A 51285-nucleotide genomic window follows, 5' to 3' on the forward strand; every position below is an offset into this window, starting at 1 on the left:
CTTCAGGAGAAATGACACAATTTCTGTTGTGTTGTTTTGTTTTGTTGTTGTTGTTTTTGAGACAGTCTCACTCCATCGCCCAGGCTGGAGTGCAGTGGCGTGATCTTGGCTCACTGCAACTTCCGCCTCCCAGGTTCAAGCACTTCTCCTGCCTCAGTCTCCCAAGGAGCTGGGATTACAGGTGCCCACCACCACGCTCAGCTAATTTTTTTTTTTTTTTTTGTATCTTTAATATAGACGGGGTTTTGCTATGTTGGTCAGGCTGTTCTTAAGCTCCTGAACTCAGGTGATCCACCCGCCTTGGCCTCCCAAAGTGCTGGGATTACAGGCGTGAGCCACCATGCCCAGCATGAAATAAATTTTATAACCTAAATAGGACCCAGTGATATAGGAGTTAAGAATAAATTATTTTAGGCAGATAGTGAGGGTAAGAAAGTCCTTGGTAAGGTTTTGCTTTTAATGAAAAGCACCCTCCAAATCATATTCTTTTCTAAAGAGCAGCCATTAAAATCGAGTCGCAGACATAGAAGGCAGGCTAGAAGCTTCCACAGATGAATGCCAGCAGTTGTGCCAATAGGAAAAGGCTACCTGGGACTAGGCATTTTCAAAATGGTAGCTCCATCTTCCCTTTTCCTTTCCAACTGCATGCACAGTAGAAAGCAGACAACATGGCATCCACCAAGTGGAAAGTCCATTTGCATAATAAGATTAGGGTGGGGTGACCCAGCTTCCTTGAGCACTATGTAAATGTCAACTGGTCCAACCAATCTGTGGGCCCTATGGAAATCAGACACCGCCTCCTCAAACCTGTCTATAAAATCCAGTGCACTCTGCTGTGGGCTGGAAGTCCCATTCAGGTGCCGAGAGAGAGAGAGAGAGAGAGAGAGAGAGAGAGAGAGAGAGAGAGAGAGAGAGAGAGAGATGCACTTTTTCTGTCTGTGTACTCAGTTTTCTTGGTATTAGACAATGAACCTTGCATATTTACCCCAGATGATGACGCCACTTTGCCAGTGTCAGCACTCCCCAGGAAGGATTCAGGCTTGGTCCAGTGTGAAGCAAGTGGGCAGTTAAAAGCGGGTGGCTTTGGCTAGTTTTTGAGCATGGGGCTATGGTGAGGGTTGCTGTATGTGGGCTGGGGCTTGAGTAGTTTGAACATCCTTCTGTTGCCAAGACAGAAAGCGCGTGGTGTGCCCAGATGTGCACTGGATGTGAGTGAGGAAGGGCTGGGAAGCTGACAATATCCAAAAATCGAATGTTCTTGTCGTACAGGGAGATGAACAGGGCTACTGGAAAATAGCTTATCTGACCCTTTGAGAAAATATAGAGAGAAGAGTCCAAGCCAGGGCTATTTGACCCCTAAGTCTCAGGATTGCTGGAAGAGGGACTCTTGCATCCACAGAGTCCTGGCCCTGCCCCGCTGCCTTCCCTCTGACCCAACTTCTGACACTCTCTGCCCCGTCATCATCTCCTACTGCTGCTTTCTCTCCCCGGCCTGTGTGTCATTTCTTCTGAAGTCCATTACAATTCCCTGGCGGGGGATTTTTCCCAGCAAGCAGCAGGAGCCGCTAAAACCCCATCTAGGTGAGAAAATGTGACCAACAGGTATTGGAGTTTACTCTTATTTTCCAGGAAGCCATGAGAATCTTGTGACCCTGGAAAGAGACAGGGTTCCCAATAACTAGGGACATGTCAGTGCGTGATGCAGCCCTGCTCCCTGTCCTCAAACAGCTCTAGGTCCACTGTCCCTAGACAGTGACAACCCAGAGTGGGCAGCTCTGGGATGCGGAATGCACAGGCAGCTGCTTCAAGAATTTTGATATGGTGATAAATTGATTCACAACCTGAGTGTCACAATCCCCATGTTGGAGACCACTGCTCTACACGGCAGCTGCAGGAGAGGGGAGGTCAGAAGACAGAGTGAGAAATGGGGTCGGGGATGTGAGTGCTTATCTCATCCACCCATGGGAGCAAGTGGGCCTGCAGGACTCTGGAAATTGCATGAGAATTTCTGCTCTATGAGTCTCCTGCTTGGTCTCCTACTCCCATCTCAATCCTCTGACCCACCCTCCTCCCAGCAGAAGGACACACATATTTTCCTGAATCACAATCTGATCACTTCTGTCCCCTGCTTAGGACATGTCTGTAGCTCGAGTGCACTGAGAAGAACAGTTCTCACCAAGGCTCATAAGGGGAGATGGACAGGGGAAGCTATGGGAATGGTGGGAACTTCCATGGCCTCCCTGGACACCCCATCCTCTCAGCACCTCTACATGTTCAGCAACTGGGAAGTTCAACTCTAGTTTTTCAAGAGTTTTTATAAAGTTTGGTCTTTATCGCCTCGCCATTGCCACTTTTCTTGGAAGTTGGTGGGTAATACTGAAAGTTTCCACCCTCTAATCCTCAAATCTTTTGGTCTTTCTGGTGACTGGCATGACACTGAGGCTATCAGGGGGCCCTTCCCTAAATCACATTTTTTTTTTTTTTTTGAGAGGGAGTCTCACTCTGTCACCCAGGCTGAAGTGCAGTGGCATCATCTCAGCTCACTGCAACCTCCGCCTCCCAGGTTCAAGCAGTTATCCTGCTTCAGCCTCCCAAGTCGCTGGGACTACAGGCGCGCACCACCACACCCAGCTAATTTTTGTATTTTTAATAGAGATGGGGTTTCATCATGTTGGCCAGGCTGTTCTCAAACTCCTGACCTCAGATGATCCACACACCTCGGCCTCCCAAAGTGTTGGGATTACAGGTGTGAGCCACCACACCTGGCCCCTAAATCACATTTTTAGCATGAACTCAGCTGGTGTGATCTGAAAGAGGCTCATCTGGAAGAACAAAAGACATTCCTATCACTCAGGAAATTCTAAGGTTAGCTTCATGGTAGGAACAAGAGTCAAAGAACAAACACTTTCATATTATAACACGCCGAGTAAGCCGTGAGTTCATCAGATTGGACTCTCCTTGCTCTGCCAAATTGGCAGCATTTGTGAGTTACCAATCCCAAGGGAGGACTCCCACTGCAGGGAGGATGGCAAAGGTCACCACTGCACTAACCACCCAGAATAGGGATCTGAACACTTCAGCCACTGCAACTTGGGCTGCACTCTGACTACACTGAGTGTGGTGAACAGAACACCCACAACCACAGCCAGTTCGACAAAGCAGGTTAATTACTTACAGACAGGCAGCGAGGGACAGCAGAAGCCTAGGCTTCATGACTGTTCATCTCTCTGTACCACAAGAACATTCGATTTTTGGATATTGTCAGCTTTCCAGCCCTTCCTCAGTCACATCCAGTGCACATCTGAGTACACCATGTGCTTTCTGTCTTGGCAGCAAAAGGACGTTCAAACTGGTCTCCCGAGGCTCACGAGCACTGCCCAGGGCAGATGGAGTCTCCCATGCCTGCCCCACTTGCACCACAGCTGAGGACTCAGCAGTGAGCTTTGGGTTTTATATGTGGTGGACACGCCCTGGGCTACTGTGGCAGGACACCCCCTCTAGGAGGGATGGGAATGAGACCAGGGCTGTCCTGGGCAGTTTCTCTTTAGCTCAAGGTGTTGCATTCTCTCGGAGGAATAGAAACCAAGCTTGGGCACTTTCAGGCAGTTCTTCCTTACTCAGGATGGTGTATTCTTACATAATTTGGCTCTGTCTTCCCACATAAATCTCATCTCACATTGTAATTCCATGTGTCAAGGGAAGGACATGGTAGGTGACTGGATCATGGGGGCAGTTTTTCCCATGCTGTTCTCGTGATAGCGGGGGAGTTCTCACGAGATCTGGTGGTTTAAAAGTGTGTAGAAGTTCCTGGCTCACTCGCTTTCTCTCCTGCCACCATGGAAGATGTGCCTTGCTTTCCCTTCGCCCTCAAACATGACTGTACATTTCCTGAGGCCACCTTGGCATGCAGAACTATGAGTCAATTAAACCTCTTTCCTTTATAAATTACCCAGTCTCAGGCAGTGTTTTTAGCAGTGTGAAAATGGACTAACACACATTTCTAGTGCATTCTACAGTGATTCTGGGAACTGTGGGCAAGAAGAGAGGCGGGAAAGCCAGAGCTCTCCAATGCTTGTCTTCTGGTGCCCTCCTCCAGGAAGCCATTCCTGGTGCCCTGGGTGCTACTTCCAGCCTTGCTCACCCTGGGTCATCACTGCTTTTGGAGGGGTCTGTGTCCCCCCCAGACTATAAGACCCAGAAAAGCAGGGCCTGGAGCTAAGTCACAATCATGTCCCCAGCATCCATTGACACAGAGTAAGTCAAGTGCATAGCGTGTGTTAAATGAACGAATGAAAAAAGTGAAAGCATGATGAAAGCCCTGTGTTCAGGGTGTGTCTCACTCAACCTGTCTGTCCTGTCCTGGTGACTTGGTGAGAATTGTTGCCTGAAGGTCTTTAAACCTCTCTCCCTTCCAGGGCTTCCACATGGAGCTGCTTCTCAGCTGTGCCCTACAGGGTCAGATGCACTGGGGAAGAACTAAGGCTCTTCTCCACAGCCCACCTTCTGTCCCGTTAGCCCTCCCAACACAGGACACACCACATCCAGGGCTGCAGGAGCCCAGGCTGCCAACAGCATCAGCATCCTGCTAGAAGAGGGTAGGGATGGCCGGGACTCAGAAGAGCCTTCTAGATTCCTAAGTTTAATAATCCTTTCACTACAACTACTAGGAAAAATAGGTGTGACATCATTACGTGGGTTACACACAGTCACACACAAAAAAAGAAAGCGAAAGCAAAAATTGGCAAGAATATGTCAGCTTCCCTCAGGGGAGTGGCTCCTTCAACTTCGATCCCAAATGACTTCTTTCAGAGGAAACTTCCTCCCCTCTCCTCAGAACAAGCACATTCACACAGGAAGGAGATTAAATTCCTGCAAAGAAGAAGAGGGAAAACCTTCCACTGGTCCTTTGGTCTTTTTTTTTTTTTTTTTAATGTTAGGAACTTAATTTTAATTTTGAAATACATAATTTGAAATTTTTTTTTTTTAATTTATTTGGACTTAACTGTCTTGGGGCCATGATGTGTCTGAGTCTGGTAATGACTGTGGACTTTTTTGCTCAGAATATCACAGATGATTGCCAAACATCGTGAAATACCACTGAATTGCACACTTGAAAACACACACATACACATGAAAAGTTAAGTAAATACATATACTTAATTGTGGGAACTCAGGAGGAGAGCAGAAAGAAATGTCCAGACATCCGGTGGTAAATATTCTGCTCTGGTTCAGCTAAAAATAAAGCCCTTCATCAATCTGGTCACTGGAAGGACTTGTTCCCCTTCTTGTTGATGATCAGAAACCTTAGTAGGAACTGATTCTCAAGTGTCTACCTTAACAGAAAAGCCACAAAGAACCATGGTAAGAGGGTGGCAGATAACATCCACAGTGCTGTCAGGAGGTGACAGGTGACTGACCTCAGCCTTGGTGTTCAAGAAGATTCCAGAGGGTGGGTGACATTTAAGGGAAAAATGAAAAATGAAGAGGGATTGGGGAATTGGAGACAGACGCCGGAGAGATGCTGTGGTTCTTCCAAGGAGCTGTGCTAAGTCCTTGTGGTCTTCTAGAACATTCTATAGAATGTTCTACACTGTAGAATGTTGTGAAATCCCAACATTGTGTTTGGAGAAAATGACTCATACAGACTCCTCCTTGTCAACCAGCAGCGGAGGGGCCTCCGGCCTGGGGAAACCCGGCCTTCCTTCTACATACCTGACATACTTGCACACCTAAAATTCCACCTCATTCCTGCCTGTTTCCTTGCAGGGCTTCCCTGAGGGCAGATGGAAAGGCCACCCCAAAGCTGCCAGGAGGGAGATTCCTTCTGTTTTTTCCTGGAGTGAAAAGCAAGCCGTGGGGGAGCTGCTGACAGCAGGAAATGCCAACATCCTCTGGGGTTTCACATTCCAGAAGCCAAGATCTGCCAGCCCTGCCCATTCTCTCACCGCACTTCCTGGATCCAAGCAAGACACGGGCTGAGGTCCTGTTGCTGGTCAGTGACACAGGCCGGACAAGAACCCAGGTGTCCTGACCTCTCACTCATGGGCTTCCCAACTCCCCAGGCCTGGTCTCTCTGGGAAGGGCAGGCAGGCCCTATTCATAGACACTCCTGAATGATACCCAGGTTCTCGGGCCAGGCTGGCAGATCTTGGCTCCTGGAATGTGAAACGTCCAAGGACTTGGCAATTCCTGCTGTCAGCAGCTTCCCTACTTCTACTGCACAATAATATAATATGATAGAATGATAGAATGATATTCTGCCATTACGTGGAATACACACAGTTCCAATAAGAGTGTCATAAACAATCTAGCACAGCATTCTGGTTAGTGCACGCTGTCTCATTTCTTAATCCATTTTGTTCAATTAAAATACAACATTGTTTATGCCCAGCTGATGGTTTTCCATGTTATCAGCACGTCCTAATCTGTGTCCTGGAAAACACCACTCTACCCCACAGCAGCGAGGCATGGAGACCAATGTAGCAGCCAGGGAGATGGTGCTGGAAGCAGGGTCCGCTCTGCCCCAGGGGAAGGCGGGTGCTTAGCACTCTGGTATTTATCATGAGGTCATTTCTGCTGCCGCCTCTTCCCTTGTCTCCTGCCTCCAGAGCTCCAGAGAGAAGCCCCTGTCCATGCTCCACAGAAAGACAGATATAGGATATTCCACACACACAAATCTGACCGCATACATCCCCTGCTGGGACTAACCCTGGGGAGAATGGCTTGTCCATGCCAGGTGTGGCCTGTGAACTCACAAACTGAGGAAATCCTGCAGAAGCTGAGAGCGGCCCACAGAACTGACTCAAAACAGTTCCTTCCCCTCTGTTTTCTCATCGTGACCCCAAGATGGCTCTTCTGGGGGGAAATCACACACTCCACCCTCTGAAAAAGCACGTTAAGGAAAAATGTCCTTGAAAATCTCTGGAGGGCTGTGGAATTTCTCCACCAGAACTTCACAGTGACAATGACACTAAACACAAGCACCACAATAACCAAAATCAGGAGTTTTATTCTCCTACCTTCTCTCTCTTTCTCTCTCTCTCTCTTTCTCTCTCTCTGTCATGAACTTCATGAAGACACTGACTTTGCGTTTTCTACTCAGCACTGCATCACCAGTGTCTGACACAAAGAGCGTGGGACATGTGGGCTTCCAAGTGCTCCTGTCCTGGGTAAATGACCATTAATGAGACAGAGAAGGAGTTGAAGAGCCCCCAGAGGAATGTGAGTCCCAGAGGTCCCGCCAGATCTACTCCCACCTTCCAAACCTGTGAAAGTCAGGTGCCTGAGTCACACAGGCTCACAGTCTCTCGCACCCAAATACCATGAGCTGCAGGTGAGTGAGCAGTTACTGCGTCCTGGGCCATGGGCTTGGGTTTGGAGGTCGGGACCTGATGGGAGGATGTCAGGGGTTAGCAGTGTACCAAGGAAAGCGGAGAGAGCCATAGCTCAGTAGGATCCTGTGGAATCACTGTGTGGCTGTGTGAGTGGGGGAGGGCGATAACCCCAGAAGCAGGCTGCACCTTCCTGTTTGCCAAAGAAGGGGCACCTAGGGCAGAGAAGGTGAAGGGTGCACCACTTCTCCCCTGGTTCTCAAAGTGTCTGAGATCAAATCTTCTATCCCACATACACTGCCTGGCTCCTCTACTGCCCAACGACCCAGCCTGTCTCTGCAGGAGGGCCAGACATGCCGTGACATCACCAGCTCCTCTAGGAAAATGGGATACAAGGAGTGGCTAAGATCGGCTGATCACCATTCACGCAGCTGCAGCCGCCCCAGAGCAATTGCTATACGAAGCCGCGTTCTGGATAAGGAGGACAGGACCCCATTCCCGCCTGAGCCCATCTCCCATCTCAGCCACCACCAGGGCTCGCTCCACATCCCAAACTCCCTGTTCCCTCATCCCTGTTCCCATGCCCAGCCAAATTTCTGCAATTCCCCATCCACAGCACCTGGGTCAGCCCCATTCACAGCCCTGTCTCAGTTTCTGAACTGCCTAAAGCCATATCAAGCCCTGGTTCCACCCAGTCTTCTAAATGTCAGTGCCAGCCGTATCTGTGGCTGTCCACTCACCCCGTCTTCCCCTTCCTTCTCCCACAGCGGTCTGGTCGTGTGCTGGGAGATGAGTTCTCAGGCAAAGGCAGAAAACATATGAACATCAGAAGACAGGCATGGAGTGAGGTTCCTCCCACCATCCAAGAGTTTCCATTATTGGTTTCCTTTTAAGCTATTCACCGGGTAACAAATTTACTTGTCATCCTATATCGCCAAAGTCATTGTACAAAACATCTTTCACAGGCTTTTCACACAGGCCAGGAATGGACACTCAGACCATGTGTAGACTCAGCTGAGTCAAATGTCATCCTCTGCCTCCTGCTTTATTCTTAAGCTGGGAAGTTTCTCTTCATTCATTCACTTCTTTATAGATTCTCCCTTGAGGTCTTGTGAATCCTTAATTTTTCATGACTAAATACTTCCTGTTCTTTGATAACACATAGTATCTGATTTTCTGGGAAACTTTCTATTTGGCAAATATGGGACCAGGGATGTCAACATGAGTTCTCCATGGAAAGGCTGATCTCACTGATTTAGAATTTGTAGTGGTTCTTGTGATAAGATACCTGAAGAAAATATTGCTCTTATGTGACATTAAAGAAGAAAAATGTGACACTTAAGGTAAGTAAAAAGAAGGTGTGCGGTTCTCTATTCCCTGGGCATTCGTATGTAGGAACTGGATGCTAGAAAATCTTTGGTTTCACTTTCAGCTCTTGGCTCAGAGGAGGCCAAAGTGCACCTTTCTTTGGTCATCCCAAATCTGGGTTCATCCAACACCAGCCGCCACCACTAAGCCCCCAGTGAGATCAAAGTTCTATACCTCAGGTGCACTGGGGGTGAAATCGGTGCCACTTCTGTTCTGGCCCCCAAGATTAGCCCCTTGGTCTGTCTCCAAAAAAGGTTGGTGATGACATTGACAAGGCAATGGGTGACTGGAAGGGCCTAAGGATTACAGTAAAACTGAACATTCAAAACAGGCCCAGATTGAGGTACTGCCTTCTGCTTCTGCCCTAATCATCAAAGCCCCCCAAGGAACCACCAAGAGACAGAAAGAAACGGAAAAACATTAAACACAGTGGGAATATCACTTTTGATGAGATCGTTGACATTGCTCGACAGATCCAGCACCGATCTTTAGCCAGAGAACTCTCTGGAACCATTAAAGAGATCGGGGGAATGCCCAGTCTGTGGACTGTGATGTTGATGGCCGCCACCCTTATGACATCATAGATGACACCAACAGTGGTGCTGTGGAATGCCCAGCTAGTTAAGAAGCACAAAGGAAAATATTTCAATAAAGGATCATTTGACAACTGGAAAAAAAAAAAAAAAAAGAAAATCTTTGGCTTCATCTTGAGGGAAAGGCAAAAGACGCTACCAGCCACTTCCCCAACACTACCTCATCACATCACTGTTGTAAAACCTAAAGAACTGGTCTTTGAGGGATTTTTCAGATTTAGCACTTCAGCAGACCCTGGGCTGTCACCTGGTCCTGAGACTCCCTGAGTATTGCTCCTGCCTGCTGTGCTTGTTCCACCCACTCGGCTTGACTGCACTCCGACCACACTACCACGCCAGATCCCACACCTGCCACAGGCAAGCCAGGCATGGTGTGTGAGCAAGCAAGAGTAGGGTCTGGCCGCTGTGCACAGCCAAGCACTCTGGCTGCTCGGTGGAGTGGGCAGTTCCAGGAGCTGGCATAAATGCCATCTCCATGCAAGGCTGTGGCTGGACCAGATGTACCGCATACAGCTTCTGCTGCAGGCACCTGCATCTGGACAAGGGGAACATGGCAGTGCCTGGAAGCTTGGAGACACCAAGAACCACAGAGCCTCAAAGAGGATGTCACAGCTCTGACTTGACAAACCCCTCGGTCTCTGGTCCTCAAAAGGCTGCAGCTTTTCTCTGCTTCTTGTTACTTGTAATGTGCAGTGTGGGAGGTCATGTTTCAGCCCTGTTTGTGTTACGGTTCTTTCAGGGGCTGGCACCTAAGTTCTTGTTGCAGGTAGCAGGGCCAGCCTGCGTGTGTGAAGTGTGCAGGTGGAACACAGTGCACTCCACCCACCCAGGCGGATATCAGAGGATGGGCCCTCAGGCACCGGTGAGGCCCAACCCTCTCCCTCAGTGACATCTGCATTCCTAACGTTCTTTTTTTTTTTTTTTTTGAGACGGAGTCTAGCTCTGTTGCCCAGGCTGGAGTGCAATGGCCGGATCTCAGCTCACTGCAAGCCCCGCCTCCCGGGTTCACGCCATTCTCCTGCCTCAGCCTCCCGAGTAGCTGGGACTACAGGCGCCCGCCACCTCGCCCGGCTAATTTTTTTTGTATTTTAGTAGAGACGGGGTTTCACCGTGTTAGCCAGGATGGTCTCGATCTCCTGAACTCGTGATCCGCCTGTCTCGGCCTCCCAAAGTGCTGGGATTACAGGCTTGAGCCACGGCGCCCGGCCTGCATTCCTAACGTTCTTTTGGAACATCTGACATTCCACCAAATTCCTGCCTGTCATCTGGGAGAGACTCCGTGAGGCCAGGTGGAAATCACACCCAGGTGTCACCCGGATAATGATTCCATCTCTTTTGCACTTATTCCAGAGGCAAAGCCCACGACAGCAGGAAACCCCAGTGTTCTCCTGTGTGCCGCGTTCCGGAAGCTCAGTCCCCCAGCAGCACTTGGGATTGTGGGAAAGTCTTTCCTGAGGCCAGCCTGGGGCATCTGGGATCAGGGGCTGCTTGCCTCTCTGGAGGGGTTCAGCTCAGGACTAAGGGGGATTCTGGGCTGGAATAGGGGTGCCTGAGTCCCGTCCAGATGGTATCTATGACCTGCAGGGGGCCCTTATGCCAGAGTCTTTCTTTCATAGAGAAAACTAGGGTGACAAAATGTAACCAATGAGAGTTGGAGTTTACTCTTATTTCCCAGGAAGCCATGAGAGTCCTGTGACCCTGGAAAGAGATGGGGTCCCCAATAACTAAGGACATGGCAGTGAGTGATGCAGCTCGGCTTCCTGTCCTCAAAGAGTTTCAGGCCCACTGTCCCTGGACAGTGACAACCCAGAGTGGGCAGCTCTCGGATGGGGGATGCACAGGCTGCTTCTTTGGGAATTTTGATATGGGGTTTTAGCGGACCCTGCTGCTTGCTGGGAAAATTCCCCACCTTGGAACTGTAATGGATTTCGGGAGAAATGACACACAGTTGCTCATGGATGTAAAATAAATTTTATAACCAAAATAGGACCCAGTGTCAGCACTCCCGAAGAAGAAGGATTCAGGCTTGGTCCAGTGTGAAGCAAGTGTGCACTTACCTAGGTGGCTTTGCCTATTTTTGTGCATGGGCCCATGGTGAGGGTTGCTGCACGTGGGTTGGGTTTTAAGTGGTTTGAATGTCCTGCTGCTGCTGAGACAGGGAGCGCATGCTGTGCCCAGATGTGCAGTGGATGTGACTAAGGACTGAAAAGCTGTCAATCTCCAAAACTGAATGTTCTTGCCATACAGGGAGATGAAAGGGCTGCTAGAAAAGAGCTTATCTGACCCTTTGAGAAAATGAAAAGATCCCAACCCAGGTATGTGTGACTGCAAAGTCTCAGGATTGCTGAGACAGGAGCTCTTGCATCCACAGAGCCCTGGGCTGGTCCAGTTGCCCTCCTGCCCACCCAGCCTCTGACTCCCCGGCTCTGTCATCATCTCCCTCTGCTGATTTCTCTTCCCAGCCTGACTTAACTGCCCTGAGAGACCAGGACCAAGGCCAAGGACGGCCGGCTGGGCTCCTCCCTCCCCAGAGACGCCAACCCAACCCCACCCTGAGGAATGTGCTTCTCCTTGGCACTGGCTAGTCTCCAGGCCTAAATTCAACCCTCTTTGTAGCAGGCCAGATGCCAAGCCCAATCTCAGCCTGCCCAGGAAGGACCTAGGACTGAGGCTGTGAGCTCTCAACTTGTTTTTCTGGAGCAACATACTAGGGCAGCTAGTCAGTGATTTTAGGAAAGACGAGGTGAGCCTGTGCCCAGAGGATTTTTCCTTCCGGTGTTTAGTAACTGTTTGGCTGTGACTCACTAGGAAAAACTCACATCACATTCTATATGACTGACACACAGCCCAAAAGAAAGTTGAATTAAACACCGATGAATAAGATACTGTAGTGTGCACATTCCTCTATTCTTTATTGATGCTAGTTTAATGTCTAAGATACCCATGGTGACAAATAAATTGGTTCACAACCTGAAAAAGTGTCACAGTCCCCATGTTGGAGATCACTGCTCTACACGGCAGCTGCAGGAGAGGGGAGGCCTGAAGGCAGAGTGAGAAATGGGGTCGGGGATGTGAGTGCTTATCTCATCCACCCATGAGAGCGAGTGGGCCTGCAGGACTCTGGAAATTGCATGAGTATTTCTGCTCCATCTGCCTCCTGCCTGGTCTCTTGCTCCCATCTCAATCCTCCCAACCAGCCTCCTCCCAACAGAAGGACACACGGATTTTCCTGAATCACAATCTGATCACTTCTCTCCCCTGCTTAGGGACTGCCTGTAGCTTAGGAGCACTGAGAAGAAAGACTAGATCTCGCCGAGGCTCATAAGGGGAGATGGACAGGAGAAGTGATGGGGATGGTGGGAGCTTCCATGGCCTCCCTGGACTCTGGGTCCTCTCCACATCTCCATGTGTTCAGCAGCTAGGAAGTTCAATTCTTCTTGTTCAGGAGTTTTTAGGCCAGGTGCAGTGGCTCACGCCTGTAATCCCAGAACTTTGGGAGGCTGAGGTGGGCGGATCACCTGAGGTCAAGCGTTCAAGACCACGCTGGCCATAATGGGGAAACCTTGTCTCTACCAAAAAATACAGAAATTAGCCGGGCATGGTGGCGGGCACCTGTAATCCCTGCTACTCGGGAGGCTGAGGCAGGAAGAATTGCTTGAACCTGGACGGTGGATGTTGGAGTGAGCCAAGATCATGCCACTGCACTCCAGACTGGGTGACAGAGCAAAACTCTGTCTCAAAAAAAAAAAAAAAAAAAAGAGTTTTTATACTTTGGTGTGTATTGCCTCCCCATCATCACCTTTCTTGGAGGTTAATGGGTGACACTGAAGGTTCCTTCCCTCTAATCCTCAAATATTTTGGTCTTTCTTCTGGTTACTGCCCTGATGCTGAGGCTACCTGGGGGCCCTACCCTAAGGCATATTTTTAGCCTGAGCTCCTGCTGTGTGATCTGAAAGAGGCTCATTGGGAAGAACAAAAGACACTCCTATCACTTAGGAAGTTCCAAGTTTAGCGTTGTAATAGGAAGCCAAAGAACAAACATTTTCATATTACAGCCCACCTGGTAAGCCATGGGTTCATCAGATTGGATCCCCCTTGCTCTGCCAAAGTTGCAGCACTCATGAGTTACCAATCCCAAGGGAGGACTCCCACTGCAGGGAGGATGGCAAAGGCCACCACTGCGCTAACCACCCGGAATACAGGTCTGAACACTTCAGCCACTGCATCTTGGGCTGTACTCTGACTACACTGAGAGTGGTGAACAGAACACCCACAACCACAGCCAGTTTGACAAAGCAAGTTAATTACTTACAGACAGGCAGCAAGGGACAGTGGAAGCGTAGGATTCATGACTCACTGGTCCCCCAAGGCTCAGGAGCACTGCCCAGGGCAGACAGAGTCTCCCGTGCTTGCCCCACTTGCACCACAGCTGAGGACTCAGCAGTGAGCTCTGGGTTTTATGTGTGGTGGACACGCCCTGGGCAAGTGTTACCGGACACCCCCTCTAGAAGGGATGGGAATGAGGCCAGGGCTGTCCTGGGCAGTTTCTCTTTAGTTCAAGTTGTTGCATTCTCTGGGAAGAATAGAAACAAAGCCCAGGCACTTTCAGGCAATGATTCCTTTCTTAGGATGGTGCATTCTGATATAGTTTGGCTCTGTGTCCCCAAACAACTCCTCTCAAGTTGCAATTCCCATGTGTCAGGGAAGGGATCTGGTGGGAGGTGATTGGATCATGGGGGCAATTTCCCTATTGTTGTTCTCGTGATAGTGGTCGAGTTCTTATGAGATCTGATGGTTTAAAAGTGTGTAGCAGTTCCCTGCTCCCTCTCTTTCTCTCCTGCCCCCATGGCGTTCCCTTCACCCTCTGCCATGATTGTACATTTCCTGAGACCTCCTTAGTCATGAAAAACTGTGAGTCAATTAAACCTCTTTCCTTTATAAGTTTTCCAGTTTCAAGTCATTCTTTTTTTTGAGATGGAGTCTTGCTCTGTCGCCTAGGCTGGGGTGCAGTGGCACGATCTCGGCTCACTGCAAGCTCCGCCTCCCGGGTTCATGCCATTCTCCTGCCTCAGCCTCCCGAGTAGCTGGGACTACAGGCGTCCGCCATCACGCCCGGCTACTTTTTTTGTGTTTTTTTTAGTAGAGACGGGGTTTCACTGTGTTAGCCAGGATGGTCTCGATCTCCTGACCTCGTGATCTGCCCGTCTCGGCCTCCCAAAGTGCTGGGATTACAGGCATGAGCCACCATGCCCAGCCCAGGTCATTCTTTATAGCACCATGAAAACGAACTAATATGCATTTCTAGTGCATTCTACAGTGATTCTGGGAACTCTGGGCAAGAAGAAAGGTGGGAAAGCCAGAGTCATCCAATGCTTGTCTTCTGGTGCCCTCCAGGAAGCCATTTCTGGTACCCTGGGCGCTGCTCCCAGCCTTACTCACCCTGGGTCATCACTGGAGAGGTGTCTCTGTCCTCCCTGGACTATGATAACCAGGAGGGCAGGACCTGGAACTAAGTCACAATTGTGGCCATAGCATCGACTGGCACACAGTAAGTGTACAGGGTGTATTAAATGAATGAATGAAAAAAGTGAATTGATGATGAAAGTCCTATGTTCAAGGTGTGTCTCACTCAACCCGTCTGTCCTGTCATGGTGACTTGGTGAGACTTGCTGCCTGCAGGTCTTCAAACCTCCGTCTCTTCCAGACAGCCCCAGGGCTTCCCTGTGCTGCTGCTTCTCAGCTGTGCCCTACGGAGTCAGATGCATGGAGGAATGTCTAAGGCTGGATTCCACAGCCCACCTTTTCCCCGCTTAGCCCTCCCAACACAGGACACAGCCACGTGCAGGGCTGCAGGAGCCCAGGCTGCCAACAGCATCAACCACCTGCTAGGAGAGGCTAAGGACGGGTGAGACTCAGAGCCTTCCAGCTTACTACGTTTATAAATCCCTTGGCTGAAACTATTAGGGAAAACAGTTGTGACGTCATCACGTGGGTTACACACAGTCACAAAGAAAAGGGAAAGCAAAAATTGACAAGAGTGTGTCAGCCTCCCTAAGGGGAATATCTCCAGATTTGGATCCCAAATGACTTTTTTCAGAGGAACCCTCCTTCCTTCTCCTCAGAACAAGCACATTCATTCACACAGGAAGGAGATTAAATTCCTGTGGAGCAGAGGAGGAAAAACCTTTTCACAGGGGAGATTCTGTGGTTTTAACTGTCCTGGGGCCATAATGTATTTGAGAGTCTGGAAATAATTATACAGTTTTTGCCCACATTATCACAGATAATTGCAAAATATTGTGAAATGCCACTAAATTGCACACTTGAAAACACGCACACATACACACATGAAAAGTTAAGGAAAAATATGTATTTTACTGGTGGAGAGTGTTGGGCGAGAAGAAAAAGAACAGTCCAGACGTCTGGTGCTGAATAGTCTGCTCTGGTTCAACTAACAATAAAGCCCTCAGTCAATTTGGTCACTGAAAAGACTTGATCACTTCCTGTTGACGATCAGAAACCACAGCAGAGACCTGACTTTTGCGTGTCTGCCTTAACAGAAAAGCCACAAAGAACCATGATAAGGGCATGGCAGATGACAATCACGGTGCTATCAGGAGGTAACAGGTGACTGATCTCAGCCTTGATGTTCAAGAAGATTTCAGGGGGTGGGTGACATTTAAGTGAAAGATGAAGAATGAAGAGGGATGGAATATTGGGTGCAGAAGCAGGGGTGACGCTGTGGCTCTCCCAAGGAGCTGTGTTAAGCCAAGGGCAGTGAGAGCCAGGGAAGGGGTGCAGGATGTGGGTGTGGACACTTGGGATCCAGCTTACATCTTCAGGACCTTCTGGTCTGCAGAGGCTGGAAGCTTCATGCTTTCCTTCCGAGAAGACCTTGAAGCTGGGGTTCTGGATGCATTTGAATCTCTGGACAGCACAGCCATAGTGTCTCTCGGTGTAGCCACAGGAACATCTCATGTCCGGGTGATGGCCCTGAATTGCTGAGACACTATTCTAGCCACAGAACCGGCATCCGGATCTTGAGTCTCCGCTCGGTAAATTGTTCTAGCTTCATTCCTGGCAGCAAATCCTGGGGCCTCTCCTCCAGGCCCTCCTATGACATGGAGGCTCTTAATTCACTGGTCTGCATCATGTGAAGGATCCTGCCAGAGCAGGGATCAGGCTTTGGTCAACAGAAACCCCCTTGCAGGGAGCTTCTGAAATCCCAACATCGTGTTTGGAGAAAATGACTCACACGGACTCTTCCTTGTCAACCAGCAGCAGAGGGGCCTCCGGCCTGGGGAAACCCAGCGTTCCTTCTACATACCTGACATACTTGCACACCTGAAATTCCACCTCATTCCTGCCTGTTTCCTTGCAGGGCTTCCCTGAGGGCAGATGGAAAGGCCACTCCAAAGCTGCCAGGAGGGAGATTCCTTCTATTTTTTCTTGGAGTAAAAGGGCAAGCAGTGGGGGAGCTGCTGACAGCAGGAAATGCCAACATCCTCTGGGGTTTCACATTCCAGAAGCCGAGATCTGCCAGCCCTGCCCGGGAGCCCTGGGAACATCAGACCTGGGTGTCCTCTAAGAGTGTCTGTGAACAGACACTTCCCAGAGGGGCCAGGCCTGGGGAGCTTGGCAGCTATTGGGTGGGAGGTCAGGAGACCCGGGTTTCCTGGCCCAGCCTGTGTCACTGACAACCACCAGCAGAACCTCAGCCGGTGTCTTGCTTGGATCCAGGAAGTGGGTGAGAGAGTGACAGCGAAGGTCATTTGAGGTCAGGGTTTACATTGACTGTCCAGACACCTGGGATCTTCTCTAGACACTTGAGAACAGGCTTCTACCGGGAAATCCTGGTCCCGCCTCACACAGCTGGCCCCCAGGCAGAAGACAGACCCATGGCCAGACATGGATGCCCCAGACTGGGCATCTGAGGGGGATTCTGAGGGACTGGTGGCGGGATCGGACATGGCTGTGTGCACAGCCTCTTCTCACATCTTAGGAAGGGGCAGGGACAGGGTTTGAACCCAGGGCTGACTGACTCTAAAGCCTCATCATGTCTAGTCAGGGGCTCTTAGTGTCCAGGGAGCCCCGGATGGACGCCCACTGGCCTCACACTGTCCCAGCCTCTGAGGCCCCCATGCTCTGCTAAAATCTCCCTCCACCTTAGAGACGTTGGGCTGACTCAGCTGCTCTGAGAGACCAGGCTCAGGCCAGGAAGAGCAGCTGGCCTCCTCCCTCCTCAGAGATGCCCACCCTGCCCCTGCCCCGGGGAAGGTGGTCTACTCTCTCACTCTGGCTCATATGCAGGCAGCCTTGCCTCTTCTTGGTAGAGACAGTAAGACCTAGTGCAGGGCTCCACTGCAGCCTCCTAGAAAATGCCTGGAACCAAGGACCTGAAAACCGTACCCCTTTATGGACAACATCAAAGGGGAGACATGTCAGTGACTCTTAGAGAAGAAGGAGATGATCCTGGAGGCTTCTGTGCTCCCAAGTGTCTTAACCATTTGGCTGTGACTCCCTGCAGAAACTAGATATCTAGTTCTAGATATATGCTATGCTATCATGTAATAATATCATGACAGAACAATATAATAATATTCTATCATTACTTGGAATACACACAGTCCCAATAAGAGAGTCCTAAACAGGCTGGGCACAGTGGCACACACCTGTAATCACAGCACTTTGGGAGGCTGAGGTGAGCAGATCACTTGCGTTCAGAAATTCAAGACCAGCCTGGCCAATACGGTAAAACCCCATCTCTATGGAGAATACAAAAATTAGCCGGGCATGGTGGCGGGCATCTGTAACCCCAGCTACTCAGAAGCTGAGGCAGGAGAATTGCTTGAACCTGGGAGGCAGAGGTTGCAGTGAGCCAAGATCGTGCAACTGCACTCCAGCCTGGGTGACAGAACCAGACTCCATCTCAAAAATAAATAAATAAATAAACTTTTTTTTTTTTTTTTTTTTTTAAGAAAAGAGTGCCATAAACAGTTGAGCACAGCATTCTGGTAAATGCACACTGCCCCATTTTCTAACCCTTTTTTTAAAAATTAAAAATGACATTGTTTATGCCCAGCTGCACTGGTTTTCCACACTACTAGCACATACTAATCTGTGTGCTGGAAAACACTGCTGTACCCACAGCGGCAAGGAATGGAGGCCAATGGAGCGGACAGGGAGATGGTGCTGGAAGCGGGGTCTGCTCTGCCCTGGGTGAAGGTGGTGCTGAGCACTCTGGTCTTTATTGAGGTCATTTCTGCTGCAGCCTCTTCCCTTGTCTCCTGTCTCCAGAGAGAACCCCCTGTCCATGCTGCCCAGGAACACAGATGCAGGATCTTCCACGCACACAAACCTGATGACATCCATGCCTTGCTGGGACCCAGCCATGGTGCCTAGAGGGTGACAGGTCACCTTGCCTGGCCGGGAGGAGAATGGCTTGTTCATGCCAGGTGTGGCCTGTGAGCTTGAGCTGAGGAACTCCTGCAGAACCTCAGAGGGGCTCACAGAACTGACCCAAAACAGCTCCTTCCCCTCTGTCCTCACATCCTGACCCAAGATGGCTCTTCTCAGGGAAAATCACAACCCATCCCTCTGAAAAAGCACACTAAGGAAAAAGGCCTTTGAGAATCTCAGGAGAGCTGTGGAATTTCTCCACCAGAACTTCAGAGTGCTAATGACACTGAACACAGGAACCAAAACAACCAAAATCAGGAGTTTTATTCTCCTACCTTCTCTCTCTCTCTCTCTCCTCTCACTGTCATGAACTTCATGAAGACACTGACTTTGCGTTTTCTACTCAGCACTGCATCACCAGTGTCTGACACAAAGCCTGGGGCATGTGGGCTTCCAAGTGGACCTGTCCTGGATAAATGACCGTTAATGAGACAGAGAAGGAGGTGAAGAGCCCCCAGAGGAGTGTGAGTCCCGGGGGTCCAGCCAGCTCCACTCCCACTTTCCAAACCTGTGAAAGTCAGGTGCCTGAGTTTCACAGTCTCTCCCACCCGAGTGCCATGAACTCCAGGTGACTGAGCAGTTACTGGATTCTTTTTTTTTTTTTTTTTTTTTTTTTGAGACGGAGTCTCGCTCTGTAGCCCAGGCTGGAGTGCAGTGGCCGGATCTCAGCTCACTGCAAGCTCCGCCTCCCGGGTTCACGCCATTCTCCGGCCTCAGCCTCCCGAGTAGCTGGGACTACAGGCGCCCGCCACCTCGCCTGGCTATTTTTTTGTATTTCTTAGTAGAGACGGGGTTTCACCGTGTTAGCCAGGATGGTCTCGATCTCCTGACCTCGTGATCCGCCCATCTCGGCCTCCCAAAGTGCTGGGATTACAGGCTTGAGCCACCGCGCCCGGCCAGTTACTGGATTCTTTTTTTTTTTTTTTTTTTTTTGAGACGGAGTCTCGCTCTGTCACCCAGGCTGGAGTGCCGTGGCCGGATCTCAGCTCACTGCAAGCTCCGCCTCCCGGGTTCACGCCATTCTCCTGCCTCAGCCTCCCGAGTAGCTGGGACTACAGGCGCCTGCCACCTCGCCCGGCTAAGTTTTTGTATTTTTAGTAGAGACGGGGTTTCACTGTGTTAGCCAGGATGGTCTCCATCTCCTGACCTCGTGATCCGCCCGTCTCGGCCTCCCAAAGTGCTGGGATTACAGGCTTGAGCCACCGCGCCCGGCCAACTGGATTCTTGACCATGCATTTCGGTTGTGAGGTCAGGACCTAATGGGCCCCCTTGGAAAGATGTCATGGGTTAGCAATGTCCCAAGGAAATTGGGGAAAGTCATAGCTCAGTAGGATCCAGTGGAATTGCTGTGCGGACGTGTAAGTGTGGGAGAGTGTTAATGCCAGGAGCATCCTGCACCTTCCTATTTGCAGGAGGGCTCAGTGTGGGGAATGACACTGGGGCACGTAGCACAGGGAAGATGAAGGGCACACCGCTTCTCTCCTGAGAACAAAGGTGAGATCAAAGCTACAATGACACGTACCCTGCCTGGCACTTCTCCTGCCCAAAGACCCAGCCTGTCTCTGCAGGACTTGCAGGAGGGCAGGACATGCTATGACATCACCAGCTCCACTAGAAATATGGGATAAAAGGAGTGGCTGAGATCTGCTGATCACCTGCTCACTCCACTGCAGCCACCCCAGATCCATGGCTTCCCGAGGCTGCGTCCTGGGTAAGGAGGACAGGACCCCATTCCTACCCGAGCCCATCTCCTATCTCAGCCACCATCAGGGCTCGCTTCCCACCCCAAACTACACCTCATCCCTGCTGCCATGCCCAGCCAAATCTCCAGGCGTGAATTGCTCACAGCAATTTCCCATCCACAGTTCCCAGATTAGCCCCATCCACAGCCCTCTTTCAGTTCCTGAACTGCTCAAAGCCATACCGAGCCCTGGTTCCACCCAATCTTCTTCTAAATGTCGGTGCCAGTCATATCTGTGGCTGTCCACTCACCCCATCTTCCCTTTCCCTTTCCCTTTCCCACAGCTGTCTTTGCCATTTTCTTCATCTCCAGGATCCTCTGCTCACACGGAGCCCCAGGTGAGCCCAGGAGGGCTTGGGAAGCTGGGGGAGGGGTACACCTTCCAGGGGACCCCAGGCTGGGACCCACCTGCCACCACCACCTGGATCTCACCAGCTCTGTCTCCTCCAGTGGCCCCCATGACTCCCTACCTGATGCTGTGCCAGCCGCACATGAGATGTGGAGACAAGTTCTATGACCCCCTGCAGCACTGTTGCTATGATGATGCCGTCGTGCCTTTGGCCAGGACCCAGAGGTGTGGAAACTGCACCTTCAGAGTCTGCTTCGAGCAGTGCTGCCCCTGGACCTTCATGGTGAAGCTGATAAACCAGAACTGCGACTCAGCCCCGACCTCGGATGACAGGCTTTGTCGCAGGTGAGTCCTGTCCCCTCCATGGGGTTGTGGGTGTAGGGGAGCTGCATGCCTGTTCTGCCCTGGGCGGAGGCCCCATTCTTCTTGTCTCCCTGTCTCTGCCCTCTGCCTCTATTCAATCCACCTCTCCCTTTCCCTATGCCTGTGTCTCTTCCTCCATCTGTTTTTATTTCCCTCTCAGAATCTCACTGTTTCTACCCCGCTGTGCTCTCCTCCTGGCTCTCCTGTCCTCCTTTCTGCCCATGTTCAGTCTTGCCCTGATCTCCGGCCATCTCTGTCCTGCTCAGTGTCTCTCTGTCACTCTCTCCATTGTCAGCTGATGGAACATCAGGGGAATGATGACTCCTGGATTCTCCTTCCTGGATGGGCCTGGAGAAAGAGGCTGGTGTTACCTGAGATCTGGGATGCTGAGTGGCTGTTCTGGGGCAGGAGAAACACACACTCAGCTGCCCACCTCATTCTGTGACCTGTCTGAGGTCCACCCTGCGGCTGCCCTGAGGAGGCCCACAGGTCCCCTTCTAGGATTCTGGACAGCGTGAGATGCATGTGCTGATGGGGGCCCAGGGACTCTGACACCTCATGACGACCCCTATGGCTAACATCAACCAGGCACCACCCCAAGGCTGGCTGGGGAACCCTTCACCCTTCTGTGAGATTTTCCATTCCCTTAAGTTCTCTTCTATCCAGGAGCAAAGCACAGGACCATAATAAATTTATGTACATTGTAAATTAATGCTGTAGAATTCATGAATTAGAGAGCTTGGACGGTTGAAAGGGGTCACAAAGGGTGATGTGGGGCCCCTTCTCTCTGTCACCCTGCGGCATCTTGGCCTTTCCCTTTGTTCTGCTCATGCACACACTTATTTTTTCTTTCTCCATTTATTTTTTAAATTTATTATTTTGTTATTCGTGCTTGGTGACTAGGGCCCTGGCCACCCCTGGGACAGGGGTCACCCTACTACACTAGCCTCCACCACCCCATGGCTCCCTGAACCCAGTCCCAGGATCGGGAGCCGCCCAGGTTGGGTGGGGAGGAGGTGGGGATCGAGGGAGGGCTTCGGAGAGGCACTCCCTGTCCCACACGAGTTCTGGGACAGAACAGGATCTGGCTGTTTATTCTCGATGTCCATTAGGGAGATGCAGACAGACTGGGAAAGAACAGAGGTTCTTTCTGCAACCAGTTATGGGGAGAAGGTCGGAGTAGCTTACCAGACCAACTCAGAGTTACAAGCTTCTTTTTCTTTTTTCTTTTCTTTTTTTTTTTTCTTTTTTTTTTTTTTGAGACAGAGTCTCGCTCTGTCGCCCAGGCTGGAGTACAGTGGCGGGATCTCAGCTCACTGCAAGCTCCGCCTCCCAGGTTCACGCCATTCTCCTGCCTCAGCCTCCCGAGTAGCTGGGACTACAGGCACCCGCCACCTCGCCCGGCTAGTTTTTTGTATTTTTTAGTAGAGACGGGGTTTCACCGTGTTAGCCAGGATGGTCCCGATCTCCTGACCTCGTGATCCACCCGTCTCGGCCTCCCAAAGTGCTGGGATTACAGGCTTGAGCCACCGCGCCCGGCCACAAGCTTCTTTTTCTAGTGCTTATATACATTCTAAGCTCCATGCCTATGTGCGGAGTGCACCTGCAAGACAGTGTATTTCATTCTATCAATATCTAAACTTTTAAGTAGTGACTAGGGTCTGGAAAGCTTTCTCCAGAGTCTTGGAAAGTTTCTTAATCTTGAATGGACCCTAGTATAAGGAATATGTGAAAGAATGCTATTATTATTTGATCAGACTTTAGCATCTGAGAAAACCCAGCTGGGGTTTTAATGGGCTTGTTTTCTCATTCCTGCCCTAGTCCCCAGGCACTAGTTTTTCCAGTTCTATAATGTTTAATGTGTTAATGCATTCATAAAATTAAAGTTTAGTGGAAACTGACTCTTCTGGTCGCTAACAGAAACCTGACCTGCCACACACCTATCCCAGGCATGCGTCCCTTGGGATCCTGGAAAACTCACTGGGCAGGTCCAGGGCCCAGAGATGCCACACTTAGTCTGACTTTGGGCCAAAGCCGGAGCCTCAGCAGGGTGGGGCAGGATGCAGAGGGTGTGGGCCATGGAGGAGCCCCCGGGGTTGGAAGGAGGAAGCAAAGGCCAGCCAAGGCACCTGAAGCACATTCTTCAGGCCCCGTGCCAGGGACAAACCCTCGTGCCCAGTGCTGATGTGGAATAGATCGCAGGGAGGGGGCCACGCTGCTGTTTACCCGACCCAGAAGCAACTTCCTTAGGGAGGGTTCAGCCCTAGGGTCTCCATCAACCTGGAGTCCCTGAAATCAAAGAAGCCACCACCTTTCTGGGTCCTGTTTCCCAGGGCCAGGGGGTCTGCATAGAGCCCAGACCTGCGTCCATGGGCTTCAGTCACCTGAGGCCATCCCAGGCTCCCAGACTGCCCCATGGCTTCCCGGGCAGATTCTGACTCAAAGGGTTCCATCATCGCCCCACAGGCGGCAGCATCGCCTCAGTGGCCCCAGACGGGCCCAGTGGCCAGGTGTCTGCACCTGCGGGAACTCTGGACCCAGCACATAAGGATGGCAGCAATCTGGCATCACAGGGCAAATGCCCTGTCTCACAGGCCTAACCCTAGCTCAGGGCTTATCAGTGAGCGCACACCCACTGCTGGGTGAGCTCTGCCTCCCCATACTAGGATTCTGCAGGGCGTAAGGGCTGTGCTGACGCCTAGAGAGCGACAGACCCACACCACCTACAGGGCGGCTGCTTCCTCATCCTCCACAGTGAGCGTCCTAAACCTTCACCCTGTCCACATGTGACTCTCCCTGCCTCCATTCTCCCCACCCATGAAATTATCTCATCTGGATATTTTAGTGGAAAACTAGAAAGTTTTAAGTGACTGCAGGAGAACAGGACAGAGGCGGGTCTCCCAGCTCAGACCCCGCCCTGGACGCCCCCACGGAAGCCGCACAGCATGATGTAGGTGCCCAAGGCACCTTGTGTGCGCGGAGAGGCCTCGTTCAGCCCCGCCCCTCTTAAACCCGGTATCCTCAGGTGTCTGGGTCCTGCCCCATACGGGCCCTCTAGACCACCGGTCCAGATCCCCCACCTTCTCACAACACGAGGTATTGACATCAAAGCATCACCTCATCTGGTACATGAATCTGAAACACAGACCACACCTTACACCAACGTGGTGAATCCCTCCTTGGACCTCAGTCCAACAAGCCCAGAGTCGAGGCTCTGGGTTTCCGCCCAAATGTCGCGCATGCGCACAAAAGACACCTGGCGTCTCCTCTAAGGGACAGGAATCTCAGGCTTCCCAGAATCACTAGGTCTGATTTAAATAGCATCAAATAAATTGGAAAAGAAAGAAAGTGCTATAAAGTTCGGCTAAGGTGATGAATTTTCAGAGGTTGTATCAGTCCTGTCTCATGAAGGGAGTGAAGGAGTTTTCTTTGAACATCCATGAGGATGAAGAACAGTCACTGAGGTGACAGTACCAAGTCACCAATCACCTCCCAGGGATCCTCTCATCCGGTCCTCACAGCAGTGCTGCATGGTCGGACCTCATCACCCACATTCCACTAAGAGGAAGCTGAAGCCCGGGGCCTTCATCCACTCATGTCCTCCAGACCCCTGGCACCCATCCTGGGCCGCACCCCATCATCCAGACCTTGGACCTTCGACCTGGGGAGGGTCCCTGTCTCCTCCATGAGCCGTCCTGGGCCTGAAGAGGTATCCAATAAACAAGAAAGCAGAACAGAAAGAGCTGTGATGGAGTGGATCTTATGTACTAAGAATAAAATTATTTTGAGAAATTTCTGGGTCATGTATTTACCCACAGAAAAACAGAAGCTAACACACACACACACACACACACACAGGCTGTCACGTGTCCTCAGCACAAAGTGCCTTGAGCAAGACCATTGCTGACCCCACACTTAGCCTGACTGTGATCTTGCTGTGATCAGCACATCCCATCAGTGTGGCAACAGGTGTGGCCAGCATGGAAACCAGGTCTCTTCTTCAGATTTGCTCTGTTTCTGAATAGCCACCGTCAGAACAGGCACCCTCCTAGAAGTCACTTGATTAAAAATTTCCTTTTGGATATTTAGGTTGATGTTCTATCAATCAGCTAAAGTGTAAATGTGTATTTAATATAAAAGTGTAACTTACAGTTCTAATTAGTGATTATGGTGACTTTTACTAACTATAGCTATTAAAATATTCCAATAGATAAAAATAGTGCTAAAATGTACAGTTATCACAGGAGTAATTACTTTAAGATAAATTTTATAATTTTTGGTCTAATAAATCTTCATAAAATATACATGATCATGAAGCACACCAATAGAATTAATCCTAATATTTATAGCAATACTTGGTGTGCTATCTCTCATAAAAAATATCATTGATAGTAAAAAAAAAAAAAAAGAAAAAAGAAAAGAAATCGTCCAGGCGCGGTGGCTCACGCCTGTAATCCCAGCACTTTGGGAGGCCGAGGCGGGCGGATCCCAAGACCATTCTGGCTAACACTGCGAAACTCCGTCTCTACTAAAAATATAAAAAAATTAGCTGGGCGTGGTGTCAGGCGCCTGTAGTCCCAGCTACTTGGGAGGCTGAGGCAGGAGAATGGTGTGAACCCGGGAGGCGGCGGAACTTGCAGTGAGCCGAGATCAGCCACTGCACTCCAGCCTGGGCGACAGAGCGAGACTCTGTCTCAAAAAAAATTAATAATAATAACAAAGAGATGATGAAATTTGGCCGGGCGCGGTGGCTCACGCCTGTAATCCCAGCACTTTGGGAGGCCGAGGCGGGCGGATCACAAGGTCAGGAGATCGAGACCACGGTGAAACCCCGTCGCTACTAAAAATACAAAAAATTAGCCGGGCGCGGTTGTGGGCGCCTGTAGTCCCAGCTACTCGGGAGGCTGAGGCAGGAGAATGGCGTGAACCCGGGAGGCGGAGCTTGCAGTGAGCCGAGATCGCGCCACTGCACTCCAGCCTGGGCGACAGAGCGAAACTCCGTCTCAAAAAAAAAAAAAAAAAAAAAAAAAGAGATGATGAAATTTAAAAATTCTATTTAATTTTGAGTTGTTTAATTTTCATTTAGGGCATGACTATCTGAAGTAATAAATTTTGGGGGGCATTAATATGAGATGACTTATGTCTCCCCCTAAATTCATGTGTTGAAGTCCTAACCCCAGTATCTCAGAATATAACTGTGTTTGGAGACAAGGCCTTTGAAAAGGTGATTACGGTAAAATGACGTCATATGAGTGGGACACAATCCAAGCTGACTGGCGTCCTTATAAGAGGAGATTAGGCCGGGTGCCGTGGCTCACGCCTGTAATCCCAGCACTTTGGGAGGCCGAGGCGGGCGGATCACGAGGTCAGGAGATCGAGACCATCCTGGCTAACACGGTGAAAGCCCGTCTCTACTAAAAATACAAAAAAATTAGCTGGGCGTGGTGGCGGACGCCTGTAGTCCCAGGTGCTCGGGAGGCTGAGGCAGGAGAATGGCGTGAACCCGGGAGGCGGAGCTTGCAGTGAGTGGAGACAGCGCCACTGCACTCCAGCCTGGGCAACAGAGGGAGAGTCCGTCTCAAAAAAAAAAAAAAAGAGAGAGAAGATTAGGGCACACACACACGCCGAGGCCATGTGAGGACACAGGGAGAAGCTGGCCATGGATAAGCCAAAAGATAGACCCTAAGAAGAAACCATCCGGCCAACACCTTGATCTCATACTTCTGGCCTCCAGAACTGTGAGGAAATGAATGTCTCCTGTTCAAGCCACACCTCTGGCACCCCTGGTTATGGCAGTCCTGGGGGATTAACACAGGCATAAGGAAAATGAAGGATGTAAGAGTCAAAGAAAGGAAGAAAATCAAATGTACTTTCTCCTCATACAATTTTCAAAATTTTGGATGTTAGGAAAACACTTTTTGGGAAACTATTCTAAACTGGGTGTTTAGTGACTAGGTACTTTCTTTTCTTTCGTAACCATGGTATCTGATTTTCTGGGAAACTTTCTATTTGACAAACGTGTGATCAGGGATCTCTACCTGAATTCTCCACGGAAAGACTGATCTCATGGATCTAGAATTTGTGGTGGTTCTTGTGATTAGATACCTGAAGGAAATATTGCTCTTATGTGACATTAAATAAGAAAAATGTGACACTTAATGGCAAGTAAAAAGACGGCGTGTGGTTCTATACTCATCGGGCATTTGTATGCAGGAACTGGATGCTAGAAATCTTTGGCTTCATCTTGAGGAAAAGGCAAAACTTTGAGAATGTCTGTGGAGGGGCCAGAGGACATGAAATGGCTTTAAGTGTTTCCATCACACAGACATCATGTCAGGGATAAAACCTATCATTGTCATGCTGACAAGCACTAAAAACAGAAGTATGTCATAGCCCTGTCCAGATTCTCATCCCAAAATCATCTTAGATTCACATCCCAGCTCTGCCAGACACTAACGGGGATAATGGGTGGCCCGTCTCCATAAATTCCCTCGTACTTCTTCAGAATTCATGCCACTTCCTTTCCATGTGCTTCCACTTCCCTACTTGTACGGGAAGGATCCAAATAGTCTTGGGCTCATGACATTTTAGAAAAGTTCGAATGGATACATGTATACACAGTGCTGAGAATAGGGCCAGGGCCAAGGACTGCTCAGAGGTGCCCGGTGTTATCACCCTACCTGGAGCTCAGCCCTGAGGGATTTAACCCTCTGCCTCTCCACACCTCCTGCCTCTCCTCACCTCACCCCAGTCTCAGTGCCTCTCTCTGTCCCACGACGTGATCACTGCTCTCTGCCTCAGGGCCTTTGCTTTTGCTGTTTCTCTTGCCTGAAATTCTCTCCATGGGCCAGGCCACAGATGGTTCTGAAGGTCTCAGCATCAATGTTGCCTTCTCCAAGGGACCTTCTAGGACACATCGCTCTCCTACCACCAACTGCAGGTTTCTACCTCTGTAATTTTTCCCAGTACTTTACACAAACATGGATTGATTGTGACAGACCTGTTTCCCGCTCTGTATTGTGAGAACTGTGAGGTGAGGAACTCAGCATGAGTAACTCGTAGCTGAGAAGTGATGCCTCAATTTTCTCATCTGTAAATAGAACAAACAATGGCATGGGACTCCCGGGGCTTTGTAAAGTCAACGCTGATGATGTATTAAAGCTCGTTGTCGCGGTGTCTGGCAAATGGCACACTCTGGAGATGTGGTGTTGGTTCTTAACGGTATTAATGTTTATCATGTGAACCCAGCACTGGCGACGTTTCTCTCCCCAGGGCGGGGGACTCCTCTTAGGTTCACACTCAAAGCAGCCTCACTCCACCCGGCGCTGTGCACCACGCCCACCAGGAGGACGTATGCCCCAGTGTCCCTGCATGGGGAGGGGACGGGCCTCAGGCTCATGGCTGAAGCCACTTCCGTCCTTAAGGAGGGCAACTTGCTCCCTGTCCCACATTCTGGTGGGTTTGCTGCGAGTACCTGGAGCCCTGTGATTGTGATGGGATTTTTATGCAGTGATTCCTGGAGAACCTGGGTGTTAATGTGGAAGATTGCATATATGGGGCCAATGGATATGACATGCTGCCTCTGGATGCCAGAGAAGGGCCCCATAGCCTCACTGTTTTCCCCTCCCCAAACTCCAAGCTCCTATAACTGCTGTAAATACAACATACAACTTGGAAAACTGCTTTCTGCTTTACCTCCCGATAGTGATAAGGGCCCAAGGAGATGAAATTTCTCTAAGAGGGCACAGAGGGTGAGCCTGGGAATTGTGCCTGCTCGATATCGGCATAGGGATAATGGGTGGCCCATCTCCATAAATCCTGTCATACTTCTTCAGAACCATAACAAGAGGACCAGGCCGGGCGCAGTGGCTCACGCCTGTAATCCCAGCACTTTGGGAGGCCGAGGCGGGCAGATCACAAGGTCAGGAGATTGAGACCATCCTGGCTAACATGGTGAAACCCCGTCTCTACCAAAAACACAAAAAATTAGCAGGGCATTGTGGCAGGCACCTGTAGTGCCAGCTACTCGGCAGGAGAATGGAGTGAACCCAGGAGGCGGAGGTTGCAGTGAGTCGAGATCGCACCACTGCACTCCAGCCTGGGCGACAGATAGAGACTCCATCTGGAAAAAAAAAAAAGAAGAGGACCAGTCACCCTACTCAGGGCAGATCCAAGCTGGCTGTTAAACAAGAGAGAGAAAGAGGAGCTATATTGATCAAAGGAATTAAAATTTTATAGTACCCTTTCCTTGCTACATTTTTTTTTTTTTTTTTTTTTTTTTGAGATGGAGTCTTGCTTTGTTACCAAGGCTGGAGTGCAATGGCATGATCTCGGCTCACTGCAGCCTCCATCTCCCAGGTTCAAGCTATTTTCCTGTGCCAGCCTCCCAAGTAGCTGGGATTACAGGCGCCCACTACCACGCCCAGCTAACTTTTGTATTTTTAATAGAGATGGGGTTTACCATGTTGGTCAAGCTGGTCTCGAACTCCTGACCTCAGGTGATCCACCTACCTCGGCCTCCCAAAGTGCTGGGGTTACCGGTGTGAGCCACTGCGCCCGACCCATATAGTATTTTTTAACTAAAACTCCAAGCAGGTATCAGATACGAAATCCAACTGCAAGATTGTTGTAATTGGCTATGACATGGACTTGTTGCTTACATTGTTTTAAAGTCATCATTTATACAGTTATTTAAAAACCATACGCTCTATTGGGCAGAAAACTAAAAATACATTTGTGAGAATTATACTTCATAGCAAATACCTAGGTAGTTATGCTGAATTATTGTGTCACTGAGAATCTTAACCCTACTCTAGGACATCTTGAGATAACGGGTGACGATCACTTTTTTGGAGACATTTTTGATATTTTGGTCAAGTGCTGAAGGGATTCTACTCCAAAATCTAGGGTTAGAATTCAAACTTCCAACACTCCCATACCCAGGTAACACAATTACGAATATTCAGAAATCAATACCTCTTAGATCATCAACGTTTCAGAGCTATGCCTGATAAATGACATTTGAAAAGCAATAATATAGAAATAATCAGCTGTATTTATACTGCTGAAGCCACTTCATCTTCAGGCTTTATATTTACAGTGTTGTCCAGGAGGAATTAAAAAAAAAGTTACATTAATTATTTGTCAAGCTCTATTCCAGATGTCTACTTAAGACTTGCAGTTTATGCAGAGGTGAACCATTATCCTCTAAAATCAGATTGAGTCTGAGTCACTCCATGTCCTGGATCTGAGTCAACGCCAGACCCCTCTTCCCAGGCTCATCCAGGATGCAGGTAGTGGCCATCATCGGGTCGTTCGATCTTCCATCAGTTGGCACTAAAGAAAGAAACACAGATAATCCAGAGATGAGGGAAAGACAGAAAGATCGTCAGAAAAAAATAGAAAAGAGAGACAGTCAAAGAGTGAGAGCCCAAGATAAATAAACATAAGAAGAAATAAAAAAATAGAAAAGAGAGACAGTCAAAGAGTGAGAGCCCAAGATAAATAAACATAAGAAAAAATTAAAAAAGAAAAGAGAGAGAGAAGAGAAGACAGAGGATAGGAGAGAGAGGGGAAGCAGAAGGAGAGAGGTAGACACGGAGAGCAAGGCAGGGGCACCATCTTGGGTAGAACAGGCATCCAGCCCTCCCCATTCCCCTGCATTCCTAATCTCGTAGAGAAGACAGGATGGCACCTCTGACAAACCATGCCATCCAAGGGCCAAGGGGCACTTCTGGCCCTTCGCCTTCACCATTAGGGACTCCAGAGGGCTAAGAGACCAGAAGCAGCACTGCTTGAAGCAGAATCTGAAGGTGCAGTTTCCACCCTTGTGGGTCCTGCTCAAGGGCACGACAGCATTGTCATAGCAACAGTGCTACAGGGGGTCATAGAACTTGTCCCCACATCTTGTGTGTGGCTGACACAGCAACAGGTGAGCACCTGTGAGCGCCACTGGAGAAGACAGAGCTGATGTGGTACAGGCATCTGTCAGTGGACACCCCTATAACCACCTTGTGTAGGTCCATTTTTTTCTTATCTGCATGTAAATTGAGAAGTCACATGTTTGTGTCACACATTGAAGCAGGAAAATCAATATGAACTTGCAGCCTGTAGCTCATGGGCAGAATTGTTTTCAGGGACATGTGAGGTGCTGTCAGATAGGCCATAGAGGCTGGGTAGGTGACGACCTTCCTGGATGCCCAGCACAGCTCAGCCTCTGCTTCCAGAGAGAGACAAAAACAAAAATAAAAATTCCTGAGGCTCATAAGTTTACCTGCACCACTTCTGGAGCCCAGGGTGCAGGATGTGTGTAGGGGACCCTCTGTCATCACCTTCAGGAAATCAAACACTCTCCATCGATACAGACACTTTGTTCAATGTTATAATCACAACTAACAACGGTAATAAAAATACTAAATGAATAACAACCATAATAAAAAATAGTGACTGTTGTTGACCTTGATGGTCTGAGCTCACTGTATAGAATAAGAATACTGAACAGGTCCAGTTTTGACAATGCTTTGCGGGTAAAATGGGCTCCTGCAGAAGAAATTAAGGATCAGGCCTCCTCACACCCATCTCTTAGAATTAGAGATGTCCAGCGTTGGCCCTGATGGTGCCGTGTGATTGCTAAAATCTTCCATCACCAAATAAACCCCTCACCTACATCCAGGTGCCTGCACTTGGCAACTGTCAGATTTTCTAAGGGAGCAGGAGTGAGGGCCTGATGAGACCTGGAATCTTCGCCTCCCCCTCATTGCTCCGATCCCAGGCACCCCTAGTGTATCCCGTCTAGCCTGGGAAGGAGGCACAGTCAGCTCTGGGGAAGGATGGCAGACACAGGGAAATTGAGCTGAGCTGGCAGAGAGAGAGGAACAGCCTCACAGAGAAGAAGGGAACGGAAAGAGAAAGGGATAGAAGGAAGAAATTCCAGCAATCAATGACATTGAAAGAAAGAGGGGCGCAAATAATCTTGAACTTCCCAACTAGATATCATGCATTTTGTGGGTGACTATGAGACATAAGCACAATTATACATGGATCTGGATGCAACGAAAAGCCAATGACAATATGCAGTACTTTGATTTTGGGGAATAACATTATAAACATGAAAAGTTAGCAGGGCATGGTGGCTTATGCCTGTAGTCCTAGCATTTTGGGAGGCCAAAGTGGGTGGATCACTTGAGGTCAGGAGTTGGAGACCAGCCTGGCCAGCATGATGAAACCCTGCCTCTACTAAAAATACAAAAATTAGCTAGGCATGGTAGCACGTGTCTGTAATCCCAGCTACTTGGGAGACTGAGGCAGGAATCACTTGAACCTGGGAGGCGGAGGTTGCAGTGAGCCGAGATCATGCCATTGTGCTCTAGCCTAGGGACAAGAGCAAAACTCCATCTCAGGGGGAGAAAAAAAAAAAAAAAGTCAGAGGAGAGACACAGCTCTGGGGCACTGGATGAGAACTGGTGAATCTAAAATGTTATCAAATTTATAAAAATTAATATGTTTTGTTGTGGCTGTGATTAGTACACAGTTTTCAAGTTTGAAGTTGTTGGGCAGATCGGGAATTCCTCAGTGTTGACAGCTGCTTTGTGTCCCTTTTTGCACACAAAAAGGGACAGACCTTCTTAAAAGGCCACATTGCAGAAGGTCACTCACTTGTCTGTTTCTAGTCCCTGGCAGTTTTTAGTAACGTGTTCTCAAGAAGGAAACTTAGCCGGGAGTCACGATATGGTCAGATTTCAAATATTTTTTCTGCTCAATTATTCCAATAGTAATAATATCAATAGTAGTGAGAGTAGTGATAGTAGGGTGATGCGATTATCTGAAAATAGTGGGAATAGTTGCACAACATTGTGAAAGCACTCACTGCCTCTGAATTGTACATTTTTAGAAACTTAATTTTACGTTATATGAATTTTACCTCAATTAAAAAAATACCATTCTGGACATAAGGCAGTACCAGCTTTGCCCTAACTCCTCTTCGCACAGCACTACCCCCTTACTGCCCTCTGCATTATTCACAGGGTTCTAACCCAACTCCCTTCAGAGCTCTACTGAGATGTCACCTTCTTAGGGCAGTCTCACATACCATTCTCTCTAAAATAGCATCAGCCATCAACCTATGCCTTCATAATATGTTTCTTCATTATAGAACTATCGCCACTGAAACTATCCCTATTTCTTTCATTTTTGGTGGTTTCTTTTTTGAGCCAGAAGCTCACTCCATCCCTGAGGCTGGAGTACAATGGTACAATCATGGCTCGCTGCAGCCTCCAATTCTTGGGCTTGGGTGATCCTCCTGCCTCGGCCTCCTGAGTACCTAGGCACATGCCACCACACCTAGCTAACCTTTTCATTTTTTGTAGAGATGGGAGTCTCACTCTGTTTCCCAGGCTGGTGTCAAACCCCTGGCCTCAAGCAATCCTCCCATCTTGGCCTCCCCAAGTCCTGAGATTACAGGTACCAGCCACCATGCCTGGCCTTTTTTCTTTCTAATTTTTGAAATGACCAATAGCATTTGAGATTATGGAATTAACATCTTGGTTCAGTGCTGGGTTCTCAGATGCCAAACAGCAATAGGCACACCACACCTTCTCAGCAAATAGCTATTGACTTAATTAACCAAACTAATTAAAGGAGGAAAGTCATATGATTGTATACATATATAATTATGAATAAAGAATTTGATGAAATACCTTCAGCAGAAATTTCTAATATGAAAGTAGACTAAGTAAAATGGGATTTTTAAAACCTTTATAAATTGGAAGATGTTTATTATAAACCAACAGAAACCATCATATTTTTCTCCTTAATATCCACATAAGAGAGATATGTCTTCTTCAATCTCTATTATTGGGTATTACTTTGGTGTTGCTAACTATAGCAATACAATAACATATAGAAATGAGTTAGAGCTGGGCACAGTGGCTCACACCTGTAATCCCAGCACTTTGAAAGACTGAAGCGGGCAGATCACCTGAGGTCAGGAGTTCAAGATCAGCCTGGCCAACATGGCGAAACCCCATCTCTACTAAAAATGCAACTGGGCATGGTGGTGGATCCCTGTAATCTCAGCTACTCAGGAGGCTGAGACAGGAGAATCGCTTGAACCTGGGAGGCGGAGGTTGCAGTGAGCTGAGATTGCGCCATTGCACTCCAGCCTATGTTACAAGAGTGAAACTCCATCTCAAAAAAAAAAAAAAAAAGAAAGGAGCTAGGAACACTGGAAGAAAATATATTATTATTTTTAGACAATATGTTTGTATATCCAGAAAACCCAAAAGATTTGCCTTAAAAGAAGATAAATGGAGTAGGAGTATTTAATATTATGACTGAATATAAATTAAATATACGTAAATTGGCCGGGCACGGTGGTTCAAGCCTGTAATCCCAGCACTTTGGGAGGCCGAGACGGGCGGATCACGAGGTCAGGAGATCGAGACCATCCTGGCTAACACGGTGAAACCCCATCTCTACTAAAATACAAAAAAAAATTAGCTGGGCGAGGTGGCGGGCGCCTGTAGTCCCAGCTACTCGGGAGGCTGAGGCAGGAGAATGGCGTGAACCCGGGAGGCGGGGCTTGCAGTGAGCTGAGATCCGGCCACTGCAGTCCAGCCTGGGCAATAGAGCGAGACTCCGTCTCAAAAAAAAAAAAAAAAATATATATATATATATATATATACGTAAATCAACAGATAGTGTTATACGAGCAATAACCAGGGAAAATGAAATGGAAAAAAAGTAGACTATTGCAAAAGGCTATGTTACACAGGAATTAATTGTATGAAGAAATATGTAAGGTTTGTGGTAAAGAAACCATGAAGTGATACTTAAGAACATAAAAGTAGACCTAATTTTTAAAAGTATGTAAACCTGGGCCAGGCACGGTGGCACCCAGGCTGGAGTGCAATGGTGGCATCTTGGCCCACTGAAACCTCCAACTCCAGGCTGAAGCGATTCTTGGGCCTCAGCCCCCAGAGAGCTGGGATTACAGGCTCACAACATCATGCCCTGCTAATTTTTGTAGTTTTTGTAGAGATGGGGTTTCACTATGTCGCCCAGGCTGGTTTCAAACTCCTGAGCTCAGCTGATCTGCCTGCCTCAGCCTCCCAAAGTTCTGGTATTACGGGCGTGAGCTGCTGCACCTGGCCACTTCTTTTTTTTTTTTTTTTTTTGGAGACAGAGTCTTGCTCTGTCACCCAGGCTGGAGTGCAGTGGCACGATCTCCCCTCACTGCGAGCTCCGCCTCCCGGGTTCACACCATTCTCCTGCCTCAGCCTCCCAAGTAGCTGGGACTACAGGTGCCCGCCACCACGCCCGACTAATTTTTTGTATTTTTTAGTAGAAACGGGGTTTCACCGTGTTAGCCAGGATGGTCTCGATCTCCTGATCTCATGATCCGCCTGCCTCGGCCTCCTAAAGTGCTGGGATTACAGGTGTGAGCCATTGCGCCCGGCCACCTGGCCACTTCTTCATTCTCGTTGGCTTTGCGTGGCCAGAAAAAAAATAAATTCTGCGTCCTTATGTGGCCTATTGAATCTAAAATTACTTGTTGACTAGTTTCATCCCTTTTCTTCTGATGTGTAATGTCACCTTTCTCATATATCAGTTTTCCACTATTAGCTTTATCTGTTGATGGACTCCTGACAGGCAGGAGTGAGCAGCTCTGCCACACCGGCTGGAGACCCTGCCCTCGGTGCTCAGCTGCCACGGAAGAGGAGAGGTGGATTGAATAGAGGCAAAAAAAAAAAAAAAAAAAAGTAAATAAACCTCTGGGACAGGAAGTATTAAACATTTCGATCATTCTTCCCAAAGCCAAACAATATTTACAAAAAATTTTCATCTCAATGGGCATTTCTGAATTTTGCTATTTATCAAGAGGAAGCTTTAGAAAATTACTTTGGAGATCTTAAAGCTAACTGCACAAACATTGTCAAGTAAAATTTGATAGAGCGCAATAGGGAGAGAAGATTTTTTTTTTGTGTGCCTATTATTAAAATTTAAAACAACTCCATTATAAATGAAGATGACACCACCTAGAGGTGGGAGGACAGAGACAGGGAGACACGGAGAACGGGGACTCCACTCAGGGCAGAGCAGGCATGCAGTCCCCCATTCCCCTGCACCTGCAATCCCGTGGAGAGGACTGGATCTCACCTACGACAAAGCCTGTCACCCAAGGTCGGGGCTCAGGAGCACTTCTGGCCTTTCATCTTCACCATGAGGGACACCTCGGAGCTGAGGGACCGGGGGCAGCACTGCACGAAGCAGACTCTGAAGGTGCAGTTTCCACACGTCTGGGTCCTGCCCAAGGGCACGACAGCACTGTCATAGCAGCAGTGCTGCAAGGGGTCGTAGAGCTTGTCCCCACATCCCACGTGCCCCTGGCAGAGCATAGACAAGCACTCATGGGGGCCACTGGAGGAGACAGAGCTGGTGAGGTCCAGATGGTGCTGGCAGGTGGGTCCCAGCCGGGGATCCCGTGGGAGCCACACTCATCCCCCAGTTTCCCAGTCCCTCCTGGACTCCCCTGTGACTCCGTGTGAGCCGAGGAGCCTGAGAATGCAGAGAGAGGCCAAGACAGCTGTGGGAGAGGGAAGGGGAGAAGGGGTGATCGGGAAGCCACGGGCCATCCTTGGAAACCCAGCCTGGAGAAGGCTGGCTCCGAGGGAGTCTCTGCCCTGACTGAGGCTCAGGAAAGGGCTAGAAGCTGACCTTGCCCTGCCTTCCTGCAGAGACACGCTGGGCCCTGGGGTGACAGAGGTCCCAGACAGGGTATGTGTCATGGTGGATCTGATGCCAGGTCCTTGGAGAGACAAGAGAGGACTGATGCCCTCTCCACCCTCAGTCTCTCTGTGGTCAAGAGGTGCAGGCAGGACTCTCGGAAGAAATGGTTCAGGTAATGTGGTTGTTTCCTGGATTTGGAGGAGTTCAGAGCTGGAGGCTCAGCTGGGGTCAGGGAGGGAAGGGGCTGCGCTGAGACTGGTGCTGTGCTATGGGTGTGACTGGCACCAACATTTAGAAAAAGATGGGGCTGGGATGGGAACCTGCGCTAGGCAAGACTTTGGGCAGTAGTTAGGGAGCGAAACAGGGCTGTGGAAGGGGCTGACCTGGGGACTGTGGATGGGAAATTGCTGTGATGGAGCCATGTCTAGGGAGGAGGCCGGGCATGGAATGGGGATGAGGTGTAGTTTGGGGTGGGGAGTGAGCCCAGTGGTGGCTGAGATGGGAAATGGGCTCAGGTGGGAAAGGGATCCTGTCCTCCTTACCCAGGACGTGGCCTCAGGAGCCATGGCTCCGGGTGGCTGCAGTGGAGTGAGTGGGTGACCAGCAGATCTCAGCGACTCCTTGGCTCCTATGCTCCTGGAGGAGCTGGTGATGTCGTGGGATGCCCTGCCTTCCTGCAGAGACACGCTGGGCCCTGGGGCGAGAGAGGTCCCAGACAGGGTATGTATCATGGTGGATTTGATGCCAGGTCCTTTGAGAGCCAGGAGAGGACAGATGCTCCCTCCACTCTCTGTCCCTCTCTTTTCCAGAATGGAGGCTTCTTTGGCAAATAGGAAATTGCAGGACTCTCCTGGGGGCTTCCTCGCCCTCCCACACTCACACATCCACAGTCTTACAGCTGACCCTGGGAGGCTAGAGCTGAGACATGCACCGAAGGTTGCTCCATGTCCTGGTCCCCTTCTAGACGTGAATCTGTGCAAGGGCCCAGGCCGGCAGAAGAAGCGCGAGGCCATCCTGTGACGGGGGAACTACGGGGTGTCCAGACCCAGCGGGAGCCGAGGATTCAGGAAAATCTCCCCAGTCGGCTCCAGAGGTGCCCACGGTGTGAGCTTTGGTGTCTCCCAGGTAGGGGCCAAAGCGTCTTCACCTGCCCAGCCCTGGGGATGGAAGTGGAGTAGACGGCACTCCTTTCTGGGCAACCTAGTGAGACCCTGTCTCTAAAGAAGTACATACACTTGGCCGGGCGCGGTGGCTCAAGCCTGTAATCCCAGCACTTTGGGAGGCCGAGATGGGCGGATCACGAGGTCAGGAGATCGAGACTATCTGGCTAACACGGTGAAACCCCGTCTCTACTAAAAAATACAAAAAACTAGCCGGGCGAGGTGGTGGGCGCCTGTAGTCCCAGCTACTCGGGAGGCTGAGGCAGGAGAATGGCGTAAACCCGGGATGCGGAGCTTGCAGTGAGCTGAGATCCGGCCACTGCACTCCAGCCTGGGCAACCAAGTGAGACGCCGTTTCAAAAAAAACAGAAGTACATACACTTATTTAGACTCCTCTGTCTTTGTCACATATATACATATATGTCATATATATGACATATGACACATATGACATTTCATATATATATTTTTTTACATATAAATATATATATAGCCAAAGACTGTAGACAAAGAAGGAGACGTTTTTATCAGGATTACAACATTTTTTCATACAAGGCTGGCACACGGTTACAGCAATTTGCTTCTAGGCAATGTTTCTTTTTGAGAAGGGCACATTGAACATCTTTTACAAAGGGTGTAATAGTCATGATTTTTCTCTTATTTGGTCTAAGCAAAGCAGGACAACAAAGGGGAACTTAATGGATAACAAGGGTCATTAATTAAGAAGGCACCACTGGGTGGACGCTGTGGCATCTGTAGCTCCAACACCGTGGGAGGCCGAGGCAAGAGGATCGTTTGAGCTCAGGAGTTCAAGATCAGCCTGGGCAACGCGGCAAAACTCCACCTCTACCAAAACATACAAAAATGAACTGGGCACAGTGGCACACACCTGTAGTCCCAGCTACTCAGGAGGCTGAGGTAAGAGAATGACTTGAACCCGGGAGGCAGAGTCGAGCTGAGATCGCACCACTACCAGCCAGCTTCGGTGACAAAGCCAGACCCTGTCTAAGAAAAAGGAAAAAAACCCCAAAAAACAGAAGACAGTGATTTTTGCCCCAAAGTGATTTAATTCTCCCTAGTCATTATACAGAACAAGAAAAATAAGAAGGTGAATTAGGCTGGGTGCAGTGGCTCATGCCTGTAATCCCAACACTTTGGGAGGCTGAGGCAGGTGGATCACTTGAGGCCAGGAGTTCAAGACCAGCCTGGCCAACATGGGGAAACCCCATCTCTACTAAAAATACAAACATTAGCCAGGTGTGATCCCAGCTACTCAATATCTGAGTAGCTACTGAAGCTTGAATTGCTTGAACCCGGGAGGTGTAGGTTGCCGTGAGCTGAGATCACGCCACTGCATTCTAACCTGAGCGACAGAACGAGACTCTGTCTCAAAAACAAACAATGAAAAAAAAAAGAAAAGAAAAGAAAAAGAAAGTGAGTTAACCTGTAATGTGAGAAACGGAAGTTGTAATTGTATGTGACTCATATCCCAGTCATATCACTTAAAGTGCTGTTGTGGTTCCAGTGGCTTTTAAATAATATTTATTTCCACATTGGTCAGACCACATCCCTACCCTGGTTAACCCCACTTCATGAAGCAGAGCGTTTGCAGGAGGAGGATGGGAGGAGGAGAGAAGGAACCCAAAACCCTCACGTGGCTGCTCTGCTCAGCAAACAGGAAACACCATCAACTTATTTTGATACAAATCCCTATGACCCCTTTTTATTCAAGAATTCTGTCACCTTTGGGCCGAGCGCAGTGGCTCAAGCCTGTAATCCCAGCACTTTGGGAGGCCAAGACGGGCGGATCACGAGGTCAGGAGATCGAGACCATCCTGGCTAACACGGTGAAACCCCGTCTCTACTAAAAAATACAAAAAACTAGCCGGGCGAGATGGCAGGCGCCTGTAGTCCCAGCTACTCAGGAGGCTGAGGCAGGAGAATGGCGTGAACCCGGGAGGTGGAGCTTGCAGTGAGCTGAGATCTGGCCACTGCACCCCAGCCTGGGCGACAGAGCAAGACTCCATCTCAAAAAAAAAAAAAAAAAAAGAATTCTGTCACCTTTGGCTGTTTTTCTGAGGTTTCTCCATAGCACCTTATCCTGAAATTTTCTTTTTTTTTTTTAATTTTTTTTTTTTTTTCTTTGAGCGAGAGAGAGTGTCACTCTCGCCCAGGCTGGAGTGCAGTGGCATGATCTCAGCTCACTGCAACCCCTGCCTCCCAGGATCCTCGTGCCTTGCCCTCCCAAGTACCTGAGTTTACAAGCATGCGCCACCATACCCAGCCAATTTTTGTATTTTTAGTAGAGATGGGGTTTCACCACGTTATCCAGGCTGGTCTGGAGCTCCTGACCTCGAGTGATCCTCCCCACCTCATCCTCTCAAAGCGACTACAGGTGTGAGCCACCATGCCCAGCCCTGCTCCTGGAATTTTCTTATAGAATCAGAGCAGACACCATTCCTAGAGGTAGAAAATTATATCTGCAATTGGCTGTTCTGGAAGCCAGAAACAAAGGACTGGCCAGGAACCCATCTCCCCTGACAATTGTGGAGGAGGAAGTTGAGGGCTTTCAGGATCCACGATGCCAGGCAGGAGGGAGCAGCTCTGCCACACACGATGCTCAGCTGTCACTGCCCCGTGCTATCAAGTCGTCACATCCTTAATGGTTTAATGCCCAACCCCAGAGCTGCTTGCTCTACCCGCACTGGTTGATTATTCTGGAAAAATAAAACTCTATAATATTTTGATCTAGGGAGCCCAAGGACCATCTTACCAGCTCTCTCGAATTACAATGCAATCCTCATCCTAACTCCACTAGATTGCCCTGGTTAATGGGGTAATTCTGTAAGAAAACACAGCATCAATATTGCAGTGTCTTTTACAGAAGCGCTGAGAGTAATGCTATTGCTTTAGTTGGGGTCCTCATAGAACATGTGATACCTCATAGAATTTTCTAGGGCTTTCCAGTACCTCAATTGATATAATTCAGATCCGGCCGGGTGCGGTGGCTCATGTCTGTAATCCTAGCACTTTGGGAGGCCGAGGAGGGTGGATCACCTGAGGTCAGGAGTTCAAGACCAGCCTGGCCAATGCAGTGAAGCCCCATCTCTACTGAAAACACAAAATTTAGCCAGGCATGGTGGGGCACACCTGTAATCCCAGCTACTTGGGAGGCTGAGGCAGGAGAATTGCTTGAACCCGGGAGGTGGATGTTGCAGTGAGCCAAGATGGCGCCACTGCATTCCAGCCTGGGCGACAGAGACAGAGTGAGACTCCATCTCTCTATATATCTATATATCTATATAGATATCTCAGATCCTCTAGTGCAAAGTCACATATCTGTATGGAAGCTCCAATAAATTGGAATGCAGAGGTTAAGGGTTAATCAGTCAGCTACACCTACTAGGAACTTTCTCTGTTAGCAGAGGTGGTGCCCATCAGGGACGGGTCCCATGGCCAGTTCTCACATATAATCTAACCCTGTATGGGATTTTAGAAGGTGGGAACAGAACCTGGCACGGTGGCTCACGCCTGTAATCCCAGCACTTTGGGAGGCCCATTCGGGTGGATCACTTGAAGTCAAGAGTTTGAGGCCAGCCTGGCCAACATGGTGAAACCCTGTCTCTACTAAAATTACAAAAATTCGGCTGGGTGCAGTGGCTCACGCCTGTAATCCCAGCACTTTGGGAGGCCGAGGCGGTGGATCACCTGAGGTCGGGAGTTGGAGACCAGCCTGACCAACATGGAGAAACCCCATCTCCACTAAAAATACAAAATTAGCCGGGCGCATGCTGCAATCTCAGCTATTCAGGAGGCTGAGGCAGGAGAATCACTTGAACCTGGGAGGCGGAGGTTGTGGTGAGCTGAGATCACGTCATTGCACTCCAGCCTGGGCAACAAAGAGTGAAACTCCATCTCAAAAAAAAAATAAAAAAAAAAATATTAGCTGGGTGTGGTGGCACCCGTCTATAGTCCCAGCTACTTTGGAGACTGAGGCAGGAGAATCACTTGAAACTGGGAGGTGGAGGCTGCAGTGAGCCAAGATCGCGCCACTGTACTCCATCCTGGGCGACAGAGCGAGATTCCATCTCAAAACAAAAAAAAAAAAAAAAAAGAAAAAGAAATCAGGCTACTAAAATATGTAGCCAATGTGACCTTTATATGTAAGTATATTATCAGAGTCATCCTAATTTCTGCCACGAGAGGGCGTGTCAGGCTTAGTTAGGGCTTGGCTGCCACAGCGGCTCCCAAATGGTGGTCTCAGAATTCCTTTATTTTATTATTATGATTACTATTATTAGTATTATTTTGAGGCAGGTTCTCGCTCTGTTGCCCAAACTGGAGTGCAGTGGTGCAGTCATGGCTCACTGCAGCCTCAAACTCCTGGACTCAAATGATCCTCCCACCTCAGCCTCCTGAGCAGCTGGAATAGGCCACCACGCCGGCTAATTTTTTCATCCTTTATAGAGATGGGGGTCTCACTATGTTGCCCAGGCTGGTCCTGAACCCCTGGTCTCAAGCAGTCTTCCAACTTCAGCGTCCCAAAGTGCCGGGGTTACAGGTGTGAGCCACCACCCTCAGCCACGTTTGGATTTGTTCAGTGACACACCTGCCAGGCACAGTGGCTCACACCTGTAATCCCAGCACTTTGGGACACTGAAGTGGGAAGAGCGCTTGAGCTCAGGAGTTGGAGACCAGCCTGGGTAACGGAGCAAGACCCTGTGTCTACAAAAAAATTTTAAAATTAGCTGGACATCATGGTGTGCACCTGTAGTCCCAGCTACTGAGGAGGCTGAGGTAAGAGGATCACTTGAGCCCAGGAGGTTGAGGCTGCAATGAGCCACGATCGCACTGCGCCACTGCACTCCAGCCTGGGTGAGAGAGTGAGACCCTGTCAAAACAAAACAAAACAAAACAAACAAACAAAAAAAGTACCACATGTCTATGGCACATACAATGTAACACCCCAGCTGGGTTCAGGATAGTTCCTGGAATCAAACACATTGCAATGAAATGTTGCATTTCATTGCAACATTCATGCAATGAAATGAGGGCTATTTACAGGAAAGTGGAATAAATACAGAAGAGTGCCAGAATAGCCTTGTGATAGTTCGGGTCAAGTTTTGCCACCAAATAAGTTACACAACAATCTCTCCCTTTCAGAGTTATTTGGACCTTGGAATTGTGTATGGGGAGGGGAAGGTTTGTTTTGTTTTGTTGAGAGGGAGTCTCACCCTGTCACCCAGGCTGGAGTGCAGTGGCGTGATCTCAGCTCACTGCGACCTCCACCTCCCAGGCTCAAGCGATTCTCTTGCCTCAGCCTCCTGAGTAGCTGGGACTGCAGGCATGTGCCACCACCTCCGGCTAAATGTCATATTATTAGCAGAGACAGGGTTTCACCATGTTGGCCAGGCTGGTCTCAAACTCCCGACTTCAGGTGATCCACCCGCCTCGGCCTCCCACAGTGCTGGGATTACAGGCATGAGCCACCGTGCCTGGCCAGAATTGTGGTTGATGAAGGGTGAGCCTCTCATTTCTCATAGATGAGAGGTGTCCTGCCAGGTCAAAGCTTGAATGCAATTCTACTCGCAGACATACAGAGTCAGATATCCCTTCTTTTGATGAGTTAAAAGTTTGTATTTAAGGTGAATAAGACAATATTCAGTCAAAAGTCTGTTTTTCTTTAGAGTCAACATTTTGAAATAAGAACTAAATAAGAGCATTCCTCTGTCTATGTAGACTACAGCAGAAGCCAAAGTTGAGTGATCAGCATAGATCATCTGAGATTCAAATCCCATGAGACGGGTAGACGTGGGCCATACAATTCTCTGAAGTAGGGAACTTTCCCAATACCAGCTTCTGCCCGAAAGAGGGTGCTGTCTTCCTTTGATCTACATGTAGTTGCTTTCCCAGAAAAGTCAGAGTGTATTAAAATGCTACAGGCTGGGCACAGTGGCTCACGCCTGTAAACCAGGCACTTTTGGAGGCTGAGGCAGGCGGATCACTTGGGGTCAGGAGTTCGAGACCAGACTGGCCAACATGGTGAAACCCCATCTCTCCTTAAAAAAAAAAAAAAAAAATTAGCCGGGTATGGTGGTGGGTACCTGTAATCCCAGCTACTGAGGAGGCTGAGGCAGAAGAATCACTGGAACCCAGGAGGCAGAGGTTGCAGTGAGCTGATATCGCACCACTGTAGTCCAGCCTGGGCAACAGAGCAAGACTCCATCTCTAAATCAAATCAAATCAAATCAAGTAAAATAAAATAAAATAAAATAAAATGCTGCAGCCAGGTACAGTAGCTCACACCTGGTAATCCCAGCATTTGGAAGTCTGAGGCAGGAGGATGGCTTAAACCTAGTAGCTTTGTTTATTTTCTTTGTTTAAGACAGCAGAAAAAGTTATTTGTTTATTTTTATTTATTTATTTATTTGAGAACTACAGGTGCAGACTACAGGAACGCACCACCACGCCTGGCTTTTTGTATTTTTAATAGAGATGGGGTTGACTCCTGACCTTGTGATCTGCCTGCCTCGGCCTCCCAGAGTGCTGGGATTACAGGCATGGGCCACCACGCCCAGCCTAGTTTATTTATTTATTTATTTTGAGACAGAGTCTCACACTGTCACCAGGCTGGAGTAAAGTGGCATGATCTCAGCTCACTGCAACCTTCGCCTCCAAGGTTCAAGCAATTCTCTGGCCTCAGCCTCTCGAGTAGCTGGGACTACAGGCATGCACCACCATGCCTGGCTAATTTTTTTTTTCTTCTTCTCATGCTTGTTTCCTATCAGCTAATTTTTGTATTTTTTGAAGAGACAGGGTTTTGCCATGTTGCCCAGTCTGGTCTCCAACTCCTGGGCCCAAGTCATCCACCTGTTTCAGCCTCTCGAAGTGCTGGGATGACAGGTGTAAGCCATCAGGCCCAGCCAGAGCCTAGAAGTTTAAGTCTAGCCTTGGCAACATAGTGAGACCACATCTCTACAAAAAAAAAAAAAAAAATTTAAATTAGTTTGGCATGATGGCCTGCGTCTGTGGCCCCAGCTACTCAGGAGGCTGAAGCAGGTGGATTGCTCGAGCCCGGGAAGTTGAAGCTGCAGTGAGCCATGATCACACCACTGCACTCCAGCCTGAGCAACGGAGTGAGAAACCATCTCAAAAAAAAAAAAAAAAATTGGTGCAAGATTCTTGCTGTTTCTATGTAAGATGGCCTGCCATGATTGTTAACAGATTCTTCCTGTACCAGAGGACTTGAACAGGATACAGGAAACCCCTCCTTGCCAGAGCTATGCAGTGCGTCGCACGATGCCTGGAGTCCCTGGCTTCAGCCACTAATGACGGGAAGCTCCATAAGTTTGCACATGCCTCCCAGCTTCCAAGCGCTACTCATTGAGCACTGAGAAAGGTGCCTGCAGGAGAGGTGGGGGTGCAGAGCCCTGGGAGGGGCCCTTTGGCCACCCAGAGTCTGGAGAGAGTTTCTCCTCCTGGGAGATGCTGAGGCCACCAGCAGGGGACTAGGACCACAGTCTCTGTCACACCACTGTCCAGGGCAGTCACCTGCATCAGCATCAAGTAGACATCAGCATCTGCACAGGGAACCATGATATATACGAGACCTTCGCATACATGCATGTGATGACTGTAAACATGAGTTCAGCATTCAAGGTTTTTTTGTTTGTTTGTTTGGCTTTTGAGACGGAGTCTTGCTCTTGTCACCCAGGCTAGAGTGCAGTGGCGCAATCTCGGCTCACTGCAGGCTCCGCCTCCCGAGTTCAAGTGATTCTCCTGCCTCAGCCTCCTGAGTAGCTGGGATTACAGGCGCACACCACACACCCAGCTAATTTTTGTATATTTAGTAGAGACGGGGTTTCACCATGTTGGCCAGGCTGGTCTCGAACTCCTGACCTCATGATCCGCCCACCGCGACCTCCCAAAGTGCTGGGATTACAGGTGTGAGCCCACACCCGGCCCAGCACTCATGTTTTATTAATGGCAGTTGCTCTTCTTTAACGACCCCCAGTGTGTACAGGAGTCAGTATCCGTCACTATTGGCACCAAGATGCGTCCACGTGCTGTCATCGGCAACCGTGCTACTATCAAGGCACGCCTAAGGCTAAGACACAGATCTTAACACGATGGCATGTACTGACATGTGTAGTTGTCAGAATTCACATGGGTGGATACTGATTCGTGTGTTGATGGCAGCTAGTGACATGACACCTGCCTGCGTGCCATTGACACATGCATAGGCATATATAGATGTGGGCACACACACCTTCGCTGGGTGTGAAAGCACCCGTCTGAGCCCCATCCATCCACCCTCCAGGCTGGAGCCCCTCAACGGGCTGAGGCAGTTCTGATTAAGTTGTGTACCTGTAGCTGGCAGAGAACAGATGCATCGTAAATGCTTGAATGAGGCCACGCTTGGTGACTCACGCCTGTAATCCCAGCACTTTGGGAGGCTGAGGCGGGCGGATCACCTGAGGTCAGGAGTTGGAGACCAGCCTGCCCAACATAGTGAAATCCCATCTCTACTAAAAATCCAAAAATTAGCTGGTCATGATGATGGGCACCTGTAATCCCAGCTACTTGGGAGGCTGAGGCAGGAGAATTGCTTGAAGCCGGGAGGCAGAGGTTGCAGTGAGCTGAGATAGGGCCACTGCACTCCAGCCTGGGCAACAAGAGCGAAACTTCATCTCTAAATAAATAAATAAATGCTAGAATGAGGCTGTGTTCAGTGTCTCACACCTGTAATCCCAGCACTTTGGGAGGCCAGGGTGGGAAGATTACTTAAGTCTGGAGTTTGAGGCCAGCCTGGGCAACATAGTGAGATCTCTTCTCTATCTAATTAAAAAAAAAAAAAATTAGGCCGGGCGCGGTGGCTCACGCCTGTAATCCCAGCACTTTGGGAGGCTGAGGCAGGCGGATCACAAGGTCAGGAGATAGAGACAACAGTGAAACCCTGTCTCTACTAAAAATACAAAAAATTAGCCGGGCGCGGTGGCGGGCGCCTGTAGTCCCAGCTACTCAGGAGGCTGAGGCAGGAGAATGGCGTGAACCTGGGAGGCGGAGCTTGCAGTAAGCCGAGATCGCGCCACTGCACTCCAGCCTGGGGCACAGAGCGAGACTCCGTCTCAAAAAAAAAAAAAAAAAAAATTAAATACTTGAATGAACGAATAAATGGCAGCAAATACTTTGAACAGACCAGGGCCAGGCACTGTGATAAGCACTCACATGCCTGATCTCATTAATCCCTACCACAGTCTGTATAGGTAAGAACTAATGATCCCACTATACAGATGGGAAAACCTGAGTCATAAGGACAGGATGTAGCTTTCCCAAAGCCATACGATGTGTAAGTGACAGAGCCTGGATTTGACCCAGGTCTCTCAAACTCAAAAACTAATGTTCTTAATCACCACCCCGTCCTCGTTATGATGGGACAACCCTCTCTTCCAATTCCTGGGACACACCACCAAACTCCTTCCAGTGCAGGCATTCAGCAAGCTACGAGAAGGTAAGGCAGACTTTCATCATCAAAACAGAGGAGAAAAGAGAGAGAAACTTTAAACCCAACGAAGCTCAGAAGTTCTGTATCAGGGTTGGGTGAGGTGACTCACGCCAGTCATTCCAACACTTTAGAGAACCAAGGTAGGAGGACTGCTTGGGGCCAGGATTTCAAGACCATCCTGGGCAAGATACCGAGACCTCGTCTCTACAAAATAAAAATTAAAAAATTAGCCAGGTCCAGTGGCATGCACCTGTAGTCCTAGCTATGTGGGAGGCTGAGGTGGGAGAATCACCTGAGCCTGGGCAGGGAAGGCTGCAGTGAGCCATGATCACACCACTGCACTCCAGCCTGGGCAACAGAGTGAGATGCTGTTTCAACATAATAATAATTATTATTATTATAAAGAGCTACCTGAAAAAATAAAAATAAAAAATTCAGTTCCACAATCACACTCACCACATTATAGGTGCTCAGTAGCCACATGGACAATTTAGATACAGGTCATTTCCATCATCATAAAAAGTTCTACGGGACAGCACAGTCTAGCATGGGTGTCCAACCCTTTAAATGCAAGGACTCTTTTGCTTATCTTTTGTTTATTTGTTTGTTTTTTGAGATAGGGTCTTACTCTGTGGCCCAGGCTGGAGTGCAGCGGTATGATCTTGTCTCACTGCAACCTCCGCCTCCTGGGTTCAAGAGTCTCTACTGCTTCAGCCTCCTGAGTAGCTGTGACTATAGGCATGCGCCACCACGCCCGGCTAATTTTTGCATTTTTAGTAGAGAAAGGGTTTCTCCATCTTGGTCAGGCTGGTCTCAAACTCTTGGTCTCAAGTGATACGCCCACCTCCTTTTTTGCTTATCTGTGATAGTAGAGATCACGAAAATTAGACACAGACCTTTTTTTTCTTTTGAGACAGAGTCTTGCTCTGTCGCCAGGCTGAAGTGCAGTGCCGTGATCTCGGCTCAATGCAACCTCCACCTCCCGGGTTCAAGCAATTCCCTGCCTCAACCTCCTAAGTAGCTGGGACTACAGGTGCGTGCCACCATGCCTGGCTAATTTTTTGTATTTTAGTAGAGACAGAGTTTCACCATGTTGGCCAAGATGGTCTCCATCTCCTGACCTCAGGTGATCTGCCTGCCTCAGCCTCCCAAAGTCCTGGGATTACAGGCATGAGCCACTCTGCCCAGCCATGGACCTTGGACCTTTTTTTTTTTTTTTTTTTTTTTTTAAAGCTATCACCTATCGTTAGTGTTAGTGTATTTTATGTGAGATCCAAGACAATTCTTCTGATTCCAGTGTGGCTCAGGGAAGCCAAAAGTTTGGACACCCGGGATAGTCTACTCCAGTCTATATATGATTGATTCTTCTTTATGGCATTGTTTAACATATTCCTCTGTTCCCTGCCTTTCCTGTACACCAGTAGTTACACGTGGGAGCCAAATAAATTCAGGTTCAATTATTTTGGTGAAAATACTTCCTAGGTCTGTGTCCTTCCACCAGGAGACACATCAGGTCTCGTCTTTATTGCGTGAGACTCACATCCTATTGGCCACAGGAAGTCACATGACCAAGCCTGACATCAGTGGGTCAAGGAATGTATTTGCCATACTCAAGAGGACCTGTAAAGTCACATGGTACAGTCACGGATGTATAATTCTATAACAAGGAGGAAGTGGAGATTTGGAAACAATAATTCAAGCTACCACGAGGGCGTGTTTGTTTGTTTGTTTGTTTTAATCAAATGCACTTTTCAGAAATGCCTTGGCCAAGCGTAGTGGCTCACGCTTATAATCCCAGCACTTTGGTGGGGCTAAGGCAGGCGGATCACCTGACGACAGGAGTTCAAGACCAGCCTGACCAACATGGAGAAACTCCATCTCTACTAAAACTACAAAATTAGCCGGGCATGGTGGGACATGCCTGTAATCCCAGCTACTCGGGAGGTTGAGGCAGGAGAATCGCTTGAATCCAGGAGGCAGAGGTTGCAGTGAGCCAAGATCACACCACTGCACTCCAACCTGGGTAACAAGAGTGAAACTCCGTCTCAAAAAAAAAAAAAAAAAAATGAAATGACGTATGTCTGTAATCCTAGCACTTTGGGAGGCTGAGGTGGGAGGATCGCTTGAGCCCAGGAGGTCCAGACCAGCCTGGGCAACATGGCAAGACCCTGTCTCTACAAATAATTTTTTTTTGTTGTTTTGTTTTTTTTGAGACAGAGTCTCACTCTGTCCCCCTTGCTGGAGTGCAGTGGCCGGATCTCAGCTCACTGCAAGCTCCGCCTCCCGGGTTCAGGCCATTCTCCTGCCTCAGCCTCCCGAGTAGCTGGGACTACAGGCGCCCGCCACCTCGCCCGGCTAGTTTTTTTGTATTTTTTAGTAGAGACGGGGTTTCACTGTGTTAGCCAGGATGGTCTCGATCTCCTGACCTCGTGATCCACCCGTCTCGGCCTCCCAAAGTGCTGGGATTACAGGCTTGAGCCACCGCGCCCGGCCAACAAATAATTTTAAAAATTATCTGAGTGTGGTAGTCTGTGCCTGTGGTCCCAGCTACTCAGGAAGCTTAGGCAGGAGGATCACTTGAGCCCAGGTCAAGGCTGCAGTGAGCTGTGTTCATGCTACTGTACTCCAGCCTGGGCAACAGAGCAAGATCCTCTCTCAAAAGAAGGAAATAGGCTAGGTGCGGTGGCTCACACCTGTAATCCCAGCACTTTGGGAGGCCGAGGTAGGCAGATCTCCTGAGGTCAGGAGTTCGAGACCATCCTGACTAACATGGTAAAACCCTGTCTCTACTAAAAATACAGAAATTAGCCGGACATGGTGGCACATGCCTGTAATCCCAGCTACTCGGGAGGCTGAGGGATGAGAATCACTTGAACCCGGGAGGCAGAGGTTGTAGTGATCTGAGTGACTTGACTTGTAGTGAACAGAGATCGTGCCATTGCACTCTAGACTGGGCAACAGAGTGAGACACCATCTCAAAAAAAAAAAAAGGGAAACAAAGGAAGGAAGGAGGAAGGAAAAGAAAGGAAGGGAAGGGGAAGGAAGAGAGACAGAGAGAAAAGGAGGAAGGAAGAAACGAAGGAAGGAAGAAAGGAAGGAAGGAAGGAAGGGAGGGAGGGAGGGAACTCTATGAGTCACAGAGTGGTTAAGTAATTTGTTCAAGGTTATGCAGCTGGTAAATGATGGGATTAGAATGCAGGCAGCCTGGCTCCAGAGCCCAGGATCCCAACTACTACAATATAGGAAAACATTGGAGCCCACTTAATGGGGCTGCTGTGACATTCCAATGTGAACAGGAATGCAAAGGACTTAGGACAGCGCTTGGCACCGGACTTGTGCATCATGCTTGGAACTGGTGCTGTTTATTTCCATCACCTGATTCCGGGTTGGCCTTGGCTTGAGTTTGGAGGGATTTTCTGCCCCTGGCAGTGTTCCAGGGGTAGCAGCTGGACTTTTTAAATCCAAGGACCTTATTAGGAGTCAGAGTTGGGCAAGGGGAGACTGGAGATAAAATCCAATCACAAGAGGTAGCTATGAATAGGTCAGAAGCAATTCTCCCCAGCCTTGAGCAGTAGGGAGGATGAGTCAACAGTAGTGAACTCACCCTTCCTCCTTGTTATAGAGTTATACATCCATGACTGTACCATGTGACTTTACAGGTCCTCTTGAGTATGTCAAATACATTCCCTG

General features: G+C 49.1%; 1 protein-coding gene across 1 annotated transcript; it reads left to right on the top strand.

The window, feature by feature from the left end:
* The first annotated feature begins 2475 nt into the window (after positions 1 to 2475).
* Positions 2476 to 23103, top strand: IGFL1 (IGF like family member 1). The gene is made up of 4 exons (XM_015124302.3): positions 2476 to 20462; positions 20777 to 20830; positions 20943 to 21186; positions 21500 to 23103. Exons 1-4 carry the CDS (start codon positions 20438 to 20440, stop codon positions 21501 to 21503), a joined length of 327 nt encoding a protein of 108 aa, XP_014979788.1. The 5' UTR covers positions 2476 to 20437; the 3' UTR covers positions 21504 to 23103.
* The last annotated feature ends 28182 nt before the right edge of the window (positions 23104 to 51285 follow it).

Source organism: Macaca mulatta, chromosome 19 (genome assembly GCF_049350105.2).
Source record: "Macaca mulatta isolate MMU2019108-1 chromosome 19, T2T-MMU8v2.0, whole genome shotgun sequence".
In the NCBI taxonomy this organism is placed as follows: Eukaryota; Metazoa; Chordata; class Mammalia; order Primates; family Cercopithecidae; genus Macaca; species Macaca mulatta.

Bases quoted from the DNA above. Each gene is read 5' to 3' on its own strand.
- IGFL1 (XM_015124302.3), top strand. From the start codon at position 20,438: ATGGCTTCCCGAGGCTGCGTCCTGG. The intron at 20,463-20,776 runs GTAAGGAGGACA...CCTTTCCCACAG, and splicing joins TTCCCGAGGCTGCGTCCTGG to CTGTCTTTGCCATTTTCTTC. The intron at 20,831-20,942 runs GTGAGCCCAGGA...TGTCTCCTCCAG, and splicing joins CTGCTCACACGGAGCCCCAG to TGGCCCCCATGACTCCCTAC.